This window comes from Sparus aurata, chromosome 20 (assembly GCF_900880675.1).
Source record: "Sparus aurata chromosome 20, fSpaAur1.1, whole genome shotgun sequence".
NCBI classification, from domain to species: Eukaryota; Metazoa; Chordata; class Actinopteri; order Spariformes; family Sparidae; genus Sparus; species Sparus aurata.
In genome coordinates, this window is record NC_044206.1 from 18,555,309 (window position 1) to 18,622,796 (window position 67,488).

The window sequence follows — 67,488 nt, forward strand, 5'->3', positions numbered from 1 at the left end:
CTATTTTTAGGGGCTCTTTTCATCTCAGCACCCCTAAAATGTAAAAATAACCAGCCAATCATCCATTTTTATGTATTATATCCCCCTGGAAGAAACAGAATCTATCTATTCATGTTATTTACTTCATTAATGTGCACTCATTTCAGCACAGTGTGAGTCCTAACGGTGTTTTGTTTGTTATCTACTGTGGCACTAGTTTCTCTCCTCCTCTGTTTAGGTGACAGCTGACAGGATGTGGAGGTAGGTACGGCTATGCGAGACTCTCGCGGGTGGGTGACTGGACTGGAATCCGGGTAGAGACAGGTGAAGTTCAGATGACTACCACCCACGACGTTTACGTCCCGTCGCGTCTGTCTTTGTTTTGTTCTGTATGATGCGACATGAATATGATTATGGCTCCAAAGAAATTTCAGTCTTTTTTTTCTCCATAGATGGATATAGGCTACGATGTTTAGTCTGCAAACCAGCCAGGTTCAGGTGAGAGTTAGGTTTTGATCTTAACTGACTGCATTGCCCAGGAGGATAGACAGAGAGGGAGCACAGTGGACATTTTACATGAATAAGCAGTGTATTAATACACAGTTATCACAAGTGGAGCCTCCTCTTCCATTTAGTTATGTCCCACATACTGTGTTTGCTGTGATATTATCATCAGATCATATACCATCTTCTAGCTGCATGCAGTATGTTTGTGTTGTGATTGTCAGTGCGACGAGGAGAAAGACGAAGGTGGAGAGTAGAAAATAGCCGGATGAGAAAATGGACAGATAGTGTAGATCATGGTGGCAAAAACAAGTATAAGCGCTTAGCTGAGGGGGGAAAAAGCATTGAATTCAGAGATTTTTAACTGTATGGCAGCTGAGCACCCCTGAAGGTCTGAGCCTAGATTCGCCCCCACGCCATCACATGTGAGAGTACGGTGCCGGAGATGCATCCATCACTTGGCGAAGCCTCACTGGAGCAGCATTTCAGCTTAATAACACCCAGCAGCTGGCAGGGCTGTCTGCCTCTCCCCCTACAGCCGCCTTCTCTTTGCATCAGACGTTTACTTCCCTCCTCTCCTTACCACCAAGGAGAGAAAGGGGAGATCAGTGGCCCCTCCGCTGTCAGACATAACGTTTGCATGTGTGTTGCAGGAACTCTTTTCCCACCCACTCACACGCTCTCACTCTGACCCAACTCCCTCCCCCCTCACTGCAACCAGCACCTCACCCTGCTCCGGCGCCTTCAGTGGCTCACGTGCCACGGCACACTCAGATGAGTCCCACGCTTCAGAGGAAAAAAAAAGATTCTCCGCGCTCGAGTCCAGAGGGGCAGCAGAGTGCGGGGGCGTCATCCGGCTTCCGGGGGGAATGGAAGACGTTGTTACTTATCAATCTGATGGAGCGGACGTAATTCGTACAGATATTTGAGGGGGAGGGATGCTGCTGGAATGCACTGATGGTTGAAACCACTGAAGCCAGACTTGGACCACCTCAATATGATTTAAAGGTGCACTGTGTAGTTTTGGGAAAGAGATTTTAATCAGATGAAGAGAAAGTTCTTTGCTGACTGATGTTTTTAAACAAAGCAAATAAACTCTCTACATTTTTGCAACTGAATAAACAAACTGACTTTAAAGGACAATTTCACACTGTTTTACTTTGTTTATATGTGGCGGACCCTGCCACCTTTCCAGCTTCAGTGTTCTGGGGACCTTACTTTCCTCTGAGAACAACTTGTTTATTCAGGTATGGGGAAAAAACTCATTAATATTGATTATGAGTTTGAAATTCTTCTTCAGAACTACAAAGTGCCCCTTTAATCAACAAGAGTGAACAAAAGACCACTTTTTGCACCTTTTTGGGGGGCTTTTTGATGATTCCAATATGAATGTTTCATCAGGATGCTGTTTAAGCTCATTTATGCAGTTTCTTTACCTGAATGTGTTGTCTGATTTGCATTTCCTGTCATGACACAGCTTCCTTCTTCTTCCCTAGAAATAAAATCTACATGAGAAGAAAAGAAATCACAAAATGACATCTTCATGTTGGCCCACTGTTTTGACAATTATTTGCAAAACAAACAAAAAATTGGTGTTCCATGCCATACACAGAGAGAAAAATGCATTTTACGCACTGAAATAATACGACTGGATTTTTATGAGAAAGGATTGGAGCTCTCTGGGGAATCCGTGCAGTTAATTTATCCGGAAGGATTCCCCTCTTCACTCTTATCAGTGCTCTTTACTGTTTCTCAGAGCAAAAAGAAAGGGGGGGGGGGGGGGGCTAGAGATCAAGCAGAGCCCACACACTGTGCGGTGTGTGCGGAGGGGGGATGCCTCGAGAGCGCATCACTGGACGACAAAACCCCACCGCAAGACGCAGTGCCAGACTAGAGCAGCTTTGGCACGGGAGCTCCTCCGTGTAGTTCTACAGAGGGAAGAGGGGAGATCGTCCTTCAGCCGGAATCCTCCTGATCGTCCTAGCTGTTTCAGTGAAGGTGTAGTGGAGAGGAAGAGGGGACTCCGCCGGTGGAGAGATCTTGGGATGCATGCACACGGTTATGGGTGATTTATGCCATTTTGCAGCTGGATATGCGCACAAAAAGTGAGGATAAGTGAGTTATCCACAGGATGGACACTGCGGAGGTGATTCTCTCTGTGTTGGTGGTCGTGATTATCATAGTGTCGTTGCTGTCCAACGTCCTGGTGCTGATCTGCTTTCTGTACAACCCGGAGATCCGCAAGCAGGTCCCAGGTCTGTTCAACCTCAACCTCACCTTCTGCAACTTGTTGCTGACCGTGTCCAACATGCCGCTCACTCTGGTGGGACTCGTCAGCAAGGCTCAGCCGGGAGGGGACGGCTTCTGTCAGATCGTGGGCTTCCTGGAGACCTTCCTGTCCACCAACTCGATGCTGAGCATGGCAGCGCTGAGCATCGACAGGTGGATCGCGGTGGTGTTCCCCCTGAGGTACCACTCCAAGATGCGCCACAAGGACGCGGCGTTCGTGCTCGGCTACACGTGGGCGCACTCCATGTCCTTCTCCACGGTGGCCACCAGCCTCTCCTGGGTGGGATACCACCGGCTTTACGCGTCCTGCACCCTCTCCAACCCCAGGGCGAGCAGTCGGACGCAGTTTGTCATCTTCACCGTGTTTTTCCACTCCTTCACCTTCCTCCTGTCTTTTATAGTGCTGTGTGTCACATACCTCAAAGTGCTTAAAGTGGCGAGGTTTCACTGTAAGAGGATCGACGTTATCACAATGCAAACTTTGGTGCTGCTGGTGGACATACACCCCAGGTGAGCCCCGTTAACTGACGATCCCTGCTCGTCTTACTCCTGCATCAGACACCTTTTTTACTACTCTAGAGCAAGCTGCAATGTAGATTCACAACTGGAGAGCAAAAAAAGAGAGAATATCAAGATGTTTAAGTGAGAAGAGAGTATTTAGAGAAAAAGAACAAACTGTACAAATCAACCCTCCAACCAAGAGGGGGGTAAAACTCCCTGGGTGCAGATTGCGTCGTTGGTGCCGTCCTCCCTGTTCATAGTGATGTTGAAGATGACACAGTTGTGTGTGCAGCTAATGATGCTTTGCCATCCTCACGCTGACATTTGAATTGTGTCTTAAGTATTCGGGGCGGTGGGGGCGAGGGGATGCAAAAATCAGAGTCTATTGAAATGTCATCCAGAGTGATGCTTTGCTTTGCCCCACACAGTACAGCTCAAAACCAATATATAATCTGTGTGTGTGTGTCTGTGTGTGTGTGTATGTGTTTGTTTGCCTGTCCTAACTCACACTGATGAACTCCATTTAAAAAAAAACAGTTTCGGGGGTGGGGGCAGCATGTCATCATGTCATCGTGACATCACGGACGCAGAAAGTGTTGAAACTGTAATTTTAGAAGTGAGGGGTCCTCAAGGACAGGATTATTTTACACCAGCTCAGCTTCTGCTAGCTCCTCTTTTTCGTTTAAAGGGGTAGTTCTCCTCCCAAAAACACACGTTTTTCTTTTATCCATCTACGCTGTTATGGTTGGAGTTGCAGAGATTTGGAGATATCGTCCGTTATCTGGAATATAATGGAACTAAATGGGGGTGGTCTCTAGTAGGAAGTATTTTCTATCAAGCGATCTACACCGGCCAATCCAACGCTACCGCTCAGCCCAGGATTATGCCATTGATGTTTACGCTACGAACTTCTCTGGACCAGCTTTCTTCTGGGGGTTGAAAGAAAGTAGTTCCTACATGAAATTGCTCACAACCAGAAATCCACAGCTCACGACCTGGTTAGTCACGATAATCGGCAGACCTTGATGTGAGCAGTTTCACGTAGGAACTGTTTTCTTTTTACTCTATCACGGCAGAGAAGGAAGGCTGAATTGGCTAAGCGATGAACGGGTTCTGCATAACGTGAAGGCGATCAGTGGCGTCCTCCTGTAAGCATTAGCTCGGATCAGTAGCTCACTTAGCTAGCCTCTCGCCCGTGAGCGGATGCACACTTCCTTCTGCGCAGTGAAGAAAATAGTCCAGACATGAAACTGCTCTCAACAAGGTCTGTGGATTATCTTGAGTAATCGGGTCATGATTTCTGTTAAGGTGCATCGCTGTTGAGCTTTCCATACGTATATTTGGCTATTTTGAGCACCACAAGCCGAGTGCCATCTTGCTTTATCATATCAGAAAGAAGGCAGACATCTCTGTCGCAGATATCTTCGCAAATTGGCAACTAACACCAAAACAAATCTAGTTGTATAAATAGCACTACAGTTAAGAAGAAAAATATGTAGTGTCGATTTTTGGGTGAACTCGCCCTTTAAGCCCTTAACCTACTAATACGTCACATTGCCCAACACATTTAACAACTATGTGTTTAATAATTCAGTTTTTATTATTTCCAACCAGATTCAAGCTGCTGACACAGCATTATTTAATCTCATCGCTAGCAGCCACTCTTTACTGTTCGCATCAGAAATAAACAGTGGTATGTCCACTCCTTGCTGTGTTGTCGGGGGATTTTATAGACACTTTGTGGTCTTCCCTTAGTGTGTCCCACTGACTGTAACCCTGCTGCACTCTCTGTGTCTCCAGTGTTCGCCAGCGTTGCCTGGAGGAGCAGAAGAGGAGACGACAAAGAGCGACGCGGAAGATCAGCACCTTCATCGGCACCTTCATGCTCTGCTTCGCTCCCTATGTGATCACGAGGTGAGCGTTGTAGAAGGTGGGAGAGGGAGGGAAATTGTACGCGGCCCTTTTTTGTTTCGCCGGTATCCCCCAAACCTCCCCCCCCCCCCCCCCCCCCCACTGCTGTCAGCTCCCCCCCTCCACCACTACCACCTCTCTGCTTCCTCTCTGCCCCAGCCGGAGTTGGAAGATGAGATTGGCTGACCTTGTGATAAGTAATATGCCTCTGCTCTGCTGTTGCTGCTGCATTAGCACTTTTTCTTCTCAAGTTCGTCGGGTGCATCAGTTACTCAGGTAGAAACCGGCGACACCAATCACTGGACAAAGGGATGATGTCACACACGGCCTGGTGTGATGGATAGTGGACATGAAGAGGAGGTTACGCGAGACATGAGAGTATAAAAACAGTAGAGAAAAAAAAAATGGCTAAGTCACCATTTGCAACTTGAGGATAAACAATTACTTTCTAAAGCATTGCATTTACATTTAAATAACTATGAGATAAAGTTGAATTAGCTCATGATATGTGTGCCAATTTTTGCTTCCATTGGAGCAAATAAAAAAAAAGAGGCTTCAAGATAATGCGACACTTTAAGCTGTGGAAGAAAACAAGGCTCTGCTATAAAACACCTACATTTCGAATGGAGTTTGGTTTAACGGTCTGTCCACTTGAAAACCACCGGAGCAGAAGGTGTTGCAACGTCAAAAGAGACCTTCTAAGTTTTTCCTTTTTCCTTTCCTTCAGTGTTATATATATTTTAGGTTCTTGTGCATGTAAAAGATCTTGAAAGTTAAAAGGATGAAGTCTGAACCAGCCGAAGCTCCTCTCTCCTACAGAAAACACTGCCCCTGAAACACCTCGTCAGTAGTCGCAACCTTAATTCTGTGACTCTGTGACATCACACTATGTCACCATGTCACACATTTGCGTTATTAATGCCTAGCGGCTAGTTTGGTGCATAAGAATTGATTTAGCACAGCTGCTCTGTTGTTGTTAGCAGTGCTGGCTCAGTCATGTGTGAGCTGACCAATCAGAGGAGACTTGGTATTCAGGAAGGGGGGTTACCACATCTTAAATACAAAGAAGTTGGACTTTTTCATTTTTCAAGATGTTTTAATGCCTCCAGTCAACCAGCGCTGACAGTTTGTTGTGTTATCACTTTAACAGTCCACAGCAGCACTGCACACGCTCTCATACTTAAAATGGCAGTTTACTAATTGCTATCTGAATATATAATGCTAAAATCTCCTCCACTGCCTCCTCTGATGCTCATTTGTTGTCGTGGTCATCGTTTGTATAGTAAAAAGCCTTGCCGCACCACGTGGCAGCTGATTTAACCCCCCGTTCACTCCGGTGACGGGGAGTGTGTGGGCAAGTGCCAACGATGGCTACTGGCCCATGTGAAGCTGGTGTTAATGTGCTGACAGAGCTTGATTGTGGACAGAGTAATCACACAGAGTGCAAGTAGTAGAGGGTCAGCAACTTTTTCTTTAATACCTTTTATGACACCACGTACGGTGAAATATTTGTACACTTTACAAAAATGAGTGTGAAGACACCAATTTTCTGTCTTTATGAGTATAACTGACATCAGCTGCTTTGAGGTGTAGACAAGACTGTAAAGATTGTTAGGAGCCCCTTTAAATATACAGTATTTTAAATATAGAAGAGTATTTTATTTTCACAGACTGCTCAAAGAACTTATTGTATTTTATCCATAGTGTAATACTGTTTGTAGGCAAGGCAGTACAGGTGAATATCGTAGAGTTTTGAGCCAATAGATCAACGTGAAACTTCCCCTGCTGAGTGTTTTTACAGAGGGATTTTTGGAGATCTCTTTTTATCACTCCATAAATATGAAAGATATGAAAGATCAACATGTTCTCACTCCCAACTTGTCAAATTCTGCAGCTTGGTCAGCAGCCATAGCTTCAAATTATGACGCTCTACCTACCCGAAGGGCTCAGTGGTCAAGCAAGCAATGATACGGAATGTCTGGTTAGACTTTCAAAATAAAGCTAGTGCATCAACAATTAATTTATTATGACATATCATGAATATCTGACTTTTGGTAACATTGTGAAAATGGTTGCAATTTGGTTATGTTTAGGCAACAAAACTACTTGGTTAGGTTTAGGAAAAGATCCTACTTTTGGTTAAATCAACTACATTCAGTCCTGCAGCTTATGTTAGGCCATTTATGGACATTAACTTACTTTCGTAACATAACTCTTCACAAACAGGACGGGACCCCAGTCTTGAAGGTCAAATCGCACGAACGACCTGTCCAATCACCCCAACCCACCCCCTCTGACTTGGACTTTTGTTGATCTTTACACGACTAGAGGGGCGCTTCAATAAGTGACGCTAGAGGGGTCAGAAGCATAAGGCCACTGAGCAGGCTGCTGTATTTGATGCTTTCAGGAATAGAGCTGAACAATTTTGTGTATTTATATGCTAATGAATTGGAGATTTCTGGCATTTAGACGAGACTCGTACTGTAAATATCCCCATGAAACTTTTCCAACCGATCAGTTACATTACAGAATATTTTTTGTATTACAAATGTTCTGATATTTTATGTTCAACTATGTAAATGATGCTTTATTAATTAGATATGGAATCATTTTGCATAAATATTCAGCACATTTAAATGTTCATTCTGGTTACCCTCTGTCCACCAGACTGAAAGAAGACATGTTATAGAAGCAAAATAACTAAACCTCAAAACTGAGTGCATGAAAAGACGTTTTAGCCTGTAGCGTCTGGCGTTAAATAACAATCACGCAGTTATTTGGGTTGTTTCCAGACGTCCATTACTGCTTAGACAGGTGTGTTTTATGCTCCTCCGGTCGCTCTGCCTCTTTGACATGAAACACTGCTGTATGCAAATGAGAGATGAGATGAAAAGTGGCTTCACACTGTTTAATCCACATACAACAAAACATCCATGAGACAGAAAAGGACAGAGCTCCACCCACAGCTACCCAAATTTTATCTTGTGGCTGATTTTAAACAACTCCTTAAAGACAGAATAAATACTCTACAGAAGGATCGTGGTCTTTAACAAAATTACAGTAGTAAAGACGCCTTTTATCTCCAATTATAAATACACATATCATGGACAACAGTGTCTTTCAGTTCTATTTTTATTTCTGCATTATAAGCTTAGGGCATGCATGTTGGCTTCCCTTTCCACTGCTCTCTCTCTCCGTCTCTCTCACCACCCTCTCTTTGTGCTTGCCTGCAGGATCGTGGAGTTATTTCCAGCGGTGCCTATCAACCCCCACTGGGGGATTGTCTCCAAGTGCTTAACTTACAGCAAAGCAGCCTGTGACCCCTTTGTGTACTCCCTGCTCCGACACCAGTACAGGAAGACGTGCACCGACATCATCAACAGGCTGCTGAAGCGTAGCTCCTTGAACGCGTCCGGGCCCAGGCAGGTGAACCAGGTCAACAGCATACCGACGGTGGAGTGACAGGAAGCGGACTGATGGGGGACACGGTCCGAGGGGTCCGACCCCGGCAAACTGTCAGGGAAAATGTGAAGCTGATTTATTGTCGATGAAGAAGAGAACAAATATTGGGTTTGTTTCCTGTCCACGTCTGCTTGAATTTGGTCTGACATGCCCAAAAAAAAAAAAGAAAAGAAAAACAGTCAGTACAGACAAGGGCAAATCCCTGCACAGTAATACCACTGTGCTTGCATACTGAGCGCCCAGAACAGCAGATCAGCGCAGTGAACTTGATGTGAGGACAATAAGCAACGGCAGATTTCACATCCACCTGGAGAGACAGATGTGCTCGCCCAAGAAGAACGGCCAGTCCATAGCCTCATTTTAACTAGGGTAGCTTTCAGTCTGAAGATATATAACAATTTTGCAGAGTATCTGTTAGTTTTGACATTATTGTCATATATATATATATATATATATATATATATATATATATATATATATATATATATATATATATATTCATATTATAAGGATAAGGAATGTCTGTTTTAGTATGTGCAAAGTGACAAGTTGATATGTTTAAAACTGTATGTAGCACTGAAAACTAGCCTAACCAAAACCTGATACAAACCGTGTCCCATATTACAGATGAGAACATACAAGTCAAGCCAGTTTTATCTAAAAAGCCCAGAATCAAAAGAATCACAACTTGCCTGAAGAAGCTTTACAATCTGCCCGTCCTCAACAAAGATGACCCCGGTCGTTTTTAAACACGGAAACAGACGACAGTGTTTCCAAGCGGTCTTATTGTTGGTGCCGCTGTTGCAAAGACAACCTGGTCGCTTCTGTTTCCTCAGCGTACGACAACGTGGGATTAAGAGTGAGTTTATTCATGCATTTAGTCAACAACGGAGATGTGAAGGCAGATAGAAACGGTGCCAGGCCAGGACATTTTGTGCAATTTTTATGTTGTTGATTGTGTCATTAATATATGGTCATTTCATTGTGCAATCAACGTTTACTTTTAGCAAAAATCCTGTCGATTGCCAGTTTGAGAAGGTTAAAATGACCCATATACCCTCTTATACTAGTGGCGACCTCTAGTGGCCATAGTGATTACAAAAGAAGCAAATGAGTAACTCAGGTGATTTAGTGTAAAGAGCTAGAAAAGGCAGCATGGGGGGGAGGGGAGGATGCATGGGTCAAACAAGAAGACCACTGTTCATGTCCCGTGTGAAAAAGTCAACATCAACCCATTTTAACCTGGGTATGAAAGTTAACTTACGTAACCCACTTAATTTAGGTCATGTGGATAACGTAACTATCATAACAACAGTCATAACACAACAAAACATTATGTAATTTAATTTGGCGCAATGTAAAGTAATGTAATGTTACACAGCTCAACATGACATTACACAGCGTAACATCATGCTACGTAACGCAACATTGCGATACCTAACGCGACGTGTCGTGACGCCTAACCAACTTTTGTTGGTAAAACCTAACAATCTGCTACCTAATGTCATTAACTTATGTTACATTGTTTTGGTCGCTGTCATATATGTTGTTTTGGAAGCCGCTGGCACACAACGTTATTTAGGTATGAGGACATGTTGGCATACACCAGCCTCTGTCCTTAGACCCTTAATTCAGATAAAGAAAAAGTCCCCAAAAAACATATTGCTCGATGGAGGAGCAACAGGGAAGGTATCCCCTCAGCAAACTACAAATACATACAGATAAATGTAGACTGTAAAATATAAGTAAAGTCAACACAGATAAAACACAGATTAAATTACATTTTCTCATCCTTGTTGTGGCAACTCCCAATTATACAATTTTACTTTGTAGTACACTGCCTTGTAGTGTAGGAGGAAAAGAAAGATGATGTGTTTTCTTGTGTATCATGTGCTCTCAGCAGCTATTTTGAAGGACTAACCGACTCGGCCAAGCAGAGTTATAATGGGAAAAAATTGGTCTGCCTTTGCTCTCATGACTGACATGCGCCCCTCAGGTTGTTTAGTCAAGTGGAGAGTGATTGACTGTACTTTCCCGGGTTGGCGCTCACGGAGAGGAGTAACCCACAGAGGCTGCTCCGAGCTTTCTCACACATTTAGATGCACACGAAAAGAAAAATGTTTGTCACGTCTTTATTGTGATTTATATTTATTTCTGTCTGTATTTATTAGCAAAGACGCCCGCAGCTCTGAAATCAGAAATGCTATTTTAGCTTAAGTGACTGGTTGAAGATGCTCATACTAATTATAATGCAATTTAGACACAATGACAGCGATCATCATGCTTGTAACTGAGATAAATTGCTTGCTTTTGGGCCTGCATATATGATGATTGCAATTTTTTTATTCTCTAGGCTAGGGTTAGATTTGATTACTGTGAATGTGGCTAGATCTTGAGTGAACAATGTTGGGTGCACAGACTTAATTGCATATTATTAACCATCTGATCTGATCTCCAGGTTTGATTTTTTTCATAGTTGCGATTACAAAAAACAGGGTACACATTTTGAGTTTTTGGCTGAGTCCAGTTGGAGGGCACAGCTTCTTTCGAAACAAGACAACATTTCCCATAAAAATAAAAACTATTTCACTTTTTCCTGGTAAACCGAAGTGGGGAGAGGCTAAAGCAGGTTCTTGCTGGAGTAATTCCTAGGCGTGAACCGACTAAATATTTTCATTATTGAAAAATCAGATGATTATCGTCTTGATCAAAGACACTGTTGTTGATATTATAATATAGGACCAGCAAAACCATGAAGTTTTGACACTTAAAAAGGGAGATCCACTAAAAAAATGTACTTAAACAAACAACCAAAAAAAGAAGAAAACAACTGAATTCTGTTAAATCTGTTTAAAGACCAATTGTTTTAGCCCTTAGCGAAACATTAATTAGAAAGTCTACAAGCAACGATGAATAATGATAATGCTTAATGGACTAGAACGGACACAATGTTGTTTCAGTTTAATTATCTTGTTTCCAGACCAACTTTTGCTTCCCAGACACATTTTGTATGACTAAAATCTCCATCTTCAAAGTTCAATATCTCCATGGAAATCAAAATGACATTCATCGCGTTTCTGAGAAAGACCAGTATGCATTTTTCAATGCGTCGGACAGCTATGAAGGAAGGCGGTACAACCTTTTCGACCTCAGATTGAAAAGATACATATTCTGTATACTTGTTAGTCCCATTACTTGTCCAGTATTGTAGTTTTCTCGGATTTTCTTGAAGACAGGCCTAAGCCCGAGAGCCCTCTTGACTTACAGAGTGTTATCCGACCTGCCACATGTTGTACCTATTATATCAGTTTTATTCTGTATCAGAAGACAGGCAGCTCTGTATCAGAGGGCTTTTGACTGGGCTGCACTTGTTATAGAGTCGACTTACTGTAGTTAGAGGTGCTCCGACGCCTTACTTCAGCAAAACAGAGGACACAGAATTACACGAAGGTTTCCTTGAAGGACATCTGATCTTTAGTTGACGCTGTTCACTCTGTGATTTGTGACGGATTTGGATTCACAGTGTTTGAGTTAGTGCCAAAATCATCAACGATGCCCAGTGAGCCAAATATGAGTAGCTGCAGTTCACTCTCTGAAAAGATCAGAGCAATTATGTAATTACTAAGTGGTATATCTTTACTTTCTTATTTTGTTGTCATGCTTAAAGGTTACATATTTTTTCTCTGACCTTATATCCATCTAGATTCACAGTTTTGGAGATGTCGCCCATAGAGTTGTCGGCCTGTAGTGGAACAAGACGTTACTCGACTTGTGGTGCTCAAAAGTTTAAATTGGAAATGAATGGCAATGTCCCTTTTCCAGAAAACATCACCCATCCACTCCAAATAATCCACACTGATCTGTTATTAGATGCTCGCTTCCTTCTTAATGGGATGCTGGAAGTCAATTGTGCTAATTTGTGTGTAAAAATGTTAATCTGACAGGCCAGGATAGCTTTATCTCTAAGAGATATTAACAGCGATTTGAAAATATTTTACATTACAGTTGATAGGAAATGCGTACGCTAACATACTATCAAAGGAACACTTCAATGCATCACACTTTTTTTTTCTTCTTATCAAAAAATGGGTTTGATAATGCCTCACTTAAGGGGGCGCTGCAGCCCCCTCAGCACCTCAGTACTTCCTGTGTCCATAGTCCTCACGTGAATCTGCTCACAACGAGGTCTGTGGATTCCTTTGAGTAACCAATTCATGATTTCTGGGGTTTGTCAAATGAATTGTTTTTTGCCGCTTTGAGCACCACGAGCCGAGTGCCATCTAGTTCCAGCATGTTTGAGAGGAGGCAACGATCTCTATGGGCGGTATTTTTCACAATCTATATGGTAAAACTGCGCCGCAGGTGAGAGGAAAAAAAACGCGTATTTTTCACTTTTGTTTCTTTAAACATGTGAGGATTACCCAGAGGAAAAACGGTTGTCTTGAATATACGACGCATCGTGTAGTACAGTGCAACACTCCGAGACGACTTATGCCTTAAATTCTGTAAGATAGAGTGGTTTAGAGTTGCTCCGGTCACATCTTGAGTAGAATCATTGCCTTATTCACTGCTGTCCACTAACACACACACATGCTCATCTGGAATCTGCCTCTGTATCTCTGCACCCTAAATCTGCTTTCCATGGTTACTTCTCGCCGATGTTTTGCACTGATGTAGAGTAGTTACTTTTTCTCCTAAATGACGACTACTGTATTTGGTTATTGGTGTAAAGCTGAACATGAAAACAATATGTGTTTGACGGATTTAGATAAATGACGAACTTGAAAAGTATTTTTGTGTCTTTTTGATATGCGTACGTGTAATTTATGACGACACGGCATTTGTTGGAAGTGTTACAGAATGTGCTGCTTTTAAATGCAAATTGAGTTTTCAAACTGGTGTTGATAGCTGACAGTGAGTTGAGTGTAACATACCTCATCATTACGTCACGTATACCTCCTAATTTATTGAAACCGTCGGCTCGATGCTGCTGCTGCTGCTGCTAAAGATGGCGATGAAAGGTTGACGATGATAACTGCTGTTTCCATCTGTTGTTAATTAGGTGACAATATTGTTTTTTTGTTTGGTTTTTAAAAAAAAATGGTGATTGTAATTGTAATGTCGGTGAAAATGAGGAAGATGACTGTGTCGGATTTTGACCATGATGATTAAAGTAAATTGTAGAGTTTACCAAAGCAAGTCTTTCACTGTTGTGACTTATTCTCCAGGGGGGGAGGGCCTGTGTTCTCAGACTCGGTATTTAAAGCTCTGTTGAGTACGAGGCAGAGAAAACTCCAAAAACAGCCCCTCAGAGACGCGGCTCCCACACTTTCAAAGCTAGACTCTGTTTTCCTACCATCTATTATTAGATTTGTGTCTGAAACAAAAAGCTGGAACTTATTCCGGAAGATTTTTTTGCCCCTCTGGAAGCTAAAAGGGGCTGGAGGTCCTCTCAGGTCTCCTCGGGTCTTGGCTGCTCGGATAAAATGATGGCAGTTGACATTCTTTCAAACCACTGATACATCTAAGTGTCACCATAATTCCATTTCTTCTAAACGTTTCATATCAGATGTTTATGACCTGACTTTCACACAGGGAGGTGGTGGGGATTGTGGTGGAGTCGCATTCAAGATAGGCTGCTTAACCAGTGACATGACACCACTGGATACTTTCAAGGAGACCTCGGGATAATTTTCCATCCATGTCTGTGGTGACGTATTAACTGTATTTTTTTAACAAGACCTGGGGACGTGTCCAGCTGTGTGTCCAGCCAAGACACAACCTTTTCCTAACCCTTACCTAAGTGGTTTATGTGCCTTCACTTAAACCAGAGAGTGAAACGGAAAACTGAACCTGTTTGTGGTACACAGAAAAGTACATTACCGAAATGTATTCTGGCGACTGGGCTGAAATTGAAAGAACCATATTGTAAATTTGTCTGTGTTAAAACAGCATTATTGATCACGAGGAGGCAGGAGAGCTCTCAGCAGAGTAACCATTCAGTTACAGTTGAGGCTACGTAGTACGGCAGTGTGTTACTGACGTGCCATAAAAAGAAAGTCTGGTCGGTATCGCATTATAATGGTTTCAATGTAGGCAAATGTCTCTGAGATGCCTTGGAAATGCTAGTGTGGGCGCATTTTTTTTAAATTAAAAGAATTTAGATCATAATCGTGATGTTGACATAATCTTAAAGTTACGTAACATAACGTAATGTCATTTGACTTGACACCTTGTCCTTTTAACAATAGTAAAACAATAAATAATAAATCGAAAAATACAAATTCACCAAAATTTAATACCAAAATGTTATAATCAATGTGAGTTTTCCTTTTTCTCTTTCAATGTTCCTAAAATTGCGTATGTCTAAAAATAAAGTGCACAGGTGACAGTATGTCAAAAGTAGTTAAGTAATAAATACAATATATGTCTTTGGCACAGACTTATAAGCTACATCAGGCTGACACAGACACTTGTTAGTGGGATAAATCTGTTGCGGATTTCGTCTCTTCAGGAGGTGACCAGAAATAACAGGACATTTTGACAAGAGTGATAGAACTTCTGTATGCGAAGCCATTCTGACTGTTTCCACCCGCGATCAGTCGGAGCCAGAGGGAAGGCGATGTTTTCTGTTCACGCCGCGGCGCAGGTGGTAATGAAACAACATCAGCGGCTCGCTCGAGATGGCCTCGGCTATAAATGACCGAGATCCCGCTCGCTGATTCACTCCCCGGGAGCCGGTGATTATCTTCAGGTGGGCGGCACTGACCGTAAAACGCGGCTTAATCATGGCTGGCCTCAACCCGCTCGGTCAACTGACCCCCCTGAGTGAGCAATAAACCGCAACTCGGAGTGAAAAGTGGATTCTTCTTTCTGCAAAAACAAAAGGAGTGTTTGGTGTTCGTCTCTTCATAACCTTTTGACTCGGACCAGGAATCCAAAGAGATTAACTTCAGACCTACGAAAGTCAAAATCTCCAGCCCCTGAAAGGAACTTGGAAAAACAGTTGGTTTGAGAAGTGATAGCAGAGAATAAATGTTGAGTTTCTGCGAACCACAAAAATATCCAATTGCTAACAAGGCTGGAGTGATCACCGTGAATGCTGCTTTGTGTTTCCAAACCTCACCTCGGCTTCTGCCTGCACATCTGATTTTGCGAAAATTGTGACAAAGAATCCGACATCTGTTTCATATATGAATAAACAAAAAAACATGTGGGGCTCATTGTTCCACTTTTGCTCTTTGGCTCTCTCCCATATGTCACCATACGCTTATTGTTTTACTCTGTATATTAGAAAAATGTCTCATGCACATTGGTACTGTGGAAGTTACGACATATGTGTGGCTGCTGCTCCGGAGTGTCATTTATGTGCCCGTTTGTTGTTGTATTTTCTAGGGCGTCTAAGTCAACAACATGTTTTTTTCATGAAATGAAAGGAGTACAAGTTAGTTTCTGGTGCACATCTGGTGTTTAGTGGCATCATGTGTTCAGCAAGGTTGCCACACACTGGTGTTTTCAAATATTTTGGCCTGTAAGACCTCTGCTGTTCCGCGCTTGGAGGTGAATTTTGATATGAATTTCGCCTCCAACAGATGATGGTCGACATGTGTGGCTGTACCCTTATTTTTCTTTTTGGCTGCGTTTTGGGTTTTAGCAACATCTTCCAACTTTTATATATTTACGTGGACAATATTCCTCCAGTCCAATCAAGGTCATTCCAATCGGAAATTTCAGGTCAACTGTGCAATCACGAATTTAATGGGGACAGCAGTGTTACATGCGCAAAAGTCATGATACCTCATGCATTCCTTTTCCTCGTTGGGTATTTTATCTCTTTTGGCGTGTGTTGGATCAGCTCCCTGTCCCGAAGATGCATACTTCTTAGACTTCATCGTCTATGTTATTTTAAATTACGAGTTTATATTACAAGCTCTGCAAAGCTGACCAGTTTGCCTTGGAAGCTGCCATCTCGTGCAAGTGGGGAGATGTTGGGGAAAAGATAGTGGGCACACGCAGAAAGAACACAGCTGGAAAATAATCAGGTGATATCGTTTATACAGGTCAGTGTTAAATTTGATGGGTTTATTCAAATTTTAAAACTACTCCTCTGTAAACGATTGAAATCTTGTTCAGTTTGTGTCTGTTTATTTTGACTGAGGTGTTTATACGGAGCATTTCTAGCAGTGGCGTGCGCAGACTTTTTGAAGGGCAGGGGTGAAAAGGAGGGCACTTTAGCGTGCGTTTTGGCTACCAAGAGGGCGCTTTAGCACGCGTTTTGGCTCCCAAGAGGGCGCTTTAGCACGCGTTTTGGCTCCCAAGAGGGCACTTTAGCGCGTGTTTTGGCTCCCAAGAGGGCAGTTTATCATGTTTTAACCACCCAAGGGGGCAGTTTAGTGTGTTTTGCCAACCAAGAGGGCACTTCAGCATGCTTTTTGGGCTCTCAGGAGGGGACTTTAGCACGCGTTTTGGCTCCCAAGAGGATGCTTTAGTGCGCGTTTTGGCTCCCAAGAGGGCGCTTTAGCCCCCCTTTTGGCTCCCAAGAGGGCACTTTAGCGTGTGTTTTGGCTCCCAAGAGGGCAGTTTATCATGTTTTAACCAGCCAAGGGGGCAGTTTAGTGTGTTTTGCCAACCAAGAGGGTACTTCAGCATGCTTTTTGGGCTCTCAGGAGGGCACTTTAGCGCGCGTTTTGGCTCTCAGGAGGGCACTTTAGCGTGCGTTTTTCAACAATTGGGCCACGAGGGGGGGCGACTGCCCCCCCTGCCCCCCCCTTGTGCACATCACTGATTTCTAGTATTCAGTTTGTGTCTGTTTATTTTGACTGAGGTGTTTATACGGAGCATTTCTAGCAGTGGCGTGCGCAGACTTTTTGAAGGGCAGGGGTGAAAAGGAGGGCACTTTAGCGTGCGTTTTGGCTACCAAGAGGGCGCTTTAGCACGCGTTTTGGCTCCCAAGAGGGCGCTTTAGCACGCGTTTTGGCTCCCAAGAGGGCACTTTAGCGCGTGTTTTGGCTCCCAAGAGGGCAGTTTATCATGTTTTAACCACCCAAGGGGGCAGTTTAGTGTGTTTTGCCAACCAAGAGGGCACTTCAGCATGCTTTTTGGGCTCTCAGGAGGGGACTTTAGCACGCGTTTTGGCTCCCAAGAGGATGCTTTAGTGCGCGTTTTGGCTCCCAAGAGGGCGCTTTAGCACGCGTTTTGGCTCCCAAGAGGGCGCTTTAGCACGCGTTTTGGCTCCCAAGAGGGCACTTTAGCGCGTGTTTTGGCTCCCAAGAGGGCAGTTTATCATGTTTTAACCACCCAAGGGGGCAGTTTAGTGTGTTTTGCCAACCAAGAGGGCACTTCAGCATGCTTTTTGGGCTCTCAGGAGGGGACTTTAGCACGCGTTTTGGCTCCCAAGAGGATGCTTTAGTGCGCGTTTTGGCTCCCAAGAGGGCGCTTTAGCCCCCCTTTTGGCTCCCAAGAGGGCACTTTAGCGTGTGTTTTGGCTCCCAAGAGGGCAGTTTATCATGTTTTAACCAGCCAAGGGGGCAGTTTAGTGTGTTTTGCCAACCAAGAGGGTACTTCAGCATGCTTTTTGGGCTCTCAGGAGGGCACTTTAGCGCGCGTTTTGGCTCTCAGGAGGGCACTTTAGCGTGCGTTTTTCAACAATTGGGCCACGAGGGGGGGCGACTGCCCCCCCTGCCCCCCCCTTGTGCACATCACTGATTTCTAGTATTCAGTTTGTGTCTGTTTATTTTGACTGAGGTGTTTATACGGAGCATTTCTAGCAGTGGCGTGCGCAGACTTTTTGAAGGGCAGGGGTGAAAAGGAGGGCACTTTAGCGTGCGTTTTGGCTACCAAGAGGGCGCTTTAGCACGCGTTTTGGCTCCCAAGAGGGCGCTTTAGCACGCGTTTTGGCTCCCAAGAGGGCACTTTAGCGCGTGTTTTGGCTCCCAAGAGGGCAGTTTATCATGTTTTAACCACCCAAGGGGGCAGTTTAGTGTGTTTTGCCAACCAAGAGGGCACTTCAGCATGCTTTTTGGGCTCTCAGGAGGGGACTTTAGCACGCGTTTTGGCTCCCAAGAGGATGCTTTAGTGCGCGTTTTGGCTCCCAAGAGGGCGCTTTAGCCCCCCTTTTGGCTCCCAAGAGGGCACTTTAGCGTGTGTTTTGGCTCCCAAGAGGGCAGTTTATCATGTTTTAACCAGCCAAGGGGGCAGTTTAGTGTGTTTTGCCAACCAAGAGGGTACTTCAGCATGCTTTTTGGGCTCTCAGGAGGGCACTTTAGCGCGCGTTTTGGCTCTCAGGAGGGCACTTTAGCGTGCGTTTTTCAACAATTGGGCCACGAGGGGGGGCGACTGCCCCCCCTGCCCCCCCCTTGTGCACATCACTGATTTCTAGTATTCTGTTTGAGCTTTTAGGATGATTATAATCGGAATATTAGGCTCCACATATACGCAACTGCTGGATTAATGTCACAGAAATACCAAAATTACCTCTACTCTGTGCAGAAGTCTGATTAGAGACAGTGACTCAGAACACAAGTGTACTTGAAGCGAAATTAGTTTTATCAGTATCCATATTCATCAGTGCAGACCATTCCATTTGGCCATTTTTTGCGTTTTCATCTCTTCCAGCAAAAGTTCTAAGGCCCTACTCATCTCAGGTACACACCCACAGGTGTTTTCACTGCCCTGCCTGATGAGGCCTCTTCCCAGGCAGCCCAGGTGTCACAACAGTCTTCCCCAGCAGCAAGTGTTTTAGCTGCCTCACCCTAATAGCTGTTTATTTTTCAGAAACTACAGACTGTACTTTACTGACATCTTACTGTTAGTCTTGCGGCACCTCCGGCATAGCTGCGCAAACTGAACCTGAGCAGAGGGCTATAGAGAGGTTTTTCTATATTCATTACCACATACTGTGCAGCATAAAAAAGAATTATACAAACTGTGAGAAAACCCGAACAATTTGATGATAAAATAACAAATTGGGAGGATTTCGAAGCGTTACGCTCTCTGTGTGTTTTCCAGTTGCATTTATAATTAATCGTGGTGTGCAGATAAGCCCTCACTTCTCACTAACTAGATATCATCTGCTAAACCTCCTGTGTGGCGGCACTATCGCACGCAATCCTGTTCCAGCCTTCCAGTTGTGTGCGACGACTCCACCCACAGTGTGTAGACCTGTGTGCTCTGTGCTTCTCTGCTGCAGGTGGGTGGAGTCGGTTTCCTTCTTTAACCAAACCGGTAACATCTGCGCCGGGGCTGCTGCAGATTGAAAGGTATACTGGCTCGCTGGGCAGTCACCTCTTGACTTTGCGGCAGCCTCCCACACAAACAACACCAAAGTTTTTTGCCCATCTGTACTCCTCATGGTTTGCATTTGGTGCTAGTTAAGTCTCTTTCATTCTAATTCTGCACGTAAGCTCCCTTTTTTGTAGCTTAAGCCAGGAGATAACAGTGGATGAATCATGTTTTTCATGATTAATGAGGATTTGTTGTTTTCAGATTTACAAAGCAAGCCAATATTGATCTTGAGACATTCATATCTCATCAATCGCTGCATAGATTTGCAGTGAAAGTTTTGATTAAATTGACTGAATCTGCAAACTTGTCAGCCGCCATCCCTCTCTTTGCTGATCTGCCTGTCGTCTTTGATGTCCATCGAGCCAGCAGAGAGTTTAATCCGTCTCCGAGGCTCCGGAGCGGCAGAGGGTTAAGAGCCGGTTTACCATCGCTGCATGGCGACCCGCTCCCGTGATATCCAGGCCGCCGCTCTTGCACTTCAAAGGCTGGAGCGACTTCTGAAGAAGCGCTGGCCTTTCAACTGCTGGCAAGGTCAGCCTGCGCCTATGTCTTCCCACACATCTGCACAGTATCACAGCTGCAGGCCACAGCGGCTACAGTGCAAAGCACCACTCCCCCGGCCACACCTCGCCCTCCTTACTCACAGGGACAGTCTGCAGCCCATCTGGGAGTAGTTTGGACCTCAATTTGTCTTACAAGTCCTAATTATGAGCATCACCACTGATAAATGGTGACAACTGCCATTTTGGCCCAAAAGTAGCAAGTTTCTGTGCTAACAAACGTTCAACTAAGATGCAAAGCAGTTGTTGTATACCCATGGGACAGATAAGAAACCTGGATAGCTGTGTGTTAGCGACATAAGCTAGCAGCTCTAGGGATGGATTGCAATGACATTTTGTACAGACATTCATGGTGCCAGCGCACGAATCCTAACGACTTCACTGATCCGCCGACTTCATCTCTTGCGTCAGCAGCAGATTGACATTTGAGGCCCTGTATGAAATGTTTCAACGGCTACTGGAGGATCAGGATGAACTCTAATAACTACGGTGATCCCCCTGACTTTGTCTCAACTTTGGCTGATGACGAGTGTAAACCTACCGTGACGTCACAGAGTGGCTTGTAGACGTTTGGAGGCTCAAGTTTGGCATCATGTCAGTGCCCATCTTGGTTTTTGCCACCAAAAGTGACCATATTTGGTTGAGAGAGGGGAGACAGGAAGGATATCCTGATTGGATCCGACTGAGAACCTGGGGACACACAGTGGTAGTGACTAGTCAACGTCTGCTTTATTGTCTGTGACCATGATTTAAAAAATGAACATCAGGCTTGAAACCCGCAGTTGAGACCATAAACTCGGTAAAAAAATCAAGTAAAGAGCAGGGTCATTTTATCATAAGCTTAAATACAATACCAGACTTGCTGGAGGAATAAACACCTGGAGTCACTTTGGATTCTGCTGATTGGAGCCGTTTACCGACGGGAGGAGAGCTCAGAGATTTAGGTATTAAACTTATGGAGTTTCCTTGGTTTGAACATAGTTTCTGGTATAATGCAAATACACAAAGCAACAACATGTGTATCAATGGTCTAGTTGTTTTTAAATAATCAAATGCAGAATCCTACATATTATTTCTTTAAAAACATCCAACAGTTCTTTCATTCTGTCTCACCTAGCTAGTTTGCCAATTTATTCATGACTTAAAATCTTAAAATTTGGATGTAAGGCATACAAATGTAATGGTGGTCACTCTGGTGGTCTTTAACCTGAGAACATACTTCTATATTTGGTTAAATGCAAAGCCAATTTGGCATGTAAGACTTCACTCGAATGCACCACCAAGAGCACTGTGATCTGTAAGATATAAAGATTTATTTTACTTTCAGTTGAAGCCAGGTGCTGCTAAAATCCTTGTACATAACACCCTCACCATGTGCATGACTTGCAAGTACATTCCTTCAGCTGCACATTCAGACGTCAGACTATGGTATGGAGCCGCAGAGAGCACGGTAAAATTAACAAGCTCTGATATGTCTTCTACTCTCCAGTGCACTGAGAGGATGACAGGTGGGTGAGCCTCTGTTCAATAACCTTTGGAGGAGGAGATAAGAGGTTGAGGTCTTCCTCTAATTGCATGTTGGCCAGAGAGGAGGAAGGCTGCTGGTGTTGTCAGGAGAAGGCAGCGATCTGTGAAAAAAAAAGCCCCGGCAGAGCGCTGATAATTAGAGCCTTTCCTCCCCGGCACTCCCGAAGATTCGATCTCACAAGTGCAGAAATCGAATGAGATGATGCTTAAAATTAACCACAGTGATTACAACCAAGTTGTGGGAATGAGATGAAGTTTATTTCCCATTAGGGATGTTCAATCAACGAAGGAGTGAGTGAGTGGATTCGGAGTTGATTTTAATCGTTCAAATAAACAGCAGCATCTCAGTAAATCACTTTCTACTTTTATACGCTTTTAATATGCTACAGACAAGTTCCAGTGACTGGAAGTCGTGTTTAATGTGAAGGAGAGAGCAGAAAGATTGATTTCTGAAAGATTAATTATATTCTAACAGCCCATATCTGTATGTTTATACATGTTTCTTTCGTATATCAATTTACTTTATTTTGCTTTTATACTTTTTGGTCATGATTATTTTACCATTCTTTTTATCAGTCTTATTAGTTTGGCCTCTGATACGATTTGGTACAACTTTATTTTAGGGGTATTTAGTTTCTAATGGGCTGGTAATTTTCTCAGAAAGAAACATTGTAATCTTTTATTTTATTTTTATGGAATAATTTCCCGGTAGTGCTTCATTTTATGGGTTGATGATTTTCTGAAAATGGTTTCGTAACAATAACCAAAAACTTTTCCTCCTATATTTTAAACTTGCCTGTTGACAAACAATAACAATTATAACCTCTTTTGATTAAACTTTTTTGCAAGCTGATTAGCTGCTGTGCTGAGCACTGTTTAAAAGCCCACTGTACTTTTTAAAAGTTGAAAAGTCAGGGAAAATTACTTGTGAATTTAAGTTGTACAAGCTAACAAGTTCTAACAACTTAACAAAGTATCAGTCCACTTTAATTGGTAATATTGAGGTAATCGGTTTCGTCCGTTTATTTCAAGTAAAGTCACTATGTCAGGTTTTACAGTGTATGTTACCCAATTAATTGAGTTAAAGTTAACAAACTGAACTATGTTTTTCTCTTCATTTGGTACCAAATAACATCATTAATGGAAAGGAAACTCTTTTTTAAATGTCTGGAGAATTATGGAACCATATAAGAAAGTGCAATGATGAAATTGAATTGTGAGGAAGTTACTCGTACTCACAGAATAAAGTATGACTTTATTAATTTCCAGAGATGTCAACACTGTCAATTCATAAACTTGACTTTACTTTGACAATGTCAGGAAACTGATACCAAAGAATTACCATGTAAAGTAGACTATTAAATGTAAATTTCACAAGCTAAAAAGTTCTAACAAATCAAAATGATCAGTCTACTTTTCTTCCCCTACTACCCTCGATTTCTTAAAGTAAAGTCACTTTGTCAGATTTTACAGTAAACATGAATTAAACCCACACAATTTCGATTTGTGCAAACAGTCTTTATTTAATAAATTGCCAAAAGCAAAGTGTATAAAAAACAGTCAGTGACGCACAAAAGGTCGACTGAATCTAAAAGGACCAAAACTTGTACAGGTGCAGGTAATGAAGCTTTTGTAATGGTTTACATAACTGTGTTACATAAGTTAATAAGTATGTACATAAAGACAGTCTCACAGTGGTTAACATTAATTGCCTTGTCTGTAACTTATATATTCAATTTTCTTTTATTTAAAAAAATAACTTCTAACGTGATTATATTCGGTTATCTGCAATGATGTCACAAGGAATGATGGGGTGGATTATAAATTGGAAAAAAAACACGGGTCATGAACACAAACTCTGACAGAATGAAATATTTAAAGGTTTACGCTGGATATCGAGAAAAGAGATGAGTTGACAACGGTGAACACAGAGGGAGCTTATGCCTGGGGGATGAAACAAAACCAAAAAAAACAAAGGCATCCCGTTTAAATTAATCCACATTTTTCCATCTTCAAACACTAATTCGGCTGACAGCACTCTGGAGGAATCTGACACGGGTCCAAACCCCGGGCTTGGAGTTCACCCCAGTCTGATCAGAGCAGATGTTTATTTTTATTTTATTCTTCCTCGCTCCTTCCTCGTACAGTCATTATGTTCCCAGACGTCTCGCTCTGGACCTGCGAGCTTGGAGCTGCCTGACGGGCAATCTGATGGGCTGCTTGTTGAATTTTTCCATTATCTCTTTGATGCGCGACAGGTTGGTGCGTCCGATGACAAAGTCGCACCTAGTGGCGCCCATCTCGTAGCCCACCTCACACTTCTTGATGGCGAAGCTGTAGCCCTCTGCCCTGGCCGTTACCCTGTACTCCCCGGGGTTCAGCAGGCGCCAGTAATCGCCATCAGCAGCTGGAAACACACACAAAATAAACATTTTTGTGTCGAGGTGTTGCTTGCTTACCTGTGAAAATTGTGACTAATTGCAACAGTGATTTTTTTTCATTTGGTCCAGCACCGAGTGAGACTGCCGGCTGACTACGAGCTCGTTTCCCCCTCCTTCGCTTCTCTCCCGATATTTTCAAATCCAACACGTGACTTGTTTATTACGACCAAATCAGGGTTAGTGATTGTTGGAACAGTGCAAAGACAAATGAAGATGGTTTTCATGAGTTTTATTTGTTTTTTTTTGTAAATAGAGTCTTGTGGCTTTGGCAAGTCTGATAGCGGCTGTTTGTGGTTAAACTAAAAGGATAGAAAGGTCTATCTCCGTAGGGATCCTTTCCATTATCCCACCAGATGTTCATACAGATGTCTTTTTTCGATACTTGTCGATCAGTACTTTAATTTCACTGATGACCAATCAGCTCCTGGACAGTAGTAAAGGCACACTTCCAGTAAAATCTGAAATATAAGGAAAGTAGCTTCACTTAAGCTAATTTTACAGTATTAAAGGAGAACTTCGGTCGAATTAAACATGCAGCTTCATTGCTCAAGCTACCCTTGATTTTCCAGTACCGAAGACGCGAACAAATTTGGTCCAGCCATTACAGAGCTCCGTGAACGGAGACTTAGCATTGAACGCTAACAGCATGGGGTCAGAAATTTACACTGTGTTTTAAGCGTCTTAACATGCTCCACATCTCACACCAAAAGTTATGCAACATCAGCAGACACCTTAGCACACAGCACTGTAGCGTGTATGACTCAAAATGAATAAAAAAGTAGTTAAAACAGTGTGTTTGTGCAAGGAGCTACTTACCTGTTTGTTGACATCCGTGTGCTCCGGTAGCTAGACCAAACTAGCGTATCCATCGAGTGTGCACTTAACAGGCTTAACAGGCTATTGTAAGGCTCATGGCTCATGACAGGCTGTAACATGGACATGTACATTATGAACATAAGCACGAAAATGCTGGAATACGTTTCCGTCTCCGCCAGTGAGGGAGTAAGTGCACGCTCGACGGATTGACTAGTTTGGTCTAGCTACCGGAAGACACGGATGTCAACAAACAGGTAAGTAGCTCCTTGCACAAACACACTGTTTTAACTACTTTTTTATTCAGTTTGAGTCATACACGCTACCGTGCTGTGTGCTAAGGTGTCTAATGATGTTGCATAACTTTTGGTGTGAGATGTGGAGCATGTTAAGACGCTCAAAACACAGTGTAAATTTCTGACCCCATGCTGTTAGCGTTCAATGCTACATCTCCGTTCACGGAGCTCTGTAATGGCTGAACCAAATTTGTTCGCGTCTTCGGTACTGGCAAGTCAAGGGTAGCTTGAGCAATGAAGCTGCATGTTTAAATCGACCGAAGTTCTCCTTTAAGTTTCAAAAGTGGCTCATGTATCTAATCAGTTCCATCTACCATAGAGAATAATAATTAAGCATGACATTTGCAATAAGTTTGTCTGTTTCAGTTTGGTGGTGCGTATAATTTATAGTATCGGTATTTTGAAAAACAAAAAAAAACTCTTGATCAGAAAGCAGCTTTCTTACAGAGTGGACCCTTTAATGACCACAGAAAGTAATAAATTATATATGTTTATGTCAGTTTTTTACTTTGTCAACCCCATCATGGCAAGCCAACTGGCTTACATTATACAACTTTTTTAACGAGCTGAGCAGTAGTCTCTGTCTGCATTTTTTATTCTAGGATGGCGAACTCAAGTAGTGAATAGTCACTTGGTGTGATACGTTTATCCACTTATAGGAAACGAACAGTCTTGGTATGAAACCTAAGGGAAGTTAGGGATGGCGTTAAAGAGTCTGAGTCAGCAATGTTGATTGGATGAACAACTGGTACTTGACTGCGCCATCCTAAGGGAAAATAATCCCCTCCATATGAATAGTAAACAAATTTGATCCTTTAAATCTGATTGTAGACAAATAGATCTATACTGACCTACTAAGCAATCAAAACGTTTCTCTCAGGTAAGACACTTTACTATGGATGTCTTATCCTGAAGGGTTTTACCAATAAGAGACTATGTAAGCATTACATTTAAAGGTTAACTCCACATTAAGGTCTGTTTACAGGTCCTCAGGAGTTCTACCGCATATGTGGAAAAAAGTGCTATAAAGCCTTTGGTGGCTCCAGAGGAAGCTGCATGTAATCGGGCAAACTGCCTCCACTGATGTCACTCAATGACTAAGTTGCATTGTGGGTAATGTGGGCGGCAGGTTTTGATAAAAAGGAAGAACATTACGAGGAACAAAAAAGGTGATATGTTGTCCAACAGTACAAAAGGAGCGCGATACCAGACCAGTGGACTGCTTCTGAAAACCTGGCGCCTACATTACCTACAATGCAAACTGACCATTGATTGCATGCAGCTTTGTCTGGAACCACAAAAAGCTTTATTCTACTTTTTCCACGTATGCAGCTGTGCACCCCAAGACCTGTAGACACGCTTTAATGTGTAAAATTGGTAGATTTACCCTTTTAAGCTAAATGACAACAATCCTAATAGTCACAGATTACTTGTGCAACAGCAGCAATATGCAAATCCTGTCCTAGAAAGCTGAATTCAAACGGCCCTCTAAGCAGTGGCAAAAGCCTTCATCTATAAAGCTCCTAAAGTAAAAGTTAGGGAGTTCTTTGTGTTCTACTTTCGAGAAGCGAGGTGTTCTGTATCCCTATTCAGAGTCTTAAAAATAGCTCTGCTTTGTCATGAAAGATTTTCTTGGTCTCTCCCTGATGAGCGCTGCCTTTACAGTATGCGACCCGAGAACACGAGGGCGCTTGTGTTGTATTTTCAGCCTTTGACTCCCTGACAAAACCAAAAAAAAAAAAGCACAAAAAAATGTCGCTTCCTTCCTTCCTTCCACTCCTCTACACACACCAACCTGACACGCTCGAGCGACCGCCGAGACAAATGAAACACGACGGCAGGTCTGCCTCTGCTGCCGATCTATAGCTGATCCCAAAAGCTACACGTGGACGTCTGTGCTCCACATTCAGATCGGCGGGAGGGAATCTAATTGTTTCCTGAAACGCCTTGATATAAAATGCTAACTGAGCTAATGAATTCTCGGTCCAGACTGTCTTCTCTGTGTGCCTTCTCAGTGACTAGGGTTGATTCATCCTGATGGCAGAACTACTCCTTTTGCAAATATCTCTTTTAAAATTCAGCTCCAAAGCAAAATGCAAAGCAGCTGAAAGAGGTACAATTTTCAAAAATAAATACCCCCAAAATCCTTCTTGACTGCAGCTGAGAGTAGCGAGGATTCTAGGAGGAAGCGGTGACTTATGCTTAGTTCCAGGAATAATAATGGCTAATGTCCTTTTGGACATTCGATTTCACGCTCTAAGTACAAAACTACTTTGGCTTTTGAAGGCTGCATTTTTTAGGCATCAGCAGAGATTGCCTCCGGGGCGCACAATCAATAGTCAGATCCAGAGGAGACACTGGCTATGACTGTGAATCGAGGCAGACTCCGACCTGCGGCAGTGCTGGAATACATCAGCTGCTTTTTGTTTTCTGCTCCTTATTCAGTCTCACAACTTACTGTAAGGGTGATTCATGCCTGAGACAGTCAGGGGGGGGGGGGGTCGCCTCCGCTGCTTTGATAGCAAAATCAGAGCTTACTCACATAAGATTTTAGAGATGAAGGGGGAAAAAAATATATATATATCCACACGCTGCAAAATAGCCAGACGCTGAATAAATGTTAGGAGTGAGTGTGTTTGTTTCGCACCGGCTGCTTGCTCATACGAACCGTTAACGTACAATGTTCAGGTGAAATGCTGGTATTGTACCTGTGCGGATGTCGTGGCCGATGCCCTCCACGGAGATGATCGCATTCGCTATCCCGCGGCCTTGCAGGTCCCTCACCACGCCTCTGATCCCACGATGCACCTGCGCATACAAAAAAAAAAGCACGACCCATGCAATCATGTGTGAATCCTGTCCCAAATTTACCCCCGTCAACATCCTCTTTATAATTCATTGTTATTGTTAAATGCGCGATGTGATGATGCGATGTATTATTTACGAGCTTCAGTTTAACAGCTAAACACGCTCATCTTCCCTTTTTAAATACGAGCTGCGTCCTCTGAAGTCCACATCACTGGAGAGGCTAGGACACAAAAAGGCCGATAAGCTCGTCGCATTTCAAAGAGAATGTCGACTCGTTTTGTCTGAATTTGGAGAGTGAGCCCTTTGGAACACTTAATATCTTATCATGTACTGGGGGATCGGTAATTTAAAGGGATAGTTCAGCTTGCTAGCTTCCCTACACTGGTCCTCCTGCTCATTTTCCAAACTGGGGACACGCTGACCACCATCTACTGAAGGTAACACACTGACTAAGTTCATCATACCAAACCCACTTCAGAAAATCTAACTATTCCTTTAATGAAATTTTCAAGCCTGGAATCCATTTTTGGTGTTACATTTTTGGTAGACACACTCACACATACTGACATTGTTCAGGAAAAAGGATTTGATCAGATTTTATGGCACCTTGAAGTAAAAGCTTCAGTGGGAGGCGTAAATACAACAAATATGGACCACCGTGTTCCCAAAATATCTCCAAAATATGAAAAAGAGTGTGTTTTTTTTTATGTGGCTTGCTTGCGTGCGACTGGGTTTCCTTGTGTGCATGTGTGAGTTGCGGGGGCTGCTTTGCCTCTGTACCTGCTCCATGAAGACGAGAAGAGACTCGCGATTGTTCTCCCACTCCTCCGGCAGCTCGCTCTCATGAGGGAATTTGTCACAGCCCACGTACATCGACAACTCAAAGCAGTTGGTGTGCAAATAGCTGAAATCATTCATACCTGCCAGGAAAGAGAAACACGTCTGAGCACCTGGAATCAACTTCGGTCAGCGTTTTGGTCAACTTATTGGTTTTTGGCGTTGATTAAGAGTGAAATCATTCTCAATTTTGTTTTCTCTTTATTTGTCTGCCTTCGAAATTCTTACGTGATGCTCGGGGCTAAAACCTAGAAGGCTTTGAAACATGAAAAGAGGGGTTTCAGTTCTGAATATGCAGATGCGCTCATGGGTGCTAAACAAAGCTACGGCTCAAGGGCTCAGAGCTGAGCAGAGAAATCCTGCAGAACACTGTGTCAGGATCAGTTAGAAAACACCCCGGTAGCTATGGACACTAACTGCCGGCCGCGGTGTGCCAGGAGGCTCCGTTGATGGTGCCGTCCTCCTTGGCGAACGCCTCTGTGTGGCAGACCCTTTGGCTGGCGTCAGTCATCAGGCGGTGGGTGGAGGCGTAGGAGAAGGCTAGCCAGCGGAAGACGTGGTCATCCGGGGTGGGGGTTGGCTCCCTGCTCACCCCTTGGGTGCGGGTTTTGTCGTACGGGAAGGTCACCACCAGCTCCCCGCCCTGGAGGTTGCCGCCCAGCACAAAGGGCATCTTCTCCATCCACGCTATCAGAGCCCTGGTCTCCACGGCAACCTGCAGCGGGGACAAAGGAGGGGCGAGGATAATGCAATTTGAGCAATCATCTCAGCACTGTGTGGTTTGCTAAATTAACTCCCTCATGCTGAAAACAATTTCACCGCAATGTGCTCTCAAGAGGGAGCGATGAAGCTATGGAAAAAAAAAAGGCTATTCGCACACTCTCCCATGCTGGAAACTATTCCCACTAATATTTATTCAGGAAAGTGAACACATTCTCATCGAGAGGCTGCTAGCATCCTGCCGCTTGTATTTGCACATTATAATGAGGATTCTGATAAATGTGCCCCCCCCACTTCCCGGGCTAATATAACTGAACCAGCCTCTCTGATCTCTAAGCACCGGTTGGTTCGGTCAGCGAGGCGAGCGGGGACAGTTTTCACAGCTCCCTGAGCACAGATGGGGATCCCGGCTCCGCAGCTGCAGCAGCTATTTCGGAGGCTCTGTGTGACTCACTTGTGGTTCTCGGTAACGTCAAAACACTCGTGAGGATGAGCTTTAAATAGACCATCGGGTGTATTTTAGCTCACAGCCTCTGTCGTCACAAACGCTTCTCCCAAAATAGACGCCGCTGTCAGGCCCACGTGGCTGCTGTAGCCTTTTCAAGAATAGGATGCCTTTCACTGCAGGGGGGGGGGGGTGTTTGTTATACTGGAGAAGGTGCAATGGAGTCATAAATGTCACCTGTAAGTGACGTCACGGGAAACTGAATGGCAATCACATGAAAGATCAAATGTCATTTTATATTGGAATCAGTAAAAACGGACTTTTAAGTAAACTAAAGCACAAAATCCCAAGATGACAATGAAATGCAAGGCTTTGAATCTGTCAAAATCTGCTGCCCGGAGATTTCAAGCAGATTTTCTATCAGCCCACATGAGAAAATTGCACACATTTACATATAATGGGTGTTACACATGAAATGACTTGGAATTACAAGAGTTTAGTAAAGGACTCGGGTTGTTTGAGGGGGACTGGGGTAATCAGACTCACTGAAGCATTTTTGGAAAGGTACCACTCCGGGATGGGCACATGGTGGTTGAACATTTTGCGAGGGATCCACTTCTTGGCCTCGGCTTCCCACAGTATGGAGTCAAGATCGGGGAAGTTATGGTGGATGTCTATTCCGTCATTGCTCCACCGACCCAGAGACCAGCCGCTGAGTTCTGAACCCTGGGAAAAATGAGAAACCGGACGTTATTAACTGCTCTGTGATTGCAGGTGGTCTGTAAAGAAAGATTCTGATGGCTTGATGGTATGTGTGACAATGTCTTGCTCCTTTAAGAGAACCAGCAGTTGTAACAGGTCAATGAAAGGTGCAAAGTGGACAGTGATGTCATCATATAACACCGCTGACCTCATACTTATCAACCAGCAGTCCATGCACAAAGCTGGTCAATAAAGGAGGTCATCACTGGCAGCCAAAAAGAAATTGAAGCCGCATTAATTCATTTTTAATCAGTCGAGGTAGAAAAACTCCAAAACAAACACACACAGAGACAGCCTGGATATATTTTTTGGCTAATCAAGTTGTTATGGCTAACATTTAGAAAAACATTGCTAACCTACACACTCATCAGGCTCGGAAGATCCAAGTTTTTAGCAGGTCAGAGCCAGCCGCCATTTACCTTGAGTCTTTTCCATTTGGTACTAGTGAGGTAGTGTCCACTCTGAGATTGGCTGGCAATGATTTCATATACATAATCTTAAAGGTCCCATATTGCTGGAAGTGAGTGTCCATGTCTTATATGACTATAAAGCAGGGCTAGGTGCTGTATAAAACCAATAAAATCTCAATCCATGGAGAACTGCCTATGTTCAGATTCTGTGCAAATAACAAGACTTTAATAATTTTTGTAATGGTGTGATGTCACTGTGCCTGCTCAGGCTTGTGAGGCCTGACCAATCAGGGCAGAGGGGGCTAAAACAGGGTGTTAAGACATATGGTGAATAGAGGCGCTTCAGCAGATAGCAGTATGAGAAAAATAAAGGGTATTTTGAACATTAAAGCATAAAAGCCTTCTCAATAGACACCGAAAACAAAAGTCTGTACCTGAAAATGAATTTTACACGGGACCTTTAAAGTCTATGTGCAGCTAGACAGCCAAAACAATCAGCCAAAAGAGGCTAAAATTTGCAAAAGTGTGAAGAGATGCAGCATACAGTGCATCATTATTCATGATTACCCAAACATTATGGCCTAATGAAGCTTCAATATTTGCACCAGCCATGATAATAATGTGATTATTCCAGCTGCCCATTCAAGACTGGGTTGAATAGCTTAATCTCCTTTAAGTGTGCGTGTACATGCAAATTCAGTACGAGCTGACATGGAAATGAGTCATTAGGCATAGGATTAGCATATGTGAAACAGAGCGTTACAGTATGAACACTGCACTCACACATCAGGTCACCAAATAACATGATGTCACTGAGTGTACAGAAGCCCAGCCACTGTCAGACCCGCTGTCATAACTTCCCTCACTTGTCTATTTTTTGTTTGACTAATCTAGTGCCTTTAATCTAGCAGGCCTGCTTCTGATTACAGACCACACCCGACAACATGTGTTTCGCTGACATCCTACAGCTGTCCAGGCCACCTTCATTTTTCACTCATACAACACATACGTTCATTGTATGTATTCGCAACAGATCTTTCAAACCAATTGTCTGGCATGCACCTGCACCACATGTGCCTTTTATCAGACGAAGACCTGCCAAGCAGATACGGTGCTGTTCCTTTCTCACCAGAGGGCCAGCGAGTGGTTATGAGGTCACTAATGGCCGTCTCGCAGACCTACCACTTCAAAGGCTTTCTCGTACCCATCAGGGTTGACAGATGGCAAGAGATGGATTCTGGTCTCTTCCACCAGGTGACGTATCCGCGGGTTGCCAGACAGATACTCCTGACACATGAACTGCATCAGCAGGAGGAGCAGCTCTCGTCCCAGCACCTCGTTACCATGGGCACCCGCCGTGTAACGAAACTCCGGTTCACCTGGTCAATTGGTTCATACGAGGGGGGAGATGAGGGGGAAAGATAGAGGGAGGTTTAAAAAAATGCAATCGCTGTGACTGTACGGCCATTCTGAGAAAAGCACTCCGAGGAACACAGTGTGATGCCTCTGCTGCTGTTATTATCATCGTGCATTACACCGAACAATAACGTTCTGTTGCATTAAATATACTCACCAGCTTCGTGCTCTCCCGGGTTGTCGGAAATTTCAATGGCATACAGCTTGAGGCCACTGTGGCTCTTCCCTATGTTATAGATCCGGGTGATGTTGGGGCACATTTCGTTGACCACCTTCATAAGCTGTGGAAAGTAAATAAGTCGTCAGCTCTCATATTTCTAAATTTGTCTAATTTGACCTATATAATAACTGAAGTGAGTCTCCTGCAAGATTAACACAGTCAGTAGGGTTAAACATGTTTTGTCAGGATAATCTTTAGAAGAATTATATGATTATTATTTTAAAGAATATATTTGACCTCCCTACATGTTCGACAGTTTCTATCTACTTTCCACAACAGACAGTGTTCATTAAACCCATTCGAGCTTCACTTGCTCTGTTCCGTGGCTTTCTACTATATTTCACTGTCTCCCTCACTGGTCACAATAAGGGCAAGAAGACATAATGGTGCTCAGAATAACATAAAGTTTGATCATTACATTGCATAACAAAAGAGCAAACTCCATCCTCTGAAAGCTGAATTGAGATATTTTTGTTCCTGCTGTGTCAAATACACAATAAATGAGTAAAACAAATTAGCCGCCCCTGAATCAGCTGAAAGGTAGAAATGCAGGTTTGTCAAAAGTGTAGTGATTATACTTTCACCGTGTGAAATGGTCATGAGTGCTCTTATTCTTTAACCTTTAAAGGTCCTGCAAATCTATCTCCTTAGCTTCTCACTATGGCCAATGTGCTCCAATGAACCATTCAAACATTTTTGGTTATTCCACCAGAGATTTCCTGTGTTTTGTGAGTCTGAAGTGTAAAGGACTAACATGGAAAAACAGTGATCACAGATCTCTTTGCATGTGATAACTGCAGAGCTCCCGAAGGGCCCGACTGGAAGTTTCTTTTGCGTTATCTCGTTTTGTTTTCGTGCTCCACGGAGAGAGTCTGAGTTGCATTATGATATGGCATTATACGTTTTGCTGGCTGGGTACTTGTGGGCTCAAAATAGTACAAAAAAAATCATCTTCATGTTATTGGAAATTTGGAAAACAATATCACCAGTGCTGTGTCACAGTCCTTATTTAATAACTCTCCAGCCAGTGAGGGAGAGGAGGAGGAGGTGTGAAAAGCAGTCAGGGTAATTATGAAGACAGGCTTGCAGAGGAGCTGATTAAAATAGCACAACTATCATTTACACATACAGGCAGAAGAGTGGAAGAGGAAGTGCAGCAGGAAGAGGACTAACAAGCAGTCAAGTGAAGCACCTGCATTGATGCCATTAACCAGTCAGGAGAGATGAGGTTTTAATTAAGTCTCTGTTGCATCTTGACTATCCAAGAAAACCATTAAACAAACATCTGTATTTGTTCATACGACGGAGGATTGCAAATTGGCCACGGAAATCTTGGTCACGATTTAATAAAGCGCAGCATTCCCTTGATAAATATACCTGGACTGTATTGGAATAGATCAGCGCAGATCCCGCCTCCCTCCAACTTTCTGAGAAACATGAAGTTACCCCGCCTCAAACAAAATTATTCTCTCAATAAATTCTGTAACTCTAATGTTACAGAGGCCGACTCAAATTTAGAAAATACACACTTAAACAAAACGCTTTTGGAAGATCTGTGTCTTCAGGGCACCTGCTATTGGACTGTAGCTAGTTGACATCTTGCACTTTGTAATCGTAGGTTAATTAATGTTACTAAGTAAATGCCATGGGTGCCTCCTGTGCCTGTAGATCATAGAATAAGAAAAGAGTCGTCATGATCGTGGTTTTACAGGTTTTATGGCCCGACTATAAAACATCCACTTTTAGAATGGAATTTGGTCCAAACAGTCTAAACTATTTTGATGGATTTTGGTAAAAAAAGTAATACGTACAAACGGCTTCATACAGTATGCCACTGTCACCGCCCCTAAGTTATACTGGGATCTGCACAATGACATGCTACCGAGTGGCACCGACTGTGGAATGCAGAAGGTTTCCGCCCATGGTGTCTTTGACATGTCCATTGCCCTACATTCAGTTGTTATGTACGAAAAGGAGAGACCTAAAGGAATTTCAGAGATATCTCATTGGGAATATACTTAAATTCACAAGACACACTGGACTGTTTCCTCTTTGAGGTTTTTGTACAGAAAGCAACAATATGTAGATATTCCATGAGATTTGGCGCCCCCCGCAGTTTCTGAGTGCAAACCTGCGTCATAAATACAAATCCCAGGTCTGTAACAATTTGTAGGTGCCAATTACAAGCAAAAACCATTACGTCATAATAATGTTATGTGTTGAAAACTAGTTTCTTGAAGTAAACATGAATGTAATGTTGTGATCCTGAAGTCACATAGTGCAGTAACAAGTGATGGGGGGCGGAGTGGCTGAGACAGAGACACCATTCACCCTATTACAACACTTCACCATCAACGTGATTTTGAAGCTGTTATTTTGAGGTTAAAAAAAAGTTACATAATGTTGCTTTAAAGAAACTAAATGGTACCGATTATGGAAAGCAGAAAAATTCCCACCCATGGTGACTTTGCAATGTCCACTGCCCTACATTCGGTTGTTTTGAAAGAAAAGCGGAGTCCTTTTAAGCAATGTAAGAAATATCTCATGGGGCATGTACTTTTCCTGAAAAGCCTCAAAGGACTGTTTTCCCTTTGAGGTTCTGACACAGCACTATTTAAACTTCTGTGGAAGAGGGGGGCCCATTGTACCAGGTACTTGCATGGAGAAAAGAAATGTCAAGAGTGAAAAAGCTTTAGAAGCTGAGTCTTAAAAATAGTCATTTCTTCTTTTGTGAAGGGCCTATTGAGGCTGGACACCCTGCATGACACACATTATCCTGAAAGCCACGGATAGAAAGGCCATTTTATTATGGTTTTATGGGTGTTTCCAGGTCCTTTTATAATGCACCATACGTTTAGAGCATTAATTGTACGAAGTGTCATTGTGGGGTAGTAACAGCAGCTGAGGACACCTGTGGTCGACCGTTTGGCGCAGGGGAGCCGCTACATGACGGAAGATTATGATTCACAGCACTTGTACCTTCACAAGTACTCAGTCACAGTGTAAGTAGTGACAAGTACAGCTGTCCTCCTCCGCAGTACAAACAGGCTACTGTTCGTGACAACTATATGAATAAGTAATGACACAACCCAGGAGATGCTTAATGCATTTTCATGTGGCTGGCAGCGCTCGGTTCATTTGTTACCGTTGCACACTTTGTTCTTTGCAAAGGACACAATGTGTCGGGTACTGGCTCGCAGTCGCACAAGACGTCTCACTGCTCCACGCTCCGGTGTCTTTGCTGAATGAGAAACAAGAGCTGTGGCTGGAAGTTGTCTTTTCAGTTCACGGTGACTCACCTGCCTCATCTCTTTGTAGCTGTGGTGTCTGAAGTCCAGGTTGTCCGTTGTTATGACTTCATTGCGTCTGTGGTAATAATTATTCGGATCTGTTGGGAATAAAAGGAATTAGTTACTGATATTCTGGAATTAGAGGCGGTGGAGTAGTAAACTGCAGTGATATCAAAAGAAAGGAATGACCAGGTGATGTCAGTTCTGTCGAGACTTAAAAATGCTGCACACCTGCTCTCTTTCCTCTAGTTTAGTTTCAGCACTGCCAAATGACAAAGAAACCTGTTTTCTCTGGAATCTAGCCTTACAGAAAGTTTTGGTATTTTGTGCCAGAGTTTTGTGATATTTCTATCTTTAAGGTCTGCGCTGCCGCACCCTACACAAGTAAAATATAATTCAATTTGTTGTGCTCCAGGCACTCAACAATTGCACATTAATAACTCAGCAGCAACCTGTCCTGCCACAAACAACTGCGGATGATCTCACTGTGTGGATTTTCCATCAGGACTCTTTTTTTCTGTAGGAAATATTCCAGTGAAAATTGTCAGCAAATAGAACCAAGACTGTCAACATGACTGGATACCAAAAGAGGAGAGTGAGGTCTTTCTATCAGACCATCAAAAACAGACGATTTGTTATGCCCCTCTGCACATATTTATACCCTCCAGTGGCAGGATTTATTCATGTGTCTGCTTTGTCCATACAAACCCGTCACCTGGCATAGGACAGCCAAGGATCTCCACTCTCATGCAGATGTTGCCGCTGTTGAACCACGAGCGAGGGTTGACCCGAATGTAGCGGCCGATCACCGGCACTGGGAAGATGTTCCGGACCGGGATCTCTTTTTCTCTGTTGCCGCTGAAGATCTACTGAGGCAAACACATTCAACTCGATGGTGAATAAAGAACAGGATTCGATTATAAACTGAATCTGAGTTGATTTTTTCGCTTATTTATTCATCAGTGTGCCTTTGACAAACAATGCCTGTTAAACAACAGCTGTACAGCAAATGTGCCAAAAGCAGCCTAAAATGCTAAAAGTCATCCAATGTCCCTGATGTTAAAAGGCACCATAAAAATCTCATAAAATTACTAAATCGCCTCTCTTATAGGGCAGAACATGCAGTAAATGCTGAAGAAGCTTTTAGAAAAAGAATAACAGCCAAATAACCATGATTATAAATGTCGGTACTGTTCCTTTGTACGTTGCTAGTGTACATTGTACTTAAGTTGCTTTTCCTAAGCTGTGGTGTTGAACTAAGGCCAGAACATTTTTTTGCAAAATAGGATGTCACAATGAGGTTGACCTTTGACTTTTGGCAATAACATGTCATCACGTCATCATTTCCATTGATGAGACATTTGTGTAAAATATTATGGTCATCATTATCACATTAACTGTTGAGATATGGCCAACACAGTGACCTTGACCTTTGACCTTTGGACTATAAAATTCGAATCAGTTCATCCATGAGTCCAAGTGGACTCTTGCACCAAATTTGAAGATATTCCTTTGATGCATTCTTGAGATATCACCTTCACAAGAATGGACGGACAGCGGTGTTCATGCATAAAAAATACTCAGTTTCATGAGCACAAAAACGGCACAAAGATTTCTTGACATCGTGCTAGAAGTACCTGTTTTTTGGGCACAAACACAGCTTGAGATGTTCTGACTGTCGTTCAGATTACCCAGTTTTGTCAGTTGAAACGGGAGGTGAATGGTGGTCTCGAACAGCTTTTCTAGCTTTCTAGCTTTGCTGATTCAAACGGTGTCTTGTTTGGTAGCTTTCCCTGAGGAGGAAGGCCAGCTTGTGCACTGTATTCTACGTATTCTACTGTATTCTACATGTGAAATGTACAAATTGAATGTATCTGTGGTTAACTGCCAACACCGCCATCAGTATTCTGGAGAGAGGGCTAATGCATTCAGTTTTGTTTCCATGGTTCGGTCCACATCACCCTCCACGCGCACACACATTCACGCACCTGTAGAATGTCATTAAACCTCGATACTGCTGGGAGTTTATTGTAAATTCTAACACCCACGGTCAAACCTCTTCCCTGCACCTTTTGGCATTTTGAAAGACAAACAGTGCAGTTTGGCATTTGGCTTAAAAAAGGTGGGCGAGTGGGTGAGAGGGAAGCTTGTAGCGGGGACTAAATTGCCGCAGGGGGTATTATCTCCCACATGGATGACATCAGCAGCCGAGGGAGTGTACAGTTACACCAAAAATGTTATTAGCTGAGACGCGAACCACACCGGGGAGCGGCGAGGATATGATTTCACTCAAAAATATCACCTTAATCTGATCTGCATGTTCATTGATGATATTAATGTTGTTATCACTCCACGGCCACACACACCGGCGACAAGTTGCCGCTCTAGTTTGTTGTCAAGGTCCTCCTTGTATTTGGTTTCTGGCTATTCAATTACATGACGTGCCCGAGTAAGAAAAGAGAATGAAGACGAGCCAGGATGAGGTTCCCATCTGCTTGAATATCATCATTATTTACTGCTGCCGCTCAGCTCATTAAGCTTGGAAACGAGCGGAGATCTAAATCTTCTCCTGTAATTGCTATCAAGCAAGACTTCATTTTCCCATCTGGTTCCAGTAAACCAGGGGACACACAAAACAAGACTCTACATGAGGCTAGTTTACACGGAGCACACACAATAATGCTGGAGCTCAAACGCCTCACAATGCGATGATAATAACCTCCTTTGTAGAAACAGTGCGTGTTACGAGATACGAGTCTTAAATGTCACGTCTGTTACTCACCAAGTCCTCCGAGCCGTTCTTCAGTGTTATCCACGTGTGACTGTCATTGCTCACCATGACTTTGTACGAGGTCACCCAGTCACTCCTGTGGACGTCAGCAAGGGATGAAAAAGAAATATTAACTCAATGTGAATGGAGCGCCGAGGCGAATGTGAAGGCGAAGTCTTTTATCACTTTAAGTTTTGTGATGTGAAGTTTGCATGTGGAGTTTTTTTTCAATCAGAAATGTGGACGGTGATTCAGAGCTAATTCCATGCAGCGTTTTATTTGTGTGACAGATACTGTCATCTAGAATATAAATGTATACCTTTATTTAAGAATGGCAGTGACAGGGGTGCAACTAGGGGGTTGACCTGGGGTGGGACCATCCTTGAAATCTGATTGGCTATCTACCTGCAGGCTGGACCTTGGTTCAACACAAGATTTAAACTGTTTAAAATGTCACAGCCCATTTTTCAGATTTAAGAGAGAGATGTCTGTATTGTACGTTTGTTCAATGTCAACACACACAGGCCTGTCTATTTATCAATGAATACTGTTGTTAGTTTATACAGTAATTATATTTTTCAACATGTATTGTGATCTTTTATGTCTTTTGAGGGTTTGTTCTTTTTTTTTACTGAGATTGGTTGGTCTGTTTTTTCTATATATATCTCTCAGATAAAAAAAATAGAACACAAATGTAAGAAAGTGTAATTAAAGTAGGGTTAGATAAGAAAGCACCACTCTACGCCACAGTAAATATGAAATTAGCCAGAAGCTGATTAGCTTATCTTAGCACAACAAACTGAAGAAGGGGGGAACTGCTGTCTTGGCTGTGTCCAATAATAAAAAATATGCCTGTCAACACCTCTTAAGCTCACTAATTATCACATTACACTAAATATTCGATTACTATTACTGTTAATTCAGTTGTTGTGTAATAGTGGGTTTAATCAGTTTTCCATTAATTTCTATTCATCTCCATGCAGCACGGACTTCTATTAGTGCCCTCCTGAAGCTTGCTTGAGTTGTGTAATCCATCACAGTGACTATCAAATCTGCAGTCATTTTGTCATAGTGGTATGAGAAACACACAGGGCTGCCTTTGTTAAACAAAATATGAAAAATCCAAATACAGGACTTTTGTGACTTGGGACACAAAAAAGTACACAGTGCATTTGAAAATGGTCAACACAAATGAGAAAATAGACTGGAGAAGTGCAAACACACTGGTATTATCCTTCAGAAGTAGCTCCGCTCGTGCACAGAGAGGTGAAAACACCAGAATAACAGAGCGTTTGCTACGTCCGTTGGAAAAACACTGATGACTTAATGTCCCTTCGTGCCAGACAGAGCTCTACCCAGCGTGTGCCGTACGTAGGTTGGCAGTGACTTCCATGCTTCTGGATAAAGACATCAGTGCTGAGCTGATCCAGTCTGGTAAGAATTCCCAGTTCTGCTAATTAAAGCGCTGTTACAGACAGAAACCCCCCCAGTTTCTGCACCGCAGACAGTTACATGCCCTGCAGAGCTAATTGCAGAGATATTCTGTCTCAGGCATGGGTGTCTTCTGCGCCCTCAGAGCGCGCTGGCCTGCGAGGAAAATTACAAACACAGCCTGATGAAGAATCTCCCCCGTGCTCTCTAACTACACAGCAGTTTCCAGAAGCCTGTGCTACCCTCTCCAATTAAGAAGCACAAAGGCCAACAGTTGTCAGATATTATTACAGAGCAGAGTGGGCGGTAAGGAAAAAATCTCAACAGTAGTTGTGGGGCTCTCTTGGTGAAAAAAAAGGAGCATTTTGAAATGAAAAAGACGTCGCTCCTCTTCAGTCTTTCACTTCAGTGTTGCCGCAAATCATTTTACTGAAAGGCATATTAATACTAAGACTGATGCTACTCTCTAAGGAGCAGATTTAATTTGCCACGAATCGGAGGAAAGGCAGAAGATTACATTATTGACACTTTTTTTCAAATATAACTTTTGAGTACCTTCTTATAACGCTGCTTGTATTTCCATGAAAGTCGTGAATTTTGTCTGCTTGACACAAAAATAGAAGAAAATCATTCTATATGGTGACCATTGACTCTGTTATTGGTCATTGAATAAGTCCTTTATTGATGCCTTACAGATTAGTAATGATCAATCTTTAAGATAAACACTAAGGCAATTTGTTTGTTTCCTTTGTCTTTAAGCTTTTTGATTAATCAGGGGGACCCTGAGGTGAGTGTCGATGTCTTTAATCGTAACGTAAAACTGAACTTACTGAACTGAAGTGCTTTGATTTCTGAATGTTCAGCTTGTATTGTTTTTTATTATTATTATTTTATACATTTTATTGTTTTTTTGCATTTTGTGTCACTCTAAATCTATTTTTAATGCATTTTGGTGTTATATAGCTACATTTTTTATGTATGAGTGTGCAATTGTTTACCCGTTTATCTGACAAATATTACAGTCATTCTTTTGAGTTTGTCAATCACCTGTTAAGGCACCTTGAACCGCGCATGCGACACAAGTCTAACTGATCGATTGATTATAAAGCCTTTGACTTTCCAAGCAACTCATTTGATAATTGTTATGACCCACTGTCATGTCATTGTACTCTTAATAGCTCCTAATTTAATCACTTTAAGAAATATATTAACATGCAGTTATACTGGAATTAAAAAGCCATCAATTGCATGTGAATTAATGTTAGTGAGGGTTTTCTCACTTTGTAGAGCACAACCTTGCAACCCTAAAGTTGTTCTCCAGTTCTCCAGCACGATAAAGTGATTTAATGATCATGAATAAAGGCCATTAATTAGAAATACAAATTTTGGGCCCAAGCCTGTTCAGTGAGGACAAATTGTCTCTATTGTTCCCCAGTAAAATAAAATCTTAAAGTCGGGTCTGGCATTATGGAGAAACCAGTGTGTGGGCTGAACAATTCAAGGTGAAGTACTATGGCTACACGTACTGTAACTTTCTCCGAAACAAAACACGAGTAATATGGGGACGTGTAGGCGGGTTCTATATTTGAAAAAAGACGTCTTCATATTCTAGATAGACGCAGCAGACTATACTGTACTGATGAGCTGAGGCCGTGGGAGGTGAGATTACACCCGTCCCTTTGTGTTTTGTAGTTATGTACACAGGATACAACAAAGACTCGATGGCCCTGTAAGTCATATTTTAACAAGCTTCACAGACACCGTTAGCGGCACGCAGCTGGATGACTCATCCAAAAACTGTAGTCAGTAAACACTTACTGGAAAATATCATTAAAAGTAAAAACAATTTGCACGGCGCAAAGAATACTCTGTACTCGTTATATCCCTCTTCTTTTCCCATCGCCTGAGTGTGATGAACAAGCCTACAGTGCAGTTAAATCTCTCCTCTCCAGTGTTATTTTTATAATGTAGTGACCTTTTAAGGAGAGATGAAAGAATGAGGCCTGCGCTCCGATCGATCAAACTCATAAATCCTTAATCCCACAGCGATGGGATCTGAGGAGACTTGTGAAAAGGGGCCAAACACCAAATGAAGGATCGGCGCCATTTGGACGGGCTTGAAAAGCTTGTTTGTTTGTATTTGTGAAGTCATATTTTCCAGTCTGGGTTAGAGAAAAAATCAAGAGTTGTTTAGAGTTATGGAACAGTTACTGCTGTCTGTCTACTGCCCGTCATTTATTTGGAAACTCATATTCAATTAGGTATTTGGCAGTTTACTGTGTTCGGGTGATTAGCCATGCTAACTAACCCTGCTACTTGGTTGTTTGGATGGAAAAGCTGGACTAGAGGTCAATCCATCAATTTGATCTAGACTGACTTTATCTCAATGAATATTTGATGGAATGCCATGCAATGTTGTCCATTCATGGTCCCCAGAGGATGAATCTTATTGAAGAGTGATTCCATGATGTGTCCTTAAGCGCCACATTTAAGATCCACTTTTGTGGTTTTGGGTAAAATTTCTCAACATCTAGCATTACCTGCCCAAGCCCGTCTTGACAGCTATGTGATCCTACACTTCATGATGAATACAACCAAAAAGAAAAAAAAAATTGACGAAGGGAAGGTGAGAAAAATGACGGTGCTCAACTGATACGTATCTTCTCCGCATCGAAAAAACAAAATAAATCAGACAGATATTTTCAAGGCCTGGTTCGTCTTTTGAAAATATACGGATCGGGACGCCAATCAGCTCATTTGGTAGAGTGTGCATCCCATGTACAGAAGCACTGTCCTTGCTGCAGCAGCCCCAGGTTCGCCAACAAGGTTTTGTGCTTCATCCCCCCTCTATCTGACCTTGTTTCCTGTCACCTCTGAAGCTGACCTATCAATAAAGCGATAAAAAGGCCAAAAAGACTGGGGTGAGGACGGGGGAAGGTGAGGTAGCACATGTAATCTTCAAGATTTCTGTACATTGTAATGAATACATCTTTATATCTAAGTGTTTTAACTATTATCTTATTCCTTATTTGCTTTTAATTTGTTGATATACTATTTGCTGCTGAGACTATGTTAATGTTAATGTGTAATGTCATGTTTGCAAAAATATTGTTTAAAATGTGCTGGATTATCAAGTCAATGAATGTCCACTGGTTGTTTAAAACAGCCTTCAAACAGACATCACCAGAGATCACCAGGATTAAAGGCAACATAACACACACACACATTTATCCTTTCAAGCTTGGACAAGAAAATCCTCATCCTCGACCATCTGCAACTCTCCGTGTATGTCTGCAGGGTTTCCTACTCACGACCAGAGGGAGCTCCTGCCTTGTGTGATGACCCCCGTGAACTTTGTCAGCCTCCTGGCGTCCACCTCGAACCACTGCAGCGGGTCATCCCTCCCAGCGCACCAGGCCCCATCATAGAGGTCATCTTCATAAAGGCCAGCCTGCAGGCCAGGGAATAGGATTTTAATCCCAGATGTGGACACACAAATACACAAGCAGTGTACGGTTCAGCTGGTAATGCCGACAACCTCTGCCTTTTTCTAGTTTTTGTTACAAATTCAATAAAGATTTTGTATTGCAGTGTACGCAGTGGCGAGGGTGTAGAACCCAGGAGCCAACAAGGTTTAGATCTTAATCTTTGACAATCTAAAATATGCTCCCTAGATAAGAATGTGTGCTACCATGATACATACAGGTACAGGATACATCACTCAAAGTTGACTAGATCGTATGTGAAGGGAGCGGACAGAAGCAAAACAAAGCCAGGGAAGTTACGGGAATGAACGCGGGACACATCTGTCGGACAGAGCTTTCCATTTCCCCGCATTCCTCAACTTTCTGCACCAGTTTGAGCATTTCACCGACGTAACGCGAGGACACACATGTTCACGACACTCGCTCGGTTCATCGGATGAAGATGTTTAACTAATTATAATGCATGAAGTGATACTATCTTCACGAAAAGCCCAGGCCGGTTGACACCGTCGGCTCAGGGCGAGATGTGTGAACAGTCACATCCTACGCTGACAGACCACATCGTTCATCATCTTCATCCGAAATGTAAACATGGCGATGACACGCCGCGCTGTACACGCTGAGTGCAGAATTTGGCGACCTCTTCATCAGAACTGTCGACTCTCTTTGATGTACAGCGGGAAACAGTGTCGGGCAATATGTGGAGCAGCTAATTATTTCAAGATAAACATGGAATAACTTCACACCTGCGTTTCCATATTAAAGGTACGTACTGTGAATTTAGAGGGGAGACGTCATTATTAAGTGATGATCTATGAAATTTATGAATTACAGTTAAGTTTTATGAACAGTATGAGTGTCAACAGTCACGAAAATGACTTTTGACACTTAAATACTGAAGTACTTAAGTGTCATTTTCGTGGGTCAATGCAGGAAGGGATGAGGTGGAGCCAACACACACACACATCTCACAAATGACAACATTTGGTGTGGCTCTGTGTTTGAAACAAGCTGGCATTAAATCCACACATAGAGAAAATCGAAAAAATAATCCCTTATTAAAGGAGAAGTTCGTAAAACCCTCCGAGGGGCTGAGAAGAAATGCAGCGTGTACAAGTTGTGTGCGTCGATAATGTTAGACCTTGTAAAAGGCCAGAGACATAGTTTAGCGTAGTACTTGGCAACAATGCATCCCATAAACACCCACATGTATAATAAATCAACCATAGTCATTACACACACACACACACACTTAAGCTGATTGGTTGGTGTGTTCTTGTGTGTGTGTCCGAACGATCGTTCTCTAAACGATGCCCTCTTTCAATTACTCGCAGACGGGAGAGGCAGGTGTTCAGCGTCCATGAAACAAATACCTTAAACAAAAATCTACATCTAATTAAGTGTTGAATGATTTGTGTTATCGGAATATTATTCCGCTGAGGGGGGCCTGTTGAATATGAAACCTCTCGGAGGAGAGATCTGAATGGAATATGGATGAGGTTTGGCCGTGGAGCGAGAGATTTGTTTTTTTTTTCGTGCCGATCCAGGTGCAGACGTTTGAACGAAACAAATCTGGCACATCTATCCCGTAACTCGCGCAAATGACTGCGTGCGTTTTGCTGCAGCACACAGTATTTAATTCTTCTAAACACTTCTGGAGAGTTCGTGCCATTTCGTTCCTGTTTCCTGTTGTTGTGCGTCTCCTCGTATCAAAAGGAGAAGCTAAATCTGCCACGGAGCTGTTGGTGTCTGGAATCTAAACAAACTGCAGCAGCCGCAAAAGTGGAAAGAAACCCCCGAGTTCACTGGACACCGGCCTGATTCAACAGGTCGACATCTGCTTTCCATGTTTGTTCTCCCGATTTACAGATAATTGTTCTCTCGAGCGGACGCTATCTCGGTCCGTCAGTGATCCCCGACGCACGGTCGCACACGGAGGTGCACACACAACCCAAACAATAAGCCCTTTTGTTTTGTTGATTTCCTGAAACATAATGCCTCGCCACGGTCTTGACTGAATTAGGAGCATGTGTGCGTGCGTGTGTGTTTCATTAATTGTGCAGCGCGGAGCAGAAGACGAGGCTCGCTGCAGACCGTACGCATTCTAATACCCTCACAGCACAGCTTGCACTAACAGGAAATACCTCTTCTTCCCAGATGCCAATCCTTTTTATTAGGTTTGGGGATGTGCCTTTGGTTTGATGGCAACGCTATTACTTTCTCTGTTGAGTAAGCCCTGAGGTATTAGAACGCGCCAAGAGCTGAAGCAGAATTATAATGTCGTCCACGTTGAGCTGAAGCAAAAAGCCGACGATGAACTTGACCCTGGAATTAAAAAAAAACTATCTCTCAATTATATTTTTGGCTTTGTCTGGAAAAAAACGCCTCCAAGCTGTTATGCAAGCCCCAACATTTCCTAACAAGCGTGCCCACGCTACTCCGACACTTTACATTCTCGTCTTACCTGGATGTTAAGACGACCTCTGTGCGCGCCAAGGCCGTAGCGTTTCGTGGTCGAGGCGTGGAGCTGGAAATCATCAATCTTCAGCGTCTCCAGTCCCATAGGAGGGCATTCTGGGTATAACGAGAATGAAGAATTGGCCTGCGTCGGTCAGTGTTATGTTTCATGTGTATTGCATTGCCCCAGCAGCATTCTGCACAGCGTTCACAGCTTCCTGCGTTTGTTAATAGCCAGACTCGACAGTAATGAGCAAACGTGTGAAGCAAACAAGACAGCAGCCGCACTCCGTTTGTTACCAAGGAGATTCTGGTAAAAGGGAGCTCTGTACAGAACGCCTGAAGTAGTCAACACATAGAGGTTAGTGAACTGTTTCATTCTAATAATGTGAAATACACAAATAAGAGCTAATTGTTCTGGTGGCGGCCATTATCAGCGTTGATGCTTCTTCTTCCTGCCTGCCAAAAAAAAAACAACTTGAACAGCTTGAATGGCATCAAACATTCCATACTCCTACGTATAAACAAATCATAAAAAGGTGAGTCCATGCGAGTAAAATGGAGTTTAATAGCGCAGCAGAGGCTTTGATATCTAATCTGCTATGAATTTCAAATCAATCGTCATAGTTGATTAATGACCGTATACCATGAACGCGTCCTTATTGTAATTTGGCAATGCACACCTGTCACAGCCATCTGACTGCAGCCTGCATGCATGATTAAATTGTTGAAATGACTAAAGCAATATCACGAAAGAGTGGGGGAACGGGGAATGGGGAAACTTGCAGCTACAGCTGCAGACCTGGCAGGCATGTTTAAAGGTAAAAAGATGTATAATGTAATCAAAGGAATGTCAGAAAGGGTTAGTGAATTCAAATGTGGTTTTCAGACGTTGTGAATCCACAGGTTGTAGGATGAGAAAACATGGTTGAATCATCTCGCTGATGCACATTTACAAAAACAGACACACCAGTGTGATTTATATTTACTGGAGTGCACACAAAACCTGATTTATAGAATGTAATCAAAAGGGAGATACGTGCTTTTGCAAATAAACCCTTCATATACTTACGTGCATGCCGGCTGTATGCTGAAACAGTGGTATGTATGCTGGATGAGTCAACTCATGAAAAACTGCCGGATCCTTCATAACTTTTTGCAGAACATATCTCTAGTTCTCAGCCATGTCGGCAGAATTAAATGTTGGCATTTTACCAAGGATGCGTTAAATTTGTATGTCTCATCCTTATCCAGGCGGTTGTCCCTGGCAACACAACAAATCCAGCCACCTGGTCAGGAACCCCACGCTTCACAGTCGGATGCCATGGGTGACCCTCCAGCGCTACGGCAATATAAATGGTGGGAAAGTCCAGGTCAAGGTGTGGTTAGTCTGGTCATTCAGTAGATCGTCCCTCCAGAGACCAGGGCTTTGTATCCCGTCTGTGACCGAGAGTCAAGCATGATTTGCTAGCTATAATCAAGTATTGTCTTCAACCTAGACATAATCAAACTGCAACAGTTTAAAAATGCTAATACCATTCCATAAGTGATAATATGTCTTACTATGTGAACTGTTTGTCAGCATGCTTTATTTTGAAAGTAACCAGAAGTTTCATATAATGTATTAGCGACAACTCGACCACTCAGCCCTTCACTTGAAAAACGAATGCAAGAATTACAGGTAGTGCGTCACAGTTTGAAGCTTGGGGGCACTGACCGAGCTGCCAAATTTGAGTTGCTGGGAGTGAGAACGTGCTGCCCCATCATCACCTCTCGTCAACACCTCCTTGTTCAGATGACATGTATGAGGAGACTTTTATGTCAGGGTCGAGGAGGGGGGTGGCAGTAGGGTGACAGCTCGGCGCGATGGCTGCCCGAGTGAGAGACGTACGTCTTTCAATAACTGCGAGCAGCAAACCGCTGGACACTTTTAACGAGATGCAGAGCAATTTTCCAGCTCTGAGTGAAAGGAAACTGGATCTTTCGGATGCAACATCAGGACAGTTTCCAGCCCCCCAAAAATTATATTTGAACAAGGAGGAGTTGTCTTTGTGGCAACAGAACCATTTTGAACCTAAAATGTCATCTTTTCCTAAACCCAACGAGAGAATAAACACAGCGTTGTCACAGCATGACATTTGAATTGAACATGATAGATAGAAGATAATAATGCATATCCCATATTGCCTTTTTTGTCTGGTTGTCTATTGAAGTCTCTGAGATGAAATAATCCAGATGAAATCACTGTGAGCTCATCAGTTTTGTTTTCCTCAGACGGAGGCTGAATTCTCCCGAGGACGCTGATTGTGATGTCTTATCAGCGGAGACGTGGCTGCTGTGAGGCGTAGCGCTGCGCTGTACGTGATGCCGCGGAGTTTGTGACCTCGATGCCTCGCTGTAGGCACGTTGTACAGTACAGCTCCATGTTTAGTCATTAGACATCCTGCAATGTAAATGATACTCAACATAACCTTATAGTTGCTTTGCCAGAGGCATTTTTGAGGCATGAAATCCACATCAGCTCCTTTTCCAATGTAAATAACATTGCTTTGAATCCTTTATTTTACCTTATTCTATTTTGGAAGTCCATTTTAACCACATGTTCATTACTCTCAGTGATGATACTGCACGAGTTATCTTACTCTGCAGGTATCCTCCCATCCCAAACCAAGGGATCCGCGTGATCATATGGCGGAAATTAGCAATTGTCAACATGAGGAACCATCTTGTAATTAACTCCACTTGCATGCCACTTATCCATCACCACCTGCTGTTGCCACATCAGTGGTTTGGCAGGCACGCGGCAGTATTCAAGGCACTCAGACTTTACTCTGGAAAAAAAGAATGTGGTCTTTAAAAGAAAAAAAGCTGCATATCATTTAAACATGTTCTGCTTTGATGCCGGGGGGGGGGGGGGGGGGGTTTGCAGTTGATTTGAACTAATGCCTGTCTTTAAGTAATCGCAGAAACGGAGACGTGTGTTCGCTATAAAAAGGGGTCTTTGTGTGAGATTGGCTCATCTTTTACACTACAATGGATATCACCCTGTGAGGGCCAAATGGGCAAATCAAGGTTGACGTGTGAAATCCCCCTGTGCCCGACGGCTCTTTGGGTCAGATCAAGCTGTTTGCAGACTTCCCTGGATCAAAGTCATGGAATTTCAGAGCAAGAATTTCCGATTGGGCATCGGTCTGTTTGCACATGCAGCATATGCTGCACATGTCGCTGTCATAGAGCCAGGACTGCCTTCACAAATGAACACCCAGGAGTTTAACAGGCACAAAGGAATTCTCTTACTGGCGATCTGGGCTTTTCGCCCTTTTTTACGGCAAGTGAATTTGGATATATAGTTGTGCAGTAAAAAAAACAAAACAATTTGATCCATAACGGAAGCTGGCTTTGCATTGAATAACTGTTCCAGAAGCCTGATATGTATGAGACGCTGACGACCGTCAATCACGCGCGCAGGATTTTCAGAGAAGCCGGAGACAAAGACGATCAGCATCCAAAATCCACACATGCATGGCACAATTTATGTTTGGTGCATAAAGCAAACATAGCTCGAAGGGAAAACAATTCCTGCAGTAAAACTGAAGTGTAAAAGTTGTTTAACAAGCCGTAGGCGAGGAAGAGTTCGCGTAGTAACAGCAACTCTATACAGCAGTAAAACACGTGTCCATCTACTTGTGCCTATATTTAAAATCATCCCTGGAATCAGACACATACTGTAAGTCCTGCGGCTCTCTGAGTGCAGCGATCACAACATATTAGGGACAAGCCGGCCCCTCGAAGCAGCCCAAAAGGATAAAGGTTAGCGGGCCAAAGAAATGGATGGGTGCCTGCCATGTTGCGTAGCCCTAAATCACTATCACCATCTGCATGCAATGCTTCTCAGGAGGACCCACACTGGAGCACAGCATCTGGCTTCAACTGTGATGTGTAGTAGAAATGACAAAGCGGATGGTTCGATGGTGCTGTGTGTTGCTATTTAGGCCACGTGCCATGGGAGACACGCTGAGGCCAAAAAAACAATTTCCAGGATCAAAGTTCGGTCATGTGTCACAAGTTCAGATTTACACATCTGGAGGTACAGTACTGACATTCCTTGAAGTGTATGATTTATTCATATCATAATGCATATGGACAGTTAACTGCTCTCAAACAAAGAGCTCTCTTTTTAACAACATTACATCTTTGAGGAAACAAGCTTGAGGAGCAACAATCTAAACAGGAGTGGTGTCTAAATATAAGATATTAAAGAGAGGCCAAGTAACTTTGAGCAAATGTAGAATACTGGTACATTGGATTTTTAGTCTTGATTTCTAGTTTGGCTCATGTGCCAAGCCCCCAGGAAGAGTGCTGGGCTTGAAATCCATTTTGACATAGTGGCCAAACAGTGGAACAAAAGAACACTTTTTCCTGTGGGCTTCCATTGCTGTAACTCTGTGGACCCTTTTTTTGAGTGTCACTATCCTCACAAAGTGACTCGTTTCAACATCAGAATTGTATCGATTCGCTCAGATAACATTTGGAAAGTATAAAGCAGAGACACAATTAAATTGTTTTTTCCCCGTAAAAGTCAGCAGAGAGCTAAAGCTAGCTGCTAGCCACCTTTAATGGTAGCACATGCAGGAAATGACAGAAATGTCTGATGGTGATGTAAGGTGTGTTTTCGTCTTTCTTTATCTTTGTCATATCAAAATCTTTTGCTGTGATAATTTACAAAACAGTGTTAACAGTAACATCATTTAAATAAAATGACTTGGGATCAACCAATGACAACCCTCTGACATCATCAGTTAGTTGCTCCTACACTTCCTTAAAAGCGAACTTTTCCAATTCCAGTTCCAGTTCTTAGAATTGAACAGAATCGTCAGTAAAACTTAACAAAGAATTTAAAAATACTGAATGTCTTTAAGTATCGCATTGTCTATAGACATTGAACTAGAGTTTTAAAAACATTAGCTAACATAAGAGACTTGTTGTACCAGACTATAGGCTATACAAGGCAAATCTTTTTCTCCGTATGTAATTTAGCAACAAGACATGTTATTTTCAATAAAAATTCTCTCATCTTTTAATTTGTAAGAACTTGCATAGTGTCTCTTAAACAACATCTTGATGTGACTCATCCTCTGAGTCATCGTTGCACATCTTCAGCTGCACATCAACCTATGTTACAGTTTCTCCATTTCGACAGGCCAATCTGTCAAAAACTCCAATGTTTCACATTCGAATCAGCCTCTGCAGCTTGACTGTGCACATGTTACAAACTGTGATGTCTGCGCGGAAACATCTTGTTTACGGTCGCGTCTGATGGGAGCGATGAATGAGCTGTAAGAACATCCGCTGAATGGAGCTTTGTGGCTGGTCTCAGAGACCCTGTTTAATGAATTCCCCGTCGATTTGGTGTTTGTGGCTGTAGCAAGTCTCTGAGTTTCTGCACCTTCAACGATGGCTTGTTAATTAAAAAAAAAAGGGAGGCTAAACAGTTTCTAAATCTGAGTAATGAACTTGTTACATAGAAGGTGTGTGATTTTTGTGACCTGGATAAATCAGCTGCTACCAGGAGACGCTGAAACAAACTTGGAAAACAGATTTGGTATTGAGTCACAGTCGCAGCCGTGAAAACATGATTTTGGGAGCCCGAGCCTTCCAGACTTTGACTGTGTGGGTGTCTTTGTGCCAGGCGTGTCGGCATGTCGAGGTCCCATTTTCCAACATGCAAGAAAAATCCAACTTTCTGTTCCCGCGCCCGAGTGCCAAATTAAAAAATGGCAGCCTCTCCGTCTGTCTCAGTAGGTTTCCTCACAATAGTCTTAACATAAACACATCAATTCACAGTTGGCCACCACAGCCACTCTTTTTAACCTCCCCGCGTTATTAAATACAGCTTCCCTTTAAGCAAGAGCTTTCTGACACTGTAAATAAGTATAATAAGGGCGATATCGGAGCTGTGGAAAGTCTGAGGTCAAAAGCACACGGGCTCTGCCCCGAAATCACGATTTAAGTCGAGTAAGTTTAATCTGTCATCGACGTGACAGGAAGGCTACCGGGGCATCCTGGCTCCGGTTTAGCAAATATACTCTGATCCATGGAAACCAAACACAATGCTTCACAGGCAAAGAGGACATCAGTGCCTCTGTGGCTCTGCTCTGAATGGATCGTTTTTATCCTGCCAGACTTTTTTGCTCTCAGGGAGCAAAAAAAAAAAAAAAATCCTGCTTTCTGAAAACTCTTCTCCAAAAATATTTGTCATCTCGACTGCTCCCACGAAAGCGGAGAAACGATCGCTGCACCTCGGAGGGGAAGATGAATTTTATGAGGTCATGAATTTCCCATAACAAGTGAGAGCGACATCGATTGCTCACTCACCCTGTTTGAGCGCGCTGTAGTGTCCTTCTCCCTCCGAGATGCTGTTCGGGGTTTTCAGGGGGCTCTTCTTGGTCTTCTCTGCCTTTTTGTTGGCCGTTTTCACTGAGGGAAGGAAATGACATTAATGCAGGGATGGATATTACACTGGAAAAACTAATGAATGAATGCAAGGTGTTTCTTGCGTGTCATGAGTAAAATATCTGCAGTGGAACGAGTGAAAACTGTCTGAAACGAGACTTGTTTATGGGGTCTTTTACAGGTCGAATCACCTTCAAAACTGCTGACTCACTGTTGTCTACATAAGAGAGGGAAAACGAAAAATTGTTGACACAGGAAAAAAAATAAAAAATAAAAAAAGCTTTGGCTGGATTAAGTCCAACACATATGGATAGATTCAAGATCGGGGACTGAACCAAGAGACAATCTCTGGGCACTGAATTTGAAAACGTTTAACTCTTACATGCCGTTACAGTCAATGCCAATGCTGCTTTTTCAATTTGCGCCCCCTCATTTCTTTTAACAACAGTAATATATAAGTAAAGTGCCTCCAGGTTTTTCGAATCAGTCGTGGACATGTCGCTGGGTGGGTGCAGGGAGTCGCATTGCATAAGCTGAAGATGGACGAGAGCAATATGTGCGTGTGCTCTTTATCTGACTGAGTGTCAGGGCGGGATAGGCCCCCACATGATAACGATCCCTCCTCACATCTGAAAGTCTTTATCCGTGTCTCATTCTAGGAACAGGTTAAATCCTCATCAGCGCTCCGAGCCGCAGATGTGGTCGGGCGTTAACGGATAGAGGAGGTTTTGAGATATGATCATCTAGACGGTGGTGAGGTTGCAGGCGATACTCACGGCTATTTCAAGGTGGTCCAAAGTAGTAATAACTGAATAAAAACAACAAGTACATGCCCTGTTTTTTAAAAAATGCTAAACAAGTTAAACATGTTGAAGCAGCAACTTGCACTCAATAATGAAAAAGTTTCAGAGATTTAAGTCTTTAGGTGCTGTAACATGTTCGAGTTAATGTAAAAATACTAAATTTTAAAGGTTTTTCATGCTTTTTATGGTAAACAAAAGTCTACAAAATCGAGAGTGAATGTGTTTTTCACCATAAAATTACATGAAAACTAAAAAGGCACTCAGTAGAGTGCATACCTTTGCCAAGGCCCAACAGTCCCCTTTAATTCAACATTGTCTAATCCAATATTCAAATAAAACATAATAAACTAGATGCATGTTATAGATATATAGATTATAGATGGACAAAATCTCAAATCATTTAAGAACCATGACCTCAAAACTGCTCCTAAAATCACTGTACATTCATTCGTAGTTTCTTGTTTTTCAATCATCAGCTGGTGAATGTACATCCAATAATCGCTATTTTTTTAGCTCTGTTTTTGGTCTCCACCAACAACTGCCAGCTCCAACTGCTAAATGCTCACATATGTTCATCACCAGCTAGTTGCTAACTATGTCTGCGTGCTCCCTGGTACAGAGCAGGCAGCACTCAGTGGGTTTGTGGCAGTTATTTTCTGAAAAGGGAGATAAGATTGAACCAAAGTAGTAGATTAATGGAATGCAACACCAAAACAATGAGCTTAAAGGCGCTAAAATGACAGCAGGGCAGCGTGATAATTATCTTAGGATTTGTCACCATGATTGAGCGATTTAACATTGCACAGTTATTTGAGCCACTGTTGCTCAAAACATTTATGAGTCCAGTGCCTCCATTACATTTTTAGTAACTTCCTGCCTGTGATTAAGATTTTCCACTTTTTGTTCAAACGTCAACTGGCACGATTTTAAAAATAATTCGATAATGATGAATTTTAATATAAAAGTCCTTGCAGTTTATATTCACAGACCTGTAAAAATAACACTTCATCTTGTTAATAAGATGCAGTGTGGTGGAAGAAGCTCTGAGTGGCTGTTATCACTGTTATTCTTCCCCGTAGTCCCACCTGCAGCAGGTAACCCTGCCGAGACACGTGAGTCCGCGTGCCTGAAACATGAGGTCACCGTCGACGCAGCTGCTCTAAATTATCCGCCACCGACCAACCAGAGGCCCTCACGCCGGTTGCTGTCCTCCAATCACCCTGCAGGATCTCAAACATACCTACAAACCTGCTACTGCATGTGCTCGGAGTCCCACACACAGAGATCTATACATGCTCCATATGAGCGAAACGGAACCACCGCTGCGTCTAACTTAGAAAAACGTGGATTTCACGTGCTCTGGCTTCAACGCGTAACGCGGTCCTGACCTCGGCCGCGTGCGAGGCTGTCGATTCCACTGTTGTGCAGGAGATACATGGGAACATGGCTCTGATCTATGAGGGGGAATGAGGAAAGGGGGACTACCTGCGGAGGTCAATGTTGATGTTTTCACTCTGCAAATCCATCACCATGTGAATTGAATTCAGCTGCTCCTCTGAAGTCCCTGAAATGTTCTGTTTGAACTCACCATCATGCGGTGTGAGCTTGTGAGGGGAAAAAGCGGATCAGCAGTAACTTTCTAGGCACTAACCTTCGATGTCCAGCTTTCAGCTTTATGTTGTGTGACAAATTTTGCTTAGACAAGCGCCAGCTGACACAAAGAGCCCCACAAGCAGGTCTTATTTCTGTTGATTTTAGCCTTTTTACTGGTTAATGCCAAAGCAAGTCCTGTCATGTTTATTTTATTGAAACCTACCTAAACACATGTACTACTATCATTAAATCTGTGTGCATGCAACTATGCAAAAGAACAGTTATCTGTACGTCCCCTCAGATATATTAATAGTGAAGTCAAGAGCCCGTTTTGAAAAGTAAAGCAAGAAAGTACACATATTCCGATCTTAAGAAGTTGTTTAAAAAATTAATATTCACGTATAGCACAGATACCTGAAAAATCTACTCCCACCTCTGGATATCAGAAACCTCTGGATAGAAGAAAAAATACCCCTCAAAAAGGCAAATAAAGCAGGAACTGTTTATTTATTCAGTGCACTGTGGTGTCAGTTTCACAGAATTTGACAAATTGAATAAACCAATGTCTAAAAACAATGCACACAGCGTTAGCTAAGTGCCTCTTGAACACACACACACACACACACACACACTGTCTGCAGCTTGTCCACGTGTGCCATCATTCCAGTGTAAAATGGCCATAAACTGGCGAAAGCCCGAAACGGCAGAAAGCAGAACAGCTCTGGAGTCAAAATTCTTAAACAAAGGACGAGAATGTGCCTCAAATGGATTTTACATCACAACAAAAGTCAAGTTAGCGGAGGGGGATCTGCTCGGAGCGCCCGCATGTTTCGATAAAGTCGTCGATATTTGGCACCAGTGGTGACACGATACATCTCTTCCTCTTGCGATACGATATATTGCCCTATCGATAGTTTGTACCACCTGTGCTCGTGAGGTAACTTCAGAAGTTTCAGCACACGTTGCAGCTTAGAAACCCCTTCGGTCAGATTTTTAAAAATCATTATTGCTGATTGATTCCCCTGGCACTCAAGTAAGATTTCTCAAGTAAGAATAAAGTTTTACCACTGAGAGCTTCAGACTGAACACTTTCTCAAGAGATGAGAGCTCTTTTACCTGATTTTGTATCATCGGTGGTCTTATCCGTCTGCCTGCCCCCCTTTGCCACTTTCTTGCCAGGGTTCTGGCTGGGGTGCTCACGGCTCCTGTCAGGTATCGAGGCCACAGGCTTCTCCAGCATTTGGACCTGGTTGTACTGTTCTCTCGTCAGCAGCTCCTGCATGTAGTAATCCTCATCCTCACTGGCACGGCTGAGGTCTGCCAGCCCCGCGAGGAGCCCCAGCAGAGCCAGGGGGGTTAGGAGGCTGAGGCGCTGTCTTGTCATGACCCAGAGGGGGGATTATCTCCAGCTGTGAGCCGCGGTGCCGTCTCCAGAGGAGCCTGCTGCTGCTGCCGGACTGCGTCCCATCAACTGCTCCCCTTCCTCTCCCTTCCCACTCCGACACGGGGAGTTCACAAAGTTCTCAGAGCGCTCCAAGTCACTGACGAAAGCAGCGGAGCCAGAGGGTCCATGGACGCCTCAGCCTGGGAAAAATGCAGTGAGGGAGGGAGACACACAGAGGGAAGAGGCAGGGAGGACAGACAGTGCAGATCTCTTTCTTTATAGATGCTGGCAGGTGACTGAAAAAGAAAGCATTTTTTCTGTCTCCCTCTCAGATTCAAACCAGTCGAGGCTGCTGACACAATGCAGAGTCACTTTATTTGGTGTGGGCAGAAGCGAAATGGGGATAGACGTCTCTGCGGGTAACAACGTATTGACACATTTAGGATCTGCTTTCATCTCCATCTCCTCCCACTTTGTCTGGGGGGCAGGCGAGGCTCTCTGCAAGCAGAATAAAGTTTTGTTCTCGCCTGCAGGAAAAAATCAACACGGAAGCAGCTTTGAACCAGTTTGTGATTCTGTGTATCCAAAGGAGAAGCAGAGGGCGAGCTTCCTCACCCATGCAGGGGGTGTGTTCTGAAACCCCCAAAACTGGAACGCAAGCAATCTCGGATCTTGCCGTGCGTGCAGCTGCTGGTTAGTTAGTTAAAGCGCACTGTGGTATCTCCTCACCGGGAAGGATGATTAACTTGTTGCTCTTCCTCAAGCTGCCCTCATTTTGCAGAGCGAGGCTGTTCCCGCTCGCGGCCGAACCCTGTTTGGACTCGGCGGTAATTTACACATTACTAGAGCAAACTCTCGGCGGAGCGTCCAGGCATGTTCCAACGCAGGGATGGAGCGTTGCCCTGTGTGTCACAGCTCATCACGTCAACGCTGTCTGTTCCTCACGAAGCTCTTTCATCCCCTTTTGACTAACGACTGCTGCAGCCGATGGAGGCACACATTTGCGGGGGGGAAAAGACGATAACAGAGCCCCCCCCCCCCCCCCCAAAAAAAAAGCCAGCAGTCAAACTGACACCCTCCTGATTGAAACCGTATTCTGTCAGCTGCAGAAGATTAATCTTGGTAAAAGATGAAGGTTTCATCACGGAGAGCCCGACCGTTGTTTGGGATTCATTCGGACTCATTGCCAAGCAAAGAAAATGTCTGGCCTCGGGCTTAAAAGACTCGCTCATAGGGAGAAGTGGGATTTCGTGGAGCCATTCGCACGACTAATAAGTACAGCTTTTGACATTTCATCAACCTGAGGCAAGACAAACTAAAGCAAACATAACAATCCTTTAACAAGCGCCAGTGCCCCGCCTGGACTCTGCCCAATTTAAATACACTGGTTCATTACACATAACTGATGTGGAAAGACATCGCGCTCAGAAAAAGTCCAAAAAGGTTGTGCAGAGCTCCGACTTTACACCTGAGACCGAGCGGGCCTAAAGGACACTGAGGCTGCGGGCCAATCACGGGAAAAAGAACAGGATCCTGAGTGGGTGGACAGCTCGAGGCTCGGCTGGCACGGCCGCTCTCCCAGCGGACAGGCATCCGCCGCTCGCCCACTCTTCGTCCAGACTACACCCATCCTGATGCGTCTAAGGAGGGAGGGAACGGAAGGAGGGTTGAGGCAGCCGACAGAGCTGTGGCGTTTTGTTTTTTTTTTACCTCAAAGGCTTTGGAGACACAAAATAGCCCCTTACCGCCTCCCTGCACACCTCAAAACAAGCGTTACTCCCAGAGTGTCAGGTTTCTCTGAAGTGCACGACTACGCTGCGGCTGCGATGCCTCCAGAGACGGGTCTGCATTACAGGAGCGATTACTTTGTGGCGTGGTGAGGGATTTTTTTTGAGAAACAGTGGCTGAACACAAGCACCTCTGCGCCTGTTTTAAGACGCTGACAGATTTGTGTGTTTGCGGCCTGAGGACGGGGAACCCAGTGAGTTGCGATGCGGCTCGTTTTGAGGAAAGTTTCAGTTCGGCCGGGATCTTAACTCTCGGTCTCAAACAAGTTCTGTTGTCCAATACCCATTACTCTCTTTTATAAATGTACAAAAACACCAGAGCATTTTTTACTACTTCCTGCTCGGTCTCCTCTGACTCAGTTTATTCGGCCCTTGGTCGTAAATTTCTTTCCTGCCTTCAGTTTTAAAATTGCTGCACCGAGCAGAACCACATTGGCACATGTTCACTTGTTACCAGAGCAGATTTGCCTTCCCTTCCGCTGGTTGTTCCAACAAGACATTTTGGATGTTGTTCATTACCTTCTCAAAGGACCCATGTGACCGGTCAAAAGACGACATATTCAGCAATTTTCGTATCTGCCGCCTCTTTGGTTGAAGCCGCTACAAGGAACTTTCGTAATTTATTGATTCTGGTGGCTCCTTGTGAAAAAAGATGACAGTGATAAACAAAGTGAACTTACGTTGTCAGAGTGCCGTGCTGTACCACCAGATGAGCAGCCTCTTACAATCTTCTCGCGGATTCTCTTGTTTCTTGTTTGAAAATCACCCAAGATTCAAGTCCATACTGGATAACTTCACAATCGCAATTTATGTCCACTGCCCTCTTTCATAAGGCAGGAAGAAGTGTGCCATTTATGAAGCAATGTCAGTGCAGTCTTATTCTTCTCAGAGGGGGAACGTCTTTGATGTAATGACAAGAAGCTGTTTGTCAGAAAAACAAAGGTCTATGTGAGCACCGGACGAATGGTTAGTGCACCTTGAATCTCAGACTGTTTGGAAAAAGATGCAGTATTTCCTCCTTAACATCTTGTTTTTTGTTTGTCTGTGATCTCTGGCACCGAACATGGCTTTCACTGAATATACCAGAAGAAGAAGAAGAAGAAGAAGAAGGAGAAGTTACTGCGGCACGGTCAGCATTAAATAAAGATTTCCTACACTTGCTGTGTGAAAAACAGCCAGAACGTCCACGTTGAAATACCTGCTACGTTCTGAAACAGGCACATCAAACGGTCGCTTGTCATGCTGTGGAGCGGAGCAGCTTGAGGCGGCGATGTTGTGACAATAGCTGTCTTTCTCGGTGAAGAACACCCAAGGTGGGAGAGTGACGGCTCCTGCCTCTCTTCATAATCCCGTAAGGCGGCTGGCGGGGGGGAGGAGGGATCTCTGGCTGAATTCTCATTAATTGGACATCAGCGCCCAGAGTGACAGGTTAGATGCTCCCTGCTGCTCCTTTGGCAGCTCGTAATTGATGAAAAAATGGGACTGACTTGAGGTTGAGAATGTGAGGGGTGGAAGGAATAATACATAATGGTAGTGTACTGTTCAGCAAGGCTACATTTTTCCCCTCACCGACAACAGTAGTTAGTGACAATCTGGACTGCAATATCGCACGCTGACTCGACACGAACTTAAGTCGCTAATGGATCCAGAGGGGCCCGGAACATGTGGAGCTCCTTGCTGGTTTTTGCACGGGGGGGGGGGAAATCTGATTAACGCGTGCTATCTCACACGTTCTGCACACACGCTCGCGCGCACAGAGAACGGATGCGTGCACACACATTTTTGCCGGCATCCATCAAACACAACCTTCAGAGTGTCAAACTGGCCCGTGTCCAATATGTCTAATGAATTCTGATGGCAACGGTTCAGTGCGGACAAACAGGTTGACAGGGACGTACCCCGCCTCGTCTTATTTATTTATTTACGTATTTACCCGTCCAAGTTATTGTAATGTGACACATTTATGGATCGGAAACGTGGCACCCAACAACCTTGGATTTTTTTTTTTTTAGGCATGTGCATTTCATTACGGGTGAACATCAACTTTCTCAAATACAGGCCGAGGAACTGAATCTGCAAGCTGGATCTTGATTCACCTTGAAAACGCGTGCCTGGTTTCTCCACAAAGAATGACAGTCGCAGCTGTCAATGTTTGACTTTAATGCAAATTTAAGTGACATGGATGAGGGGTAATTAGAGCCAGCTGCACTTTTCCTTCCTAGATTCTCAGTGGAAGGCATGTCACATCACGTTATTTTTGCAATCTTCTTGTATAGAGTACATCTAATTTTCTGCATGATTCGAGTTGTATATACTTCCAAACTTGGCTTTCCGATCGCTGTATGATCAGCGAAGGAGCCAAAAAGGCTGGTGTTGGATCGTACCAATATTTCTCCCCGTGTCCATGGAAACTGTGAGACGTGGTGATGGTCAGTTTGCTCGGGGCCGACACACACACGCAGAGCAGTGTGTGCCGTGAGCCTTGAGCAACGTGTCAGTCGATGTTTTTCCTGGTGTCCTTGTTGGAACTCGGCAATCCCGCCTTTTTTTTTATTGGTGTGATAACAGTCAGCATATCCAGCGCTGATTGAAGTAGCTGGATCGCACCATGTAACAGTAAGATGGTGGCGAAAAGCTCCAGCTCAGAATTGAGATTCTTATTTTTTTGCGAATAAAAGGTCAAAATCAGATATTAAACAGCTCTTTGGTTTAATCTGAAGCAGGTTCGGTTCATCCACTTTCATTAGATTGTGTCTTTGCAGAGGTTTTACACCTGGAAGATGTTTTTCTTTCTTTAAGTTTTGTAATAGAAGACCAAATGAAAGCTTCAAATCTTAATATTTTGTTAAATCACAGCGCTGGAACTGAAACTCAACAGTACAGCCAATGATGAATCACTGTGAGATACTAAGAGAGTCTGAGAGACGTTGGAGTTACATGAAGTTGAACGGATATTCAACGAGCCCACCGGCCAGTTTTTATTATTCATATATATATTTTTAAAAAAAGCTGTTTTTATACCACGGTATGTGCAAAATGATGCATAACAGTGTAAGAATAGATGACTACGGGAGCAATTTGCCTTTTTAGAACTGGAACTTTTCCCTTCTTCCCAAACACACGACACATTAAATCTGCTACAATCAATATATCTACATTTTTTTCAAGTTTTTTTAGTCCAACAACACAAGGCAACATATTTCAGTAAATCAACGAAAACCAGGTCACAAAGACAGACAGCACTATAACGTGTAAATAAAATACCACATAACTTGAACAGAACGTGTCACAAGTTTTCGAAAGCAGTTGTTTTTCTTGCGTTGGGCTTCTTTCTTTATATGACTTATAAAATGAGAGGCAGACTTCATAAAACATCCCTAGGTAATAAAAAATCAAACGAGGCTGTGTCCGTCATTAACATCCAGCAAAAACAGGCCCTGTCTCACTCTGCCAGTGATGGAGAACAGTCCTTGAAGGACGCAGAAGCAAGAAAAGTGTTTTAAAGGCACAATATGTAAGAATTTTTGTTAAAAGCATTTATATACTAAAGAATAAATAGTGTACAGCTGAAGTTTTCCCTTCAGCTGTACAGGGTGTTTCTGTCTCTTTTTTGCTTATTTTTTTTGGTGTAACAGCTCACGTTACCAGGTTAGCAACTTGCTACCTGGTGAACATATTGGAGACATTTAAAGAGCCATATATCACCGTCAGGAGTTGATCGGACTCGCGTTCTCCAGGAGACTAGAAACACATCTCAAAATGAAATGCTAACGTGCTAAGTGTCTGCTATATGCATAAGTTTGCCCGTCAATGTCAAAGGTGATATAGCATGTCAGCATTGTTTGATTCTTGTGTCTGTTTTTTCTCCCAGTGGCCACGTAAAGATCACTGACCTAATGTCAAAGTCACTTGAACCAAATTTTTTAAACAAATGTTCCCACTGGTATGCAGATCATAACTTGTCTAAGTGCACCGTAAGCTGTTCACTCAGGCCAGCTGAGACAAAATGTGCCTAGGACATCTGTGTTTTACACTGGCTACAACCTTCTTTCATGGGTTTTTCCTTCTACTTTTATTATTCTATGATCCCTGCTGAAACTATTACATTTGTCAGAGCCATATAATTTTAGACGATTTACTGTTGTTTGTGGTCCGGAGAGGTAGCGGAGAATGTCTCTCCTTCAGAGACCCTCTGGGTGATGAAAAAGCTCTTTATCTCTTCATCACACACGTAGACCTCAAGTTGCTCGGTAACAATGACAGTTTTCCTACTCGGCGGCCTGGATCCTGATGCGTTTCAGCACAGCCGCCCTCAGCTTCCTCCCTGAAAGCGCTCCCTTCCTGAACACCTGTGTTTCTAATTCTTTGTCCACATTCGCGGCAGCTGGGACACGTTCCAGCTGGATGTGACCGAAAACAGGCCAGATGTTTGAATCTAATAACGGTGGCAGTTTGATTTGAATGTCAGGAGAATCCTGATGGAAGCATGGATTTGCATATGAGCGCAATCAAATGTAATTAAAGTTGATGCAACAACAGGCTGTTTCTTTATTGCCCAGTTGTTTTCAAATCATTCACGTATTTCGTGTGGTCTCGTAGAAGTCGTTACGGGGGGCTTTGTTGACCCACTCAAAGCAAAATGAAAACGTTATCCAACTCTAAAATACCTCATCATGGATCATCAAGGATTTGTAGATGCAGCTGCTGTACACTGCAAAAAGCTCTGTTTAAAATCTTAAATTCAGTGCAAGATTAATGAACATGTGTTTTATGCCTCAATTAATTAGGATATCCTAAAATTGAGTAATTCAGCACGCTACATTAGATTGAGTGAACCCACATGGCTACCACTCTTCTTATGTCTTTAGCAAAAACCCATAACACAGGTCGGAAAAACAAAAATACAAGGGTGAACTGAAGTGCTTCCATGTTAATTTCTTGCATTTCAAATGTCCTCTGCTGCAGTGTGTTCAGGATATTGACTGTAAAGCAGCGGTGCACGTTCTGCGACTTCCCCGGAAGGACATCTAGCTGCTCAACAGCTGCAGGTGTAAGCCGCATTAGAATTCTGTGCCGTCCCCCAGTTGAGGAATGTTTGGCTGGAGTCTGAGATCTCAGCTAATGCAGAGCAACGACCCCGCATCCACCGAACCTTGTTGAACAATGACAAGACTGCAAGAGGCACGACAGGCCTGGGACGACAGGAAAAACAAAACTAAAGGAGAGACATCTGGTTTAGCACATCCTCCACGGTTATGTATCTTTTTTTGTTTTTTTTCTGTCGTCCCAGGCGTCTTGTGCGTCTTGCAGTCGTATCATTTTGAGTTCGACGGATGCAGGGTCATTGCTCCGCGTCAGCTGTGATCTCAGCCGAGCATTTCTCAACAGGAGAAAATGCCTGAATTTTTCACTTTTGGTTGAATTGTTCCTTTAAAGGTTTCGCATGACAAAAAAGAAAAGCGGAATTGATCAATTCAGCCTTGTGGACATCTGCCGACGCTAATCAGAGCCATTAGCACAATAACTTTGCAGTCATGAATTCATTTAAAAGGATTGTTTCATTCCCAGAGATGTTGTCTTCCCATGACTTTGGAGGTAAAAGCTAACAAAAATGTGTTTCAAAGAGCCATGGGCAGTAATCTTTACTAGAGCGTGGAAAAATCACAATAGCGTCTTAGCTTAGCTTTGCAGACTGTGTGAAGAAAATAAGCAGGCCAATCAGTAATCACTAGCCCTGCCAGGGACCATTTCTGTCTCTGCAACATGTGTCCAAAAGAGATAAAAGTGCATAGCAGTGTATATCACAAACAGATGTTTTGGGCTGAACCCTGAATACCCCACGAACGTTAGCAGAGAGAGCTGAACGGGACCTTTTCTGGATCATTGTTGCAATATAAAAGAGAAAAATCACTGTGTTTTTTGATTTTTAAAAAAATTTTCTCTGACAAATCTCACCCAACGGAGATTACAGTCTTCATAAAGATCTGTTTGCTTCCCGCATTCCTCGCTCGCTCGCTCATCAGCGGTGGGCATGACTGGGCCTCACACGGCCTCCTCAAATATAACTGGCAGGCTATCAGAGCGCTCAATCAGCGTGATGGATTGCAAATGTTTGTTGCATAAACTTGTTTATCCAGATCCTTCTTTCTTGTTATCGCAAGAAAATCTTGCATTAATCACTGACGACACAGAGCCGCGACTCAGAAGAGGCTTCGGCTTTTTCGTTTTCGGCTAGTTTGGAAGGATCGTGGGAGAGTTACGAGCGGGGAGTGACGTAGCGATCGTCACTTTGTCGCCGTTGGTCTTAACGGCATTTTTCCTGTGATGTTCAAAAGGTCTTAACTTAAGAGACCGGGAAAAGACATTTCCTCACATTAAGAAGTTTCACACCACAAGGCAATTTCATTAAAGTACTGTCCGACAGAGAAGGAAGAGCAGAGGAGTTAACCTGATGAGGAGTGAAAACTGGGGAAGGTGCTGGAGAGAGAGGCCTCTCCTACTAAAGCCCTTCTTATCCAAACTGACAGAGGAGAATTGGACCCGCGGACAAAGTTCCTCGCAGACATGTCCAACATGCTGCTGTGAATCCGATAAATGTGACCTGAAATGTTACAGGTTCAGGGGGGGTTCATCGCTATGCTGCAGGCGTCTGCTGTTGGAGCTCGACAGATCCATACTGCAAGGACGCACAGAGCCAGCTCGTCCCATGTAGAACAGTGGCTGCAGTTTACAGCAGCTCTTTTAATGTTCATGGGAACGACTCATGAAGAAATGTGTAAGATCTTTCTGGAGAAGAATGGAGGTTAGTGTCGGACAGGAGAGAAAATTATAGATTATGTCCAGTGACTTTAAATAATCCATGATGAAAACTTTCATTGCACGGAAGAAAAAGGGACGTCAGTCTATGGCTACATAGGCAATTAGCAGAATTAGAATAATTGTTAGTTAATCAACCAATTAGGTGCAGGGTTCTCCCCAGAAATTTGTAGTATAGCGGCGCACCGTCAGTCGTGGGGGGGGGAACGCTCGATCGATCATCGCCGTCAACCGGGGGACGGACGGACGCTCGTCACCGTCAACCGCGGCAGCCCACAAACACCCGCTATAAAGCAGCTAACATTGTTGAGTATAGCGGCGCTGACCTAGCCGTATAGCGGCGCAGCGCCGTTGTTCCACCGTCTGGGGAGAACCCTGAGGTGCATTTGAGTAAATCCTTCAAATTAAAGCCAATAATCTAGAAGTGCTTGGTGACCAATCCTAGAAGCCATATTGTTTTGTTTTTATTGTTTTTTTAGTTGTTGTTTTTTTTTTTAAGGTACATATTTAAATATCCCTAATTATTAATGATATTTCAACTGGGTGGCAGTGTGAAACTTTGCCAGGGAAGTCAGGGAATTAAGGGAACTTACTTTGAATTAAGTGAAAATTACATTGTACCATTTTGCATTTAAGCAATAAAGTTAAATAGGTTCTTGCTTCTGACCCATATGGACCACCATTAAAAGTCAGTTTTTGTCCCTCTGTGGGAAAAAGTTTCACATGCTAAATAAATCTGCGCCGCCATCTCTTTCGTGTCCTCTTTTGCTAACTTTCCTCCAAACTGGCCGCCACACTCCCAAAACACCTCACAAGCTAGCTCGTCTGCTAACAGTCAGAACAGAGTATTTGTTGTTTCAAATAACGCTCAGGTGCTCCCTGCTGCTAATCAAGAGAACCTCCACAGGTGTCGGTGCTATCAGTAATCAAGCCTGCACCAAACTTCATTTAAAACTTGGACATTTTTTTTTCCCCATCCTGCAACCACGCTGACTCTATTCCCAGGGAATTTAATTCTGCCGAGATGCCCGACACAACACTGAGAATCACTTTACGACCCCAGCAGGGTGAGTTTGTGCTGCTAATGCTACTATAAATATATTTCTGGATGCCTCGGCTCTGTTTTTGGGGGTTTTTGCGCTTGGTTGACCACGCGGCCGCGAGCTACACTCCGAGCACATCTTCTCGCTGGCTGTTTATTCCTTCTTCTGCTGCTCCTCATTCCTCGTTTCTATGTCACTGACTTTCATCAGCTATTAACTGTGAATCACTCGGCCTGCATGTAGCGGCTGGACTGGTTTCTGTTGTTCCTGGCACCAGGAACGCGCACTGCAGTGTTTTGTTTTTTTTTCCAAGTGGTTTGTTTCGCGCTGATGAAGACACGGAGGGGGCCACTGTCAGCATCTATTTATTGAGCTATTTCAGTTTGATGCTGAATTAATGGGAAGCGCTAATTGAGGCGTAGGTAGTCACAGTGACATTTTATTCCACCCACTTCATCGGCATTACAGAAATATTTTCAATTAAAAAAACAAAAAGACTTTACTATTCATACCGTCATTTCGTCTGCTGAGCTGCTGTTTTCATGGGGTCGACACTCGACAAAGTTCAGCACCGAGCTAATTTGCGTGCGCTAACCGCCATTTGTTTCTGATAAAAAATTGGACTTATCGTTGAAATCCACAAGGCAGTTTACTCCCAGTGACTGTGCGGTGGGGGGGCTTTGATGGGGAACAGTGAAGCTAAAGGCCGGTGCCAAGTTTGCACACCGACGGCGCTCAAAAGACTTTTTTTCTCATAGTTAAAAGTCCCCTAGAGGATGTCCTTTGGCGCCCTTCTGCTGTCACTGCTTCAGCTTCTGCTGCTCATATAGCGTATCACAAGCTCCGCCAAGCTCTACTGTGCTGAGCTCGGAGTATCCTAGTGCCTATAGATGCCAAATGTTGACTCTTTAGTAGCGTCGTAAATCTGTTCCTCATGAGTCGGTCAACTGAATTACACCCTTATCCAACTGAGAGCTTCGAGTCTTGTCATT

General features: G+C 43.4%; 2 protein-coding genes across 2 annotated transcripts; one reads left to right on the forward strand and one right to left on the reverse strand.

Annotated features, from left to right (window-relative positions):
- Positions 1 to 2,298: 2,298 nt before the first annotated feature.
- LOC115570631 (G-protein coupled receptor 26-like) lies at positions 2,299 to 8,822 on the forward strand. The gene is made up of 3 exons (XM_030399234.1): positions 2,299 to 3,282; positions 5,074 to 5,187; positions 8,418 to 8,822. The coding sequence occupies exons 1-3, from the start codon at positions 2,615 to 2,617 to the stop codon at positions 8,644 to 8,646; spliced, it is 1,011 nt and encodes a 336-aa protein (XP_030255094.1). The 5' UTR covers positions 2,299 to 2,614; the 3' UTR covers positions 8,647 to 8,822.
- A 14,691-nt stretch (positions 8,823 to 23,513) lies between these two features.
- On the reverse strand, positions 23,514 to 57,261 carry cpxm2 (carboxypeptidase X (M14 family), member 2). Its single transcript, XM_030399268.1, has 14 exons — positions 56,583 to 57,261; positions 52,993 to 53,094; positions 46,625 to 46,734; positions 43,987 to 44,126; positions 39,257 to 39,341; positions 37,190 to 37,340; positions 36,484 to 36,572; positions 33,122 to 33,245; positions 32,731 to 32,927; positions 30,923 to 31,102; positions 29,629 to 29,926; positions 29,155 to 29,294; positions 28,275 to 28,374; positions 23,514 to 24,423 (listed from the first exon to the last, which is right to left on the reverse strand). Exons 1-14 carry the CDS (start codon positions 56,848 to 56,850, stop codon positions 24,167 to 24,169), a joined length of 2,241 nt encoding a protein of 746 aa, XP_030255128.1. The 5' UTR covers positions 56,851 to 57,261; the 3' UTR covers positions 23,514 to 24,166.
- Positions 57,262 to 67,488: the final 10,227 nt, after the last annotated feature.

Excerpts from the sequence above, each read along its gene's own strand:
- cpxm2 (XM_030399268.1), bottom strand. The coding sequence starts at position 56,850 with ATGACAAGACAGCGCCTCAGCCTCCTAACCCCCCTGGCTCTGCTGGGG. Across the intron at positions 37,341-39,256 it reads AGAACGGCTCGGAGGACTTG|ATCTTCAGCGGCAACAGAGA; the intron begins GTGAGTAACAGA and ends TTGCCTCAGTAG. Across the intron at positions 33,246-36,483 it reads GCTACAAAGAGATGAGGCAG|CTTATGAAGGTGGTCAACGA; the intron begins GTGAGTCACCGT and ends TACTTTCCACAG.
- LOC115570631 (XM_030399234.1), top strand. The coding sequence starts at position 2,615 with ATGGACACTGCGGAGGTGATTCTCTCTGTGTTGGTGGTCGTGATTATC. Across the intron at positions 3,283-5,073 it reads CTGGTGGACATACACCCCAG|TGTTCGCCAGCGTTGCCTGG; the intron begins GTGAGCCCCGTT and ends CTGTGTCTCCAG. Across the intron at positions 5,188-8,417 it reads GCTCCCTATGTGATCACGAG|GATCGTGGAGTTATTTCCAG; the intron begins GTGAGCGTTGTA and ends GCTTGCCTGCAG.